We start from the raw sequence: 72,089 nt of genomic DNA, 5'->3' as shown, positions 1-72,089 counted from the left end.
AATATCATGCATAAAGGACTGGAAGACTGAAGGGGCATTAGAAAGACCAAAAGGCATCACCAAATACTCAAAGTGGCCCTCGGGCGTATTAAATGCGGTTTTCCACTCATCCCCCTGCCTGATCCGCACCAAATTATACGCCCCACGGAGATCAATCTTAGAGAACCACTTGGCCCCCTTTATGCGAGCAAACAAATCAGTCAGCAACGGCAATGGGTATTGATATTTAACCGTGATTTTATTCAAAAGCCGATAATCAATACATGGTCTCAAAGAGCCGTCTTTTTTTGACACAAAGAAAAAACCGGCTCCTAAGGGAGATGACGATGGACGAATATGTCCCTTTTCCAAGGACTCCTTTATATATTCTCGCATAGCAGTATGTTCAGGCACAGACAGATTAAATAAACGACCCTTTGGGTATTTACTACCCGGAATTAAATCTATAGCACAATCGCACTCACGGTGCGGAGGTAGTGAACCAAGCTTGGGTTCTTCAAAGACGTCACGATAGTCAGACAGGAACTCAGGGATTTCAGAGGGGATAGATGATGAAATGGACACCAAAGGTACGTCCCCATGAGTCCCCTTACATCCCCAGCTCAACACAGACATAGCTCTCCAGTCAAGGACTGGGTTGTGAGACTGCAGCCATGGCAATCCCAGCACCAAATCCTCATGTAGATTATACAGCACTAGAAAACGAATAGTCTCCTGGTGATCCGGATTAATACACATAGTCACTTGTGTCCAGTATTGTGGTTTATTATTAGCCAATGGGGTGGAGTCAATCCCCTTCAGAGGAATAAGAGTTTCCAAAGGCTCTAAATCATACCCACAACGATTGGCAAAGGACCAATCCATAAGACTCAAAGCGGCGCCAGAGTCGATATAGGCGTCAGTAGTAATAGATGACAAAGAGCAAATCAGGGTCACAGACAAAATAAATTTAGACTGTAAAGTGCCAATGGAAACAGATTTATCAAGCTTTTTAGTACGTTTAGAGCATGCTGATATAACATGAGTAGAATCCCCACAATAGAAACACAACCCATTTTTCCGTCTAAAATTCTGCCGCTCGCTTCTGGACAGAATTCTATCACACTGCATACTCTCTGGCGTCTTCTCAGTGGACACCGCCAGATGGTGCACTGGTTTGCGCTCCCGCAGACGCCTATCGATCTGAATGGCCATTGTCATGGACTCATTCAGACCCGCAGGCACAGGGAACCCCACCATAACATCCTTAATGGCATCAGAGAGACCCTCTCTGAAAGTAGCCGCCAAGGCACACTCATTCCACTGAGTAAGCACAGACCATTTACGGAATCTTTGGCAGTAAATTTCAGCTTCATCTTGCCCCTGCGATAGGGACATCAAAGTTTTTTCTGCCTGAAGTTCCAAATGAGGTTCCTCATACAGCAAGCCCAAGGCCAAAAAAAACGCATCCACATTGCGCAACGCAGGATCCCCTGGTGCCAATGCAAAAGCCCAGTCTTGAGGGTCGCCGCGGAGCAAGGAAATCACAATCCCAACCTGCTGTGCAGGGTCTCCAGCAGAACGAGATTTCAGGGACAAAAATAGCTTACAATTATTTCTAAAATTCTGAAAGCTAGATCTATTCCCTGAGAAGAATTCCGGCAAAGGAATTCTCGGCTCAGATACCGGAGCATGAATAATAAAATCTTGCAAATTTTGTACTTTCGTGGTGAGATTATTCAAACCTGCAGTTACACTCTGAAGATCCATTATTAACAGGTGAACACAAAGCCATTCAAAGATTATAAGGAGAGAGAAAAAAAAAGAAAGACTGCAGCATAGACAGACTGGCAAGTGATCCAATTAAGAGCACAGAAAAAAAAAAAAAAAAAAAAAAAAAACTCTCAGCAGACTTCTTATTTCTCTCCTTTCTCAGCCAAGGATTTTAACCCTTTAGTGGGCCGGTCAAACTGTCATGATCTCCATGGCCAGAGAACTAGCATAAGCCTCTATAGGAACAAGCTCTTGGAAGATGTAACTGTACTGACCATGAACTAAACCTACCGCATCATCTAGAAGTAGCCAGGTAGCATGTCCTACTTTTTATCCCTATATGCCCAGCGCCGGCCGGAGAACTAAATAATGCTAGCAGAGGGAAATATAAGACCTGACTCACCTCTAGAGAAATGCCCAAAAAAAAGGAGACAGAAGCCCCCCACATATATTGGCGGTGATATGAGATGAAACAACAAACGCAGCAGGAAAATAGTTTTAGCAAATTTGAGGTCCGCTTTCTAGATAGCAGAAGACAGAAAGCATACTTTCATGGTCAGTAGAAAACCCTAACAAAACACATCCAGAAATTACTTTAGGACTCTGGCATTAACTCATAATACCAGAGTGGCAATTCCTGATCAACAAGAGCTTTCCAGACACAGTAACGAAACTGCAGCTGTGAACTGGAACCAAAATACAAAAACAAAACATGGACGAATGTCCAACTTATCTAGTAGATGTCTGGGAGCAGGAACAAGCACAGAGAGGCTTCTGATAACATTGTTGACCGGCAAGCATCTAACAGAGAAGCCAGGTTATATAGCGACACCCAGATCTAATCAGAACAGGTGAACAGGGAAGATGATGTCACAAGTTCAATTCCACCAGTAGCCACCGGGGGAGCCCAGAATCCAAATTCACAACATAAACCGCAGTTTTGGACACAGGTAACCATGTGCATGACTCCTGAACATCGGGAGGTGATTCGTTTTCTTGTTCTGCATAAAATGCATGATTTGGTCGTTTTGGGGTTGCCATGGTTACCGACTCATAATCCAGTCTTGGATTGGAAGGCAATGTCTGTGTCAAGTTGGGGCTGTCAGGGTATTCATGGTGATTCCCCGCCGGTGTCTATTGCTTCCTCTACTCCTTCGGAAGTTCCTGAGTATTTGTCTGATTATCAGGATGTGTTCAGCGAGTCCAGGTCCAGTGTTCTGCCTCCTCATAGGGACTGTGACTGTGCCATAGATTTGATTCCAGGTAGCAAATTTCCTAAGGGAAGACTATTTAATCTGTCTGTACCTGAGCATACCGCAATGCGTTCGTATATCAAGGAATCTCTGGAGAAGGGGCATATCCGTCCTTCCTCTTCCCCTCTTGGTGCGGGATTCTTTTTTGTGGCCAAGAAGGACGGATCTTTGAGACCTTGTATTGACTATCGGCTTTTGAATAAAATCACTGTTAAATTTCAGTATCCTTTGCCTCTGTTGTCAGACTTGTTTGCCCGAATTAAAGGTGCCAAGTGGTTCACCAAGATAGATCTTCGTGGTGCGTACAACCTTGTGCGCATTAAGCGAGGAGATGAATGGAAAACCGCGTTTAATACGCCCGAAGGTCATTTTGAGTACTTGGTGATGCCTTTTGGGCTCTCTAATGCTCCTTCAGTGTTTCAGTCCTTTATGCATAATATTTTCCGGAAGTATCTGGATAAATTTATGATCGTTTATCTGGATGATATTCTGTTTTTTTCTGATGACTGGGACTCGCATGTAGAGCAGGTCAGGATGGTGTTTCAGGTTTTGCGTGAGAATGCTTTATTTGTTAAGGGCTCAAAGTGTCTCTTTGGAGTACAGAAGGTTCCCTTTTTGGGGTTTATTTTTTCCCCTTCTGCGGTGGAGATGGACCCAGTCAAGGTCCGTGCTATTCATGATTGGACTCAACCCACGTCAGTTAAGAGTCTTCAGAAGTTCTTGGGTTTTGCTAACTTCTACCGTCGTTTTATTGCTAATTTTTCTAGCATTGCTAAACCTTTGACGGATATGACCAAGAAAGGTTCTGATGTTGCTAACTGGGCTCCTGCAGCTGTGGAGGCTTTCCAGGAGTTGAAGCGCCGGTTTACTTCGGCGCCTGTTTTGTGCTAGCCTGATGTCTCACTTCCCTTTCAGGTTGAAGTGGATGCTTCTGAGATTGGGGCAGGGGCCGTTTTGTCGCAGAGAGGCCCTGGTTGCTCTGTGATGAGACCTTGTGCCTTTTTCTCGAGGAAGTTTTCGCCTGCTGAGCGGAATTATGATGTTGGCAATCGGGAGTTGTTGGCCATGAAGTGGGCATTTGAGGAGTGGCGTCATTGGCTCGAGGGTGCTAAGCATCGTGTGGTGGTCTTGACTGATCACAAAAATTTGATGTATCTCGAGTCTGCTAAACGCCTGAATCCTAGACAGGCCCGCTGGTCATTGTTTTTCTCCCGTTTTGACTTTGTGGTCTCGTATTTACCAGGTTCAAAGAATGTGAAGGCTGATGCTCTTTCAAGGAGCTTTGTGCCTGACTCTCCGGGAGTCGCAGAACCAGTTGGTATTCTTAAAGAGGGAGTTATCTTGTCAGTCATTTCTCCGGATTTGCGACGTGTGTTGCAGAGATTTCAGGCTGGTAGACCTGACTCTTGTCCACCTGACAGACTGTTTGTTCCTGATAAGTGGACCAGCAGAGTCATTTCCGAGGTTCATTCCTCGGTGTTGGCAGGGCATCTGGGAATTTTTGGCACCAGAGATCTGGTGGCTAGGTCCTTTTGGTGGCCTTCCTTGTCACGGGATGTGCGGTCGTTTGTGCAGTCCTGTGGGACTTGTGCTCGAGCTAAGCCTTGCTGTTCGCGTGCCAGCGGGTTGCTCTTGCCCTTGCCTGTCCCGAAGAGGCCTTGGACACACATTTCCATGGATTTCATTTCAGATCTCCCGGTGTCTCAGGGCATGTCTGTCATCTGGGTGGTATGTGATCGCTTTTCTAAGATGGTCCATTTGGTACCTTTGCCTAAGCTGCCTTCCTCTTCCGATCTGGTTCCTGTGTTCTTTCAGAATGTGGTTCGTTTACACGGCATTCCTGAGAATATTGTGTCTGACAGAGGATCCCAGTTTGTTTCCAGGTTCTGGCGATCCTTTTGTGCTAGGATGGGCATTGAGTTGTCGTTTTCGTCTGCCTTTCATCCTCAGACTAATGGACAAACGGAGTGAACTAATCAGACTCTGGAGGCTTATTTGAGGTGTTTTGTTTCTGCGGATCAGGATGATTGGGTGACCTTCTTGCCGTTGGCTGAGTTTGCCCTTAATAATCGGGCTAGTTCCGCTACATTGGTTTCGCCATTTTTCTGCAACTCTGGTTTCCATCCTCGTTTTTCCTCGGGACATGTGGAGCCTTCTGACTGTACTGGGGTAGATTCTGTGGTGGATAGGTTGCAGCAGATCTGGAATCATGTGGTGGACAACTTAAAGTTGTCACAAGAGAAGGCTCAGCGTTTTGCCAACCGCCGCCGCGGTGTGGGTCCCCGACTTCGTGTTGGGGATTTGGTATGGCTGTCTTCTCGATTTGTTCCTATGAAGGTCTCCTCTCCTAAATTTAAGCCTCGCTTCATCGGTCCTTACAAGATATTGGAAATCCTTAATCCTGTGTCCTTTCGCTTGGATCTTCTTGTGTCGTTTGCCATTCACAACGTGTTCCATAAGTCTTTGTTGCGGCGGTACGTTGTACCTGTGGTTCCTTCTGTTGAGCCTCCTGCTCCGGGGGTTGGTTGAGGGCGAGTTGGAGTACGTGGTGGAGAAGATCTTGGATTCTCGTCTCTCCAGGCGGAGGCTTCAGTATCTGGTCAAGTGGAAGGGCTATGGTCAGGAGGATAATTCCTGGGTGGTTGCCTCTGATGTGCATGCGGCCGATTTAGTTTGTGCCTTTCACGCTGCTCATCCTGATCGCCCTGGTGGTCTTGGTGAGGGTTCGGTGACCCCTCCTTAAGGGGGGGGTACTGTTGTGAATTAGACTTTTTGGCTCCCTCTTGTGGTCACTAGTGGTATGACTCTGGGATTGTCTTTTTTCTGTTTGGCACTCACCTGGGTCATTAGTCCAGGGGTGTCGCTATATTAACTTCCTGGATCCTTAGTCCAGTGCCTGGCATCGTTGTAATCAGATCCTTCTGTTGCTCCTGTCTGCTGGTCCTGGCTCTTGCAAAATTAAGCTAAGTCTTGCTTCTTTGTTTTTTGAGTTACTTGCTTTGCTACTATTTTTGTCCAGCTTGTACTAAATGTGATTTCTGACCTTGCTGGAAGCTCTAGGGGGCTGGTGTTCTCCCCCCGGCCGTTAGACGGTTCGGGGGTTCTTGAATATCCAGCATGGATATTTTAATAGGGTTTTTGCTGACCATATAAGTCATCTTACTATATTCTGCTATTAGCTAGTGGGCCTCTCTTTGCTAAATACCTAGCTCATTCTTATGTTTGTCTTTTCCTCTTGCCTCACCGTTATTATTTGTTGGGGGCTTGTATCCAACTTTTGGGGTCTTTTCTCTGGAGGCAACAAAGGTCTTTCTTTTCCCTTCTAGGGTTAGTTAGTTCTCCGGCTGGCGCGAGACGTCTAGAACCAACATAGGCACGTTCCCCGGCTACTTCTATTTGTGGTGCTAGGATTAGATATATGGTCAGCCCAGTTACCACTGCCCTATGAGCTGGTTTTTTGTGTTTGCAGACTTGGTATTTATTCCTGAGACCCTCTGCCATTGGGGTCATAACAGGTTCATTTGGTGCCTCTGCCTAAATTGCCTTCCTCTTCAGATTTAGTTTCATTGTTTTTTCAGCATGTGGTTCATTTGCATGGTATTCCGGAGAATATTGTGTCTGATAGAGGTTCCCAGTTTGTTTCTAGGTTTTGGCGGGCCTTTTGTGCTAGGCTGGGCATTGATTTATCTTTTTCCTCTGCATGTCATCCTCAGACAAATGGCCAAACCGAGAGAACTAATCAGACCTTGGAGACTTATTTGAGATGCTTTGTGTCTGCTGATCGGGATGATTGGGTGGCCTTTTTGCCATTGGCCGAGTTTGCCCTTAATAATCGGGCTAGTTCGGCTACTTTGGTTTCGCCTTTTTTTTTGTAATTTTGGTTTTCTTCCTCGTTTTTCTTCTGGGCAGGTTGAGCCTTCTGACTGTCCTGGTGTGGATTCGGTGGTTGACAGGTTACAGCAGATTTGGGCTCATGTGGTGGACAATTTGGTGTTGTCTCAGGAGGAGGCTCAACGTTTTGCTGACCATCGTCGGTGTGTTGGTTCCCGGCTTCAGGTTGGGGATCTGGTCTGGTTGTCTTCCCGTCATGTTCCTATGAAGGTTTCTTCTCCTAAGTTTAAGCCTCGGTTTATTGGTCCTTACAGGATTTCTGGGATTATTAATCCGGTGTCTTTTCGCTTGGCGCTTCCTGCCTCTTTTGCTATCCATAATGTCTTCCATAGATCTTTATTGCGGAAATATGTGGTACCCGTTGTTCCCTCTGTTGATCCTCCGGCCCCTGTGTTGGATGATGGGGAGTTGGAGTATGTGGTTGAGAAGATTTTGGATTCTCGTTTTTCGAGGCGGAGGCTTCAGTATCTTGTCAAATGGAAGGGTTATGGCCAGGAGGATAATTCTTGGGTTTTTACCTCTGATGTCCATGCTGCTGATTTGGTTCATGCTTTTCATCTGGCTTGTCCTGATCGGCCTGGGGGCTCTGGTGAGGGTTCGGTGACCCCTCCTCAAGGGGCGGGTACTGTTGTGAATTCTGCTTTTGGGCTCCCACCGGTGGTTGTAGGTGGTAATGCAGTTGTCCCTGAGTTGCAGTCCTGGTCAGGTGTATCTGCTGATTGCAGTTCTGACTGGGGTATTTAGGCGTGCAGGATTCATTAGTCCTTGCCAGTTGTCCATGGTTGTTGGGAGGTTTTGGTCCTGGTTTGGTTCCTTCTGCCTTCTGCCAAATCAGCAAAGATAAGTGTCTGGTTTTGTTTATGTGGCACACATGCTGTGTGCTTAATAATTCTGTGCTATTCAGTGTTTTTTTGTCCAGCTTAGATTGTGTCAGTATTTTCTCAGTCTTGTTGTATTCTCTGGAGTGGCAGATATACATTCCATGTCTTTAGTTAGATTGTGGAACTTTTTGTATTATCTGCTGTGGATATTTTTGGAAGGGTTTTAATACTGACCACATAGTATTCTGTCCTATCTTTCCCTATTTAGCTAGAGTGGCCTCTTTTGCTGAATCCTGTTTTCTGCCTGCGTGTGTCTTTCCTCTCCTACTCACAGTCAATATTTGTGGGGAGCTGCCTATCCTTTGGGGTTCTGCTCTGAGGCAAGGTAATATTCCTATTTCCATCTATAGGGGTATTTAGTCCTCTGGCTGTGTCGAGGTGTCTAGGGTTTGTTAGGCACACCCCACGGCTACTTCTAGTTGCGGTGTTAGTTCAGGTTTTGCAGTCAGTACAGTTTCCACCTACTCCAGAGAAAGTTCATGCGGCTCCAAAGTCACCGGATCATAACAGATGGGTATCATTTCCTTTTCCCTTCACTCTTCCTTACTTTCTCTCTCCCCCTAATTTCCATCCCCATATTTTATCTTAAAGGGAACCTGTCACCCCCAAAATCGCAGGTGAGGTAAGCCCACCGGCATCAGGGGCTTATCTACAGCATTCTGGAATGCTGTAGATAAGCCCCCGATGTATCCTAAAAGATGAGAAAAAGACGTTAGATTATACTCACCCAGGGGCGTCCCCGCTGCTGGTCCGGTGCCTCCCATCTTCATCAGATGATGTCCTCTTCTGGTCCTGTGTTGGCGTAATTTGTCTGCCCTGTTGAGGGCAGAGCAAAGTACTGCAGTGCGTAGGCACCAGGAAAGGTCAGAGAGGCCCACACCTGCACACTGCAGTACTTTGCTCTGCCTTTAACAGGGCAAATCAGTATGCCTGCGCTGTTGCTGCAGCATGAAGACCAGAAGAAAACGTCATCTGATGAAGATGGGAGGTGCCGGACCAGCAGCGGGAACGCCCCTGGGTGAGTATAATCTAACATCTTTTTCTCATTTTTAAGGATACATCGAGGGGTTATCTACAGCATTCCGGAATGCTGAAGATAAGCCCCTGATGCCGGTGGGCTTACCTCACCCGCGATTTGGGGGGTGACAGATTTCCTTTAAAAATACAATAAAAGTTATTGGAATGACAAAAAATAAGCCCTCATATGGCTATGTCAACAGATAAGTAAGAAAATGATGGCTCTTGGAACGAGAGGTAGAAAAAAAAATGAAAGGGCAAAAGCAAAATAAAGTTTTAAACCATTGGACTGTAAATCTTTTATCTGATTAGATCTTGTTAATATCAAATTTCATAATAGCATAAAAACACTTTTTCTCAGACTTGAAGCTAATGAAAGTTTAGGAATCCGTTCAAATCTAATGATCTATTTTACCAAGGCAGCGGAGTAAACTTGAGCAAAAGTGTTGTGAATTTTCAAAGAGTTGGTCTAAAAACATCTGTCAAGCCAAACCTCATCCCCTTTTATTGACAAAGACAGAACTGTCAGTTTAGGGGCAAATAAGGTTGAAAATAAGGTTTAAAATGTCACAAATGAGTAATACACATCTCCCACATCAGAAGAAAAAAGTTACTAAGGGGAGTGAAATACATAATAGATGTATCCCTTTTAGTGTCTCAGCCTGTATTGCCTGGCTCCGTTAACTGTATTCTTCAGCTGTTCCCTCTACATCAGATCCAGGGCAAACCATGGCCCACTGGCCCCATCCTATCCTTTACCTGTTCTATTCTGGTTTACTGAAGCAGCCACCACTCCCCCCATCCGACATCCCTAAATACCAGATGAGAGCACCAGGGGAAAAGTGGGAGAAGGAAGCAGTGGTTGTTTTTTCATTGTCATTCATTTATGATGGGGAACCTTAATACTGTGAAGGGTAATTTGGGGGAATTGTACTGTAGGGGACAGCATCCTGTTTTGAGTGTCTATGAGGGCCATCATGTTATGTGGATGGTGATGGAGGTGATCATTTTGGTTTTAGGGCTGTGGAGAATCATACTGTGGGGGTTAATATTCTATATTTGTGGGATTATATTGTGTGGGAGACTGTGGGGGACTTTACACTGTGGAGGTCATCATTCTATGTCTGGGGGCTATGGTGGATCATACTAAGTAGTAGGACCATAGGGCTATCATACTGTGTTGAGAGGCTGAGGGGGTGATCATACTCTGTTGGAAGTCTGTGGGGGTTCACACTATGGGCGTCATAATTTTGTGTTTGGGGTCTGTGGGTGATCATACTGTGTGGGGGACTGTGTGGATCATCATACTGTGTATTTGAATGGTGTTGACAATCATACTTTGTTTGAGGACCTTGGAGGATCATACTGTGGTGGTTATTATGATCATTATTGTAGCTCTGTCATCCCTGCACACTGCCTATCTTACCCAGCAGGGACGTTGGCTCTTTCACCACCACGGCCCCTGTCCCGCACTTCCTTCTTCTTCCGTGTTGGTGACTACCTGAGGTACTTGCAGGGCTTGCATATCCCTGGGCACTGTGCTTAGGGCATGCACATGCTCCCTGCCTCTTAAAGGGGCAGCGCGCCCCGATCTAAGTGTCAGCAGCCAATAGCTAAGGGACACTTACTATTTAAGACTCCTCACACTTGCCAGTGCTTATCTGTATACCAGCTGGACCTGCCAGTGCCTATTTGTATACGAGCCAGACCCATCCGTATATGTGGTCCTTGTGTTCCTGCACTGCCTGTCTGCATCAGCTGTCCTTTCCCTCCTGGCCATTCCAGCTATCAGTCCCTTGAGGGTCAGCTGTTGTGCTTCTGTGGTCTGTCCTGGAGTAGCACCTAGTGTTCATCGGGAACCAAGCCTAACCGCACCATCAATTGCTCTAGTGAAGAGTCAGATGCTCACATAGTTATGCCCCTCCAGGCTCTCCTCGGATCGCAGCACAGATGTTTCACCATTTCCATTACAATTTTGTATGTAGGAAGCTGTAGGGGATAATATTGCATGGAGGTCATCATTCTGTGAGTGGGTTAATACTTTTTGGCTAACTCTGGGGGATATCATAATGTGTGGGTAGCTGTGGGACAATTATACTGTGTTGGGGATGTGGGGAAATCATATTGTGGGAGAAGAGCAATTGATCAAGATATAACGGCTGAATGAACAAAGCAGTAAATTATAAGGTTTTTATCTGCTCAATAATAAGCAATAACATCAATATTAATATAAAATATTGTTACAGCTTAGAACTGAAGCTCAGATGGCAATTGTACAAAAGAGTTGATAGGAGATGAAAGTCACAACATAACAAAGATCAAGTTCAGAAGTCAGCAGTCAATGTAGAAGCCGAAAAACATGATATAAGAAAATAACAAATGTTTAGAGCCATGAGCAGGAATATAAAGCACAAGTGCTAAAGCAAAGCACAACACAGACACTAACTGTGAATGTCAAAATAGTGATAATTGGGAGACCCAACCTGAGTGTAATCATCAGTGAGCAAAAGCTGCTATAATGATATTGTTGATGTGCTCATATTCAAAGGTACCCTCCTAGATTTTTCCATTGCTTTACCAGCATATTCATGCTTCCCTTCCTCCGCTTAGGTCTGTGTAAACAGCACAAAGTAGCTCTTCTTTTCACTGCCAGCTCCTCCCTCCCCCCTGCATTCAGCTGTAACATGAGTTCCTTTCCCCCTCCCTTAAGAATGTGAGCAGGTCTATGCAGCCGTGTGCAAAAGAAGCTCATGGTCGGGGGGGCATTCCTTTTGTTCTCTTAAACCCGCAGCAGACTAGGCCTGGAAGAAGGACAAATACATTTTTGGCCTCTGCATCGGCCGGGCCATCACACAGTTCATTTTCTAAGCTTGAACAGTAGCAGAATTTGAGAAACGCATTAGCATTACTGCATTACTGCTTATCCGAGTCACATAGCCAAGTCATGTTTGGACTCAAATGAACGCCAATGTCATGCTGAGAAAAATGATAATTTTGTCGTCCATCTACGTGCCTCACAGACCAAGTTAGGCTACGTTCACATTTGCGTTGTTGGGCGCAGCGTCGGCGATGCAACACAAAACGCATGCACAACGCAGCATTTTGTGATGCATGCGTCCGATGTTTACATGAAATTTGATGCTCAAAAAACTGCATCATGTAGCGTCGGCTGCGGCCTGACTGTTGCGCCCAAATGATGCATGCGTCACAAAACGCTTGACAACGCATACCGGCGCATGTCCATGCGCCCCCCATGTTAAAGATAGGGGCACATGACGCATGCGTCGTTATCTGTCGACGACGCTGCGCCCAACAAAGCAAATGTGAATGTTACCTTAGGATGTCCAAGAGTTACTTTATTAGGTTTTTCATACCTTTCCAAGGGGGTACTTATCCAGATCCTCAGTAATGTCACTAGCAGAGGGTATAAAATATGGGAGCTCATTTTTGGAGCAGCTTTTTGCCCAGGAGATCAGAAACTCTGCAATCTGCCTGATGCATTGGGACATATGCTCCTCCTCCTCCCTGCCGCATGGCTTGCCATGGAATGACATAAGACAAATGTAAGTTTATTTTTATTTTTAATCTCTTTTATTTTGTAATCGTTCTGTACATACTGTAATTGTCTCATTTTGGTAATATCTTTTTAGACTTTTGTAAACACTGCCTATTTCTTTTTGGAGTAAAAGGTACTGTATAATATTTACTAGCTTCGTTTTCCTTGCTCTAAAATGTACCACCAATGTCCTCTGAAGTAAATTATGCTATTGATTGGGCTGGCTCCTGACCAGCTATTAATCATAGGAATAGGAGCTGGTGGCAGCAGAGCGTACTGAGCTTGTTGGGCATAGCTGGCAGTGATGGAAAGAGGTTTTTATGAGTATTGCCCAGCTGCGGCGGGGAATAGGCATCACCCTCACTGCAGCGTGCCCAGTAGATGACCGGGCAGCCTTTCTGGCGACTAATTATCCTAGATGCAGTTCCCTGACTGACCTGAGGGTAGCGCGGTCGCCAGAGAGCTGCAAGTTCCAAACCGGAACTGGGAAGTGGGATACAAAAAAATCCCTGAAAAAAGAACTGGGGCAACCAAACACCCCCAGTTCATGACAGCTGCCATAACTGTGTGACAAGAATTGCTAGACAGAGCAGCATGGGAAGCAGAGCTGGGTAAGTAACAATAATATGGTGCCAATTAAAAGCAGTGTATTTAAGGGAATGAATAAGATAAGCTGTTTATCCATTTGGGGACCTCAATCTACACAGGGAATATATGAAGGGATCTTCTAAACCAAGCAGAAATTTTCCAAAAAATCAAATTGCCAAAGCTATTTCCTAGTGCAATAAAATGAACGATAGAGGTCACAGCCCTGAAAAATGACAGCATGGCAAGCATATATGAGATCCCCAAACTGCAAATAAACCTTTTATTTCTCAGTGGCAATAACCTTAATGATTACAGAAATCTCAAAGTTCTTTTAGAATACAACAGGCTTTGAGTGCAAAGCAAGTAAAGTATGCAGTATTGAGACTCTTCTATATGCTAAAACAAAAGTAACAAAATTAAAAACCCAGATGAGGCTCTATATCGAAATTACATCCCGCTTGATATTTGGAACATAAAATTATTCTGAGGGGATTACACATTCAGTTATTTCGAACCTTTAATCTGGACAATGATACTCTAACAAAGAGGTGGGTGGTAGTGGCCAATGTGTGTTCATTGACTTTTATTCAAATTTTTATATAGCATACAGTGCCTTGCGAAAGTATTAGGCCCCCTGGAACTTTTCAACCTTTTCCCACATATCATGCTTCAAACATAAATATACTGTTAGGGGTCGAGTTCCAACCTCTGCACAGGGGGAATCTCAGGCCATCTCCGCTGCGGTCTCCCATTCGTCTCCTGCCGCAGTGGAGTCTGCTCAGCGGAGACGTCGGTCCCTGCATCTCACTCAGTCTGACTCTGTACAAAGGGTTACTGCTGCTTTTCCAGCTTCTGCCATTGAAGCCAGTGCTGGGCAGCGGCGAGCAGATGCTTTTGAGACTAAGTCCTGCTTTTCTCCTTCTGAGCATGCCCAGGGTAAGATCTCTCATTGGAGATCGAGGGTCACATGCTTGGATACTGCAGCAAAGTCCATTGGTTCTCCAGGAAGGTGCTGAAGGTGCTAAACTTCTGTGGCAGCCTCTCATTGGTCCTTCTAGGAAGGTCTTGTACTTGCTGCAGCTATAAAAGGCTCGCATGGCCGCACAGCCATGCGCTAGTATTAATCCAAATATGTGCTTTGCGCCAGTGTGGTTATGTATGAATGGATTTAGGGACCCAGCTGAAATAAGCCCCTAGAATACCTGCACCTCCGGTGAGGAGATTGTATGAATGTATTCAGGGACCCGGCTGAAATAAGCCCCTAGAATTCTGGCACCTCCGGTGAGGAGATTGTGTGTGTGCATTACCACTGACTGCTATCAGTTCGGCAGCAAGCTTGTGCTCCTGTGAGGCTAACAGGGTGCAGTGCTTTCCTCTCACGGCTACTCTGTGAAGTAACAGAGCTAGTCTATACCGCCAAACAGTGCCACCATTCACTAGCAGCAGGTTCCTCCTACACGGTGGACCTTGGGCTGCGAACGCACCATTTATAATAAACAGCTATATTTACTCGGTGCGTTCCGCTAGCCGTAACATATACCAAATGTACATTTTTGGTGAAAAATCAACAACAAGTTGAACACAATTGTGAAGTTGAGCAGAATTTATTGATTATTTTAAATTTTTGTGGAAATTCAAAAGCTGAAAAGTGGGGCGTGCAATATTATTCGGCCCCTTTAACTTAATACTTTGTTGCGCCACCTTTTGCTGCTATTACAGCTGCAAGTCGCTTGAGGTATGTCTCTATCAGTTTTGTACATCGAGAGACTGAAATTCTTGCCCATTCTTCCTTGGCAAACAGCTCGAGCTCAGTGAGGTTTGATGGAGATCGTTTGTGAACAGCAGTTTTCAGCTCTTTCCACAGATTCTCGATTGGATTGAGGTCTGGACTTTGACTTGGCCATTCTAACACCTGGATACGTTTATTTGTGAACCATTCCATTGTAGATTTTGCTTTATGTTTGGGATCATTGTCTTGTTGGAAGACAAATCTCTGTCCCAGTCTCAGGTCTTTTGCAGACTCCAACAGGTTTTCTTCAAGAATGGTCCTGTATTTGGCTCCATCCATCTTCCTATCAATTTTAACCATCTTCCCTGTCCCTGCTGAAGAAAAGCATGCTCAAACCATGATGCTGCCACCACCATGTTTGACAGTGGGGATGGTGTGTTCAGGGTGTTGAGCTCTGTTGCCTTTACGCCAAACATATCATTTGGCATTGTTGCCAAAAAGTTTGATTTTGGTTTCATCTCACCAGAGCACCTTCTTCCACATGTTTGGTGTGTCTCCCAGATGGCTTGTTGCAAACTTTAGACAACACTTTTTATTGATATCTTTGAAAAATGGCTTCCTTTTTGCCACTCTTTCATAAAGGCCAGATTTGTGCCATGTACGACTGATTGTTGTGCTATGGACAGACTGTCCCACCTCAGCTGTAGATCTCTGCAGTTCATCCAGAGTGATCATGGGCCTCTAGGCTGCATCTCTGATCAGTCGTCTCCTTGTTTGAGATGAAAGTTTAGAGGGACGGCCGGGTCTTGGTAGATTTGCTGTGGTATGATACTCCTTCCATTTCAACATGATCGCTTGCACAGTGCTCCTTGGGATATTTAACATTTTGGAAATCATTTTGTATCCAAATCCGGCTTTAAACTTCTCCACAATGGTATCACGGACCTGCCTGTTGTGTTCCTTGGTCTTCATGATGCTCTCTGTGCTTCAAACAGAACCCTGAGACTATCACAGAGCAGGTGCATTTATACGGAGACTTGATTACACACAGGTGGATTATATTTATCATCATTAGGCATTTAGGACAACATTGGATCATTCAGAGATCCACAATGAACTTCTGGAGTGAGTTTGCTGCACTGAAAGTAAAGGGGCCGAATAATATTGCACACCCCACTTTTCAGTTTTTGAATTTCCACAAAAATTTAAAATAACCAATAAATTTTGTTTATTAGGATTATTTAGTCTAGAAAAAAGATGACTGAGGGGCAATCTAATAACCATGTATAAGTATATAAGGCGACAATACAAATATCTCTCCAAGAATCTGTTTATACCAAGGAAGGTGACGGTCACAAGGGGGCATTCTCTGTGTCTGGAGGAGAAAAGGTTTTTTCACCAACATAGAAGAGGATTCCTAAGATGGAGTGTGTCACTTCCGGTTACATGGAGATCATGGCGCACACCTGATGTTACTCACATTTGACAGGTATGACGTTTTATGAGATGGGTATAAATAGGTGGTATGTTGGACAGGCTTTTTATGCACCCCTTCTGAGGAAGAAAGACATCGAAATGTGCGTTAAGGGGTATACTGGGACTTCTGACACTCTGGGTAACTGTTCTCATCTCTGGCTCCTCATTATATGCCTATGATTGATGTACACATATATTGCAAACATATTATTTTCTGGTTAGCCAATAAAGGTATTACTAGAATACTTTTGTCATCATTGGGCAGAAAAGTATTCACATCGATGCCTATGATTGATATTGATTTTGCTGCTCTGCACCTTGAGCCATGGTATGCATTTTTCTCTTGCCTCTGCCTTCCCTCATGAGGTATTTACTTATTTGATTTATGTTTTGAGGTATTTACTAGTGATGGGCGAGCACTAAAATGCTCAGGTGCTCGTCGCTCTGATTGAGCAAATTGGAATACTCGGGTACTCGATCAGAGCAAGGAGCCCAATGTAAGTCTGTAGGAAAACGAGCATTTTTGCAGCGACCACCCCCGGGGGGTCCTTTTAGGGTCTAAAAATGTCTGAAACCGATAGGAACAGTGCTCAAATGACATAAAAACATCATGGGGAATACTCCTGGAATCCTGGAAGAATTTCTGACTCCCAGGTCACAGATTTGAACAATGTTGTCAGAGTCTTAAGCCACTTTTAAAGGCGCACAATAAAACATACAAAAACAAAAACAAAATGGATTTTCCTGGGAAATATGTTAAGGGACATCCTATCCAGGGTGATGATTTGTATGTAAGGTAAAATAAATAACCCAAAATAAAAATGTTCCTCCACCACTTGGGCTATGTTCACACGTAGCGTTTTTGACCCGTTTTTCAACTTTAGCATTACTTTCAACCAAGACAAATGCATTCACTGGGAAATGTCATTTTAACATTTTACAACCTTATTTGGCCATGTGGTGTGTGACACATCATCAGACACATCCTGTTTCATTTATGAAGGATGGACTCTAAAAGTCACAAAGTCTATTTTTGTAGGGCCAGCAGTCGACCCTCACTATTCTAAGAGAGCCATCAGCCAGCTATGCTTTGTTGGTCTCATTATGGGTCCTTTATACTGTTATTGCATATGCAGTGAGTAGCAGGGCTGCCCAAAATTTGGACGCAACCCAACAACCCATTCAACAGACGTCATGGATGACCACATGCAAGCAAAAATCACAGTATTCATTTTGTTATGCATTTAATGCAATGCTTGCCCTGCCTCAAAGTTAGACGCACCCCAAATGAGCCTTTGAACCAACGTACTGGATGGCCACATGAAAATAAAGTTCCCATTATTCATTTGGTACTCCCATACTGTTTGCTTATGCATTGAATGCAAGGCCTGCCCTGCTCCAAAGTTACACACACCCCAATAAACCTTTGAACCCACGTACTGGATGGCCTCATGAAAACAAATTTTGCATTATTCATTTGGTACACCCATACTGTTTGATTATGCATTGAATGCAAGGCCTGCCCTGCCCCAAAGTTACACGCACCCCAATAAGCCTTTGAACTGACGTCTTGAATGGCCACATGAAAACAAAGTTCCCATTATTAGTCATTTGGTATTCCCATAACGTTTGCGCATGAAGTGAATGCAAGGCCTGTCCCAAATTTGCACGCACCCCAATCCACCTTGGAATGAATGTGGACGATGGCCTCCAAAAAATGTTTTCCCGGTTTAAAGGAGCGAGTCTCCTATACTTGTAATGTCCATGCAGTAAGAGTATGGGCTGACAAATATTTCCCCTGAGGGAATACACATCAACATACTGTCTAAACCCTTTTTTTTAACGGGCATCATTAAACATCCTTGAAAAAATAACTTGGCTGTTGCATCACGGAACACGTTCACTCTGGTGATCTAGTGGTAGTGGTGGAAGAGGAAGGATGGCCTCCTAAAAGTGTTTTCCCAGTTTAAAGGAGCGGGTCTCCTATACTTGTAATGCCCATAAACTAAGTGTATGGGCTGACAAACATTTCCCCCTGAGGAGTACACCTCAACATACTGTGCAAACATTTTTTGTACGGGCATCATAAACACCCTTGAAAAAAATTACTTGGCTGTTGCATCAAGGAACATGTTCACCCTGGTGATGTAGTGGTGGTTTCAGAAGAGACGTGGAGGATGTCCTTCTAAAAATGTTTTCCCAGCTTAAAGGAGTGGGTCTCTTATACTTGTAATGCTCATTTATTAAGTGTATGGGCTGACAAACATTTCCCCCAGGGGAGTACACCAAAACATAAAGTGTAAACTTTTTTTTATAGTCATCAAAAACACCCTTTAACACAATAACATGGCTGTTGCATCACAGACCACGGTAACCATGGTGATCTAGTGGTACTGACTGATGAGGATGAGGAGAAGGACGAGGATAACAACAAAATCAGGAAGCGTGCACCCATGTGTGGGCATGAAGATGTTCATGGGAATAGACCGCCCAAAAAATTAAACTAGATTTGAGGTTATGTTTTGCTGTTATCATTTGGTGATGTAGAGAAGTCTGGCCCAATCCAGCTATCACAGTCAGCTGCAGCTGCTGGTGCGGCCCAGCCCATAAATCCTCTCAAGCCGACCGACCTCAGAAGGTGTGGGGTGCGCGTTTCACGGGGACGCAATACGGACCCTTTATACCACAGAGGGGGACCCAGGCCTACCCAAACTAGGGGAAGGCAGAGACCAGGGTTCTGTGGCAGCTGAGCATGTGGACAAGGAAAGAGACACATAGGACTTGATTACACCGCACAGCTTCAGGTATAGAGAAAGTAAAGTTTACTAAAGTAAAGTCATACGGTACATAAATCAAACATGACTATGCTAGGCTCCTGATTCCACACCTCCAGAAGGGTACCACCCAGTGGACCCCAAGGCACCAACGGATCACCGAGGCACACATGGGTGGGACATCAGGACACAGGCAGGACATCAGGGTACACGAGGACATCAGGATGCAGGCAAGAGATCAGGACACACGAGGACGTCAGGACATCAGGGTACATGAGGTCATCAGGACATCAGAATACACGAGGTCTTCAGGACATCAGGATACACGAGGTCATCAGGACGCAGGTAGGACTTCAGGGTACAGACAGGACGTCAGGACATCTGGACCCAGGGTCACAGGCAGACAGATAGGAGTCGTTCGGTTCCGGACATCCAACACGACCTACAGGCACCACCACAGTCATCAGGCTCCAACCTCCAGACAGCGGTCATCAGGTTCCAGACTGCGGTTGTCAGGCTCCGGGCATTGGACCTAGGAAGGAACTCAAGCGGGATGGTGCTAGATCCGCAGGATTGCTGGGCCTGCCAGGAGCTACACCGCATGGTATCCAAAGCACAGAGTAGATACTCAGCAGAAACACCAGTTACAAGAGACGCAAAGTCACTGGGTGTGAGGCTTCAGATGCAGGGGGATTCCAGGAACATAATCACAGCAGACACAATTCAGACAAGTTCAGGTACAGGGCAGGTACAGGATCAAGGATTCAGGCCTGGATATACCACCTCCAGGACAGGTGTCAGCACAGGACATAACAGGAATGAAAGCAAGGACTTTGGTACCAAAACATAGACAGAAGAGGTGCAGGAACACAAACACACATAGCAAAGTTCAGGAGCTTTGTGAGTAGCTCAGGCCCCACCCATAGGGCAGGGGTACTTTAAATATGAGCTGCCCCTCAGCAATTGACTGAGGACAGCATTTCAAGTCCACACCCTAACCCTGATAAGGGAAGGTGTGGCCGCGCATGACCTAAGCACAAACAGAAAACATTACAGCACAATCAGTGCAGGAACTGTGGCATAGGGCACCTGGCAGGGACTGCTAGCCTGAACACACATGGAAAGTCATGCACCAGCTGCTAAAGACCCCACAACCCATGGACAGGTTCCGCAGTGGCAACCAGGGATCGCACATGCGGATGGTCAAGCCAGGGCCGCCATCAGGGCATTACAGCCGGTACTACTGTATGGGGCCCGGTGATGAGGAGCAAAAAGGGGGGCCCGAACACGCTGGCAGCTCGGGCATCCCTCCTATTTGCTTCTACTCATCGGGCCCCTGGACATTTTGTTCAAGGCTTCCAACCCCCTATGCATAACAGCACTGTGGTGTTTTAAAGATACACCTACAGTGCTGTTAATGCATCCGGCGAAAGGAAAATGGCACTGTACCTTTAAAAGCTGCGGCCGGCCCAGGTGCATCATGGTCCTGCCTGGCGTCACATGCTGCTCCACTTCCTCAACCTGGAGCAGGGAGAGCAGCGTGCTGTGTGTCACGCGAGGGCGGACTGCAGATGACGGACGAGCAGGGTGAGTCTCTCCGGTGATCCTGCTGAGTTGCATCTAATCCTCTCCTATGTGATACTGTCTGCTGAGCTGTACCTAATCCTCTCCTGTGTGATACTGTCTGCTGAGCCATGTATCTAATCCTATCCTGTGTGATACTGACTGCTGAGTCGTGTATCTAATCTTATACTGTGTGATACTGTCTGCTGAGCAGTGTATCTAATCCTCTCCTGTGACACCTTCTGCTGATCTGTGTGTCTATTCCTATCCTGTGATACTGACTACTGAGCCATGTATCCAATCCTATCCTGTGTGATACTGACTACTGAGCCGTGTATCTAATCCTATCCTGTGTGATACTGACTACTGAGCCATGTATCTAATCCTATCCTGTGTGATACTGACTACTGAGCCGTGTATCTAATCTTATCCTGTGTGATCCCACCTGCTGAGATGTATCTAATCCTATCCTGTGTGTTACTGTCTGCTGAGCTGTGCATGTAATCCTCTCCCGTGCAATCCCATGTGCTTAGCTGTATCTCATTCTCCCCTGTGTGATCCCATAAGGTGGGCACTGTGGTATAACCCTTTCTCGCTGTTTCAGGTTGGGTGGTCTTGGAGTTCTTCACTTCTGCCGTTCTGTTCTCCTGACTGCGGGTGGATGACAGATGAGCAGGTGGAGGTGGAGGGCAGATCAGGCGGAGGGCGGGCGAGCAGGGTAAGTCTCTCTAGTGAAAAGAGGCTTCAGGTGGCTCACAGTGGCTGTGTCTGTACTGGTATCATGTGGCTGATGAGGGAAGGCGAGTGGTGACTGGAAGCCTGCATCCAACAGGGTCCAGGGGGAGACTAGTGGGGACTGGGGCCGCATCCAACAGGGTTTAGGGGGAGGCTAGTGGGGACTGGGGCCACATCCAACAGGGTCCAGGGGGAGGCTAGTGGGGACTGGGGCCGCATCCAACAGGGTTCAGTGGGAGACTAGTGGGGACTGGGGGCTGCATCCAACAGGGTCCAGGGGGAGACTAGTGGGGACTGGGGCCGCATCCAACAGGGTTCAGGGGGAGGCTAGTGGGGACTGGGGCTGCATCCAACAGGGTCCAGGGGGAGACTAGTGGGGACTGGGGGCCGCATCCAACAGGGTCCAGGGGGAGGCTAGTAGGGACTGGGGCCACATCCAACAGGGTCCAGGGGAGGCTAGTGGGGACTGGGGCCGCATCCAACAGGGTCCAGGGGGAGGCTAGTGGGGATTGGGGCCGCATCCAACAGGGTCCAGGGGGAGGCTAGTGGGGACTGGGGCCACATCCAACATGGCCCAGGGGGAGGCTAGTGGGGACTGGGGGCCGCATCCATCAGGGTCCAGGGGAGGCTAGTGGTGACTGGGAGCCTGCGTCCAACAGTGTCCAGGGGGAGGCTAGTGGTGACTGGGGCCACATCCAACAGGGTCCAGGGGGAGGCTAGTGGGGACTGGGGCTGCATCCAACAGGGTCCAGGGGGAGGCTAGTGGGGACTGGAGGCCGCATCCAACAGGGTCCAGGGGGAGGCTAGAGGGGACTGGGGGTAGCATCCAACAGGGTCCAGGGGATACTAGTAGGGACTGCGGCCACATCCAACAGGGTCCAGGGGGAGGCTAGTGGGGACTGGGGGTCACATCCAACAGAGTCCAGGGGGAGGCTAGTGGAATGTATAAGATGCTGGATGATCCTGAGCTGCTGCAAAACCAAATGCCCAACTATAACATCAGGCAGCAGCTCAGGATCATCCAGTAACTTATAAGTTTTGGTTGGGGTTTGGAAGGGGGGTGGGGAATTACTGAAGCAAGTTGGTATATATGATCGGAAACATCTTTATTATTATGACAGTGTAATTTTTGAAAGGGGGCTGTCGGTCTGTGCACCCACAGCAGTGCACGGACTGGGCGCCGATCTCCTGACCAGCATCCTCATACATGCTGTGAGGCTGCAAATTTCAGATCTGGAGACCCGCGGCTGGTCCATGCACCACGGTCCAAGTGCAGACCGATATTCACCAGAAGTGGAGCTTTTCCAAGAGAGGGGGGAGGAACTGTGGAAGGTTCAAGGGGGTGGAGCCTGGGTGGAGTTTCAAGGGGGCCCCAAAATTTTGACAGTATGGGGCCCTGAAATTGCTAGTGGCAGCCCTGGGTCAAGCAGCAGAGCAAAGACCTAACCACCCATGTACGGCTGCACAGCAGAGCAGGGAACTGAGTAGGCTTTATCCAGGTAACAGCCAACAGTATCCCAGCTCAAATTAGGGGGAAAAAGAGTAAAGGGTTAAAGCAAACATATGCATTGTCACACCAAAAACCAGATGCAGACAGAACGGCGTGACACCAGCCCTTGTTCATTTTTATAAGAGTCAGCTTGTCAGCATTTTCAGTTGACAGATGGATGCGCTTGTCAGTTATAATTCCACCAGCAGCACTAAAAACCCACTCTGGCAAAACGCTAGCGGCAGGGTAGGCCAGGACCTCAAGGTGTAGAGAGTCAGTTCATGTCATGTGTCCAGCTTTGATGCCCAATAATTAAAAGGTACAGAGGAATCACAGAGGACGTTGGTACGGTCAGCAAGGTATTCCCTCAGGATCTCCCAAAGCTTTGCACTCTTTGTGAGAGTACCCCGCACCTCAAGGCCAGTGCGATGGGAGTGTGTGAGAAAACTCTCTCAGAACTTTGCCACTGTTCCCCTTCCTCTGCTAGATTGGAGTTGTGTCTCTTTCGCCCGTACTCCTTGGTTGTCCAACGAACTGTAACCTCTGCAGCCAGCATTTTCAAATGGGATTTTTTTAAATAATTCCACAAAATGTCTGCCTCTGGAAGAAGAGATTGAAATTTCTCCCTGTAGCATGGGTCTAGAAGTGTCACCAACCAGTAATGACTGTCACCCAAAATTTGGAGAATATGAGAGTCACGAGAAAGGCAGCGCAACATAAAGTCAGCCATGTGTGCTAGACTGCTAACAGGGAAAACTTCCATGTCCTCATCAAGAGGACGACTGACCATGCTCTCCTCCTTCTCCCCCTCCCCCTCCCTGTCATCAGGCTGTCCATGATGAACAGATGGTATGACAGCTATGCTGGTAGTACCATCTATAGCACATGAAAGTAGATCCTGTTCTTCCTCCTCCTCCTCCTCTTCCTCATTGTAAACCAATCCACATTGGAATGACATGAGGCTGGGCTGTGTGCAATCACCCTGTATGGTTCCTTCTTCTTTGATTGTGAGCAGAGAGCATTTCAGAACACACAGAAGCGGGATGGTGACCCTAATTATGGCATCATTGCCGCTCACCGTCTTGGTGGAGTCCTCAAAGTTTTGTAGGATGGTACAGATGTCTGACATCCATGCCCACTCCTGAGGTCTTATGTGTTGAGTCTGAACTGAATTTTGACGGCCTTCTTGATGCTGGTAGTCAACAACTACCCTCTTCTGCTCACAAATCCTTTCCAATATCTGCAGTGTAGAGTTCCAACACATGGGGACATCACACACCAGTCGGTGAGCTGGAAGCTGCAAAGGTTGCTGAAACACGATAAGGGCGGCGGAAGCTGTAGCTGACTTTCTAAAATGGGCACAGAGGCGATGTACTTTCACAAGCAGATCCAGCAGCTCCGGGTAGCTTTTGAGACACAGTTGAACAACAAGGTTAAGCACATGGGCCAGGCATGGTACGTGTGAGATCGCCTCAGCTCAGAGCCACCACCAGGTTCTGGCCATTGTAACACATGACCATGCCTGCATGTAAGTTCAGCGGTGTCAGCCACAGATCTACCTGCTCTTTCAGAGCTGTCCACAACTCTTCAGCATTGTGCAGTTTGTCACCTAAGCATATTAGCTTCAGCACAGCCTGTTGCCACTTGAATGAGACAGTGCTGAAGTGCTTCCAGCTTGTGACTGATGTGGTCGTTTTGGAGATGAAGGATGAAGAGGAGGAGGAGGAGGGAGTGCAGGAGTTACAGACTGTGGGGTCAACCCTGATTGATATAGGGCCCGCACTCCTTAGCATCGGGGGGATGTGTTCCATCCCAAGGTCTGACTGGGTCCCAGCTTCCACTATGTTAACCAAGTGTGCTGTCAGCGAGATGTACCATCCCTGCCCACAAGCACTTGTCCACATGTCCGTGGTTAGGTGGACTTTCCCAGTAACAGCATTATTGAAGGCAAGGCTAATGTTGTGGGACACGTGTTTGTGTAAAGCGGGGACGGCACACCAGGAGAAATAGTGGCGGCTGGGGACTGAGTACCTTGGGATGGCCACTGCCAGCAGGTTGCGGAAAGCTTCCATCTCCATGAGTCTAAAAGGCAACATTTCGAGCACAAGCAGATGAGAAATGTGTGAATTTAGTTGTGTGGCCTGAGGAGCATTGACAGAATATTTTCGCTTGCGTTCCAAGGACTGGAGTATGGACAACTGAATGCTGCACTGGGACAAGGACGTGGACATGCTTGATGATGGTGCTAGTTGAGTGTGTGCAACGACAGGTGAAGGGCAGGAGGCATCTTTGCATGCACCATGGACAGGGGATTGGCTTGCATGCACAAAAGTGGAAGAACCATTGGTGTCACCCGCAGACACTGTTCCTGGACCCTGGGGTGTGGTCCACAAAGCTGGGTGCTTTGCTGCCATGTGCCTGATCATGCTTGTGGTGGTCAGGCTGGTAGTTTTGCTACCCCTGCTGATGCGGGCATGGCAGGTGGTGCAAATGGCTTGTTTGGGGCTATAAGCAGAATCCTTAAAAAGCAACCAGACACGGGAAGACCTAACAGTTGGACTGCCCACTTCCATCGGGTTGGTGTTACCAGTAACGGTTACCCGCCTCCTTTCTGCAGCCACCACACTGCTTCTTCCTTCCTGTTGGGGTGCTACACCTACCTCCCCCTGTGTGCTGCTGTCCTCGCTCTGCATGTGCTCCTGCCAGCTTGGGTCAGTTACTATATCATCCACCATCTCGTCTTCCACTTCCACACCCTGGTCCTCCTGATTTTCTGGCAATTGTGTCTCATCATCGTCTACCTCTTTGACACTTTCCCACCATCACCTTTGTGTGACCGTGGCTGCTCAAATATTTGAGCACTGCTACATGCCATCTCCTCTTGCCCCACTTCAAGTAGACCGGGTGAAAGTCCCGAACCTGTAAAAGGAAAAGTGAACAGCTCTTTGTAGTGACCAAGTATGATATCAGTAGTCTCAGGGCACTCGGCATTGTGGGAGGAAGGAGGATCAGGGTGAGGAATATGCGGTCCACGCTCATGGCTACTCAGACTTGACCATGTGGAAGACAGGCCTCTGTTCACACAGAACACATTACAGTTTGCACTGGGCAGCCCGCCACAGGGTGTTATTAATAGGCTATGATCCAGATGCTGTGCATTCTCTGTGTGAACACTGCTGCAGATTATTTGTTTGCACTGATGTGCCAAACGGCCAATCCCTGATTGTAGGCTGGCTGTTTCATTGGTATTACCACACCTGTGTATTTGCCATCTTTACTTGGGACCGCTGCACCATGACAGTGCATTTGATTGAAGGCCTAGACAGGTAAGCACCTTTGCCTGTTTTTTCGTGTGTTTTCCAGAATAGTGAAGTTTTTTCCTTTTTTTCCTCCTTTTGTGGTTTTTGCTGATAGAGTAGAACTGGCAAGTGTGAGGACTCTTGACAGGGGGTTGCCAGCTTACATATTGTGGCCATAATATTAACTAATACCTTACATATTTTGATATGTTTTTGTGCACTTTATTTATTTTTACTTTTTGAGGTGCAGTTGGGCCCAGATTGCTTTGTATACTGTGGCCTCTGTTCACACAGGACGCATTACAGTTAGCACTGGGCAGCCCGCCACAGGGCGTTATTAATAGGCTATGATCCAGATGCTTTGCATTCTCTGTGTGAACACTGCTGCAGAATATTTGTTTGCACTGGTGTGCCAAACCTAAAATCCCTGATTGTAGGCTGGCTGTCTCATTGGTATTACCATACCTGTGTAGTTGACATCTTTACTTAGGCCCGCTGCACCATGACAGTGAATTTGATTCAAGGCTTAAACAGGTAAGGAACTTTGCCTGTTTTTTTGTGTGTTTTCCAGAATAGTGGAGGTTTTTTCCTCTTTTTCATCCTTTTGTGGTTCTTAGGGTGGTGGTGGTGGCAAAGTGACTAGAAGCATTATCTACTATCCAACGAACAACCTTTTGACACTGTTCTGGGTTCAATAGTGGTGTGCTGCTGCAGTCCCCTAGTAATTGTGACAGGTATGTGGAGCGAAAAGATGTGGGTATTTGTTGTGGCCCAATTTCAGCTTGCCCTCTGCATGCACCGTCACCTCCTATTCCCAGACCCTTGCCATGCACCTTGCCCATTTTAAATATACTACAATATTTTCCACGTTCACCAAAAATGCCTGAATGTAGAGCTAAATTAGATATGATCCATGTGCGGGGAAAACCACACTTTAAAATATCTGGCCTGTAGTTAACAATTTTTTTCCTGCAAACTAGTGTCAATTAGACTCAGGCAGAGCAACAACAGTTGAATGGAGACCTCAAATGCCACAATTTTTACACCACAGATAGATGAGGAGTGTGACAGAGATACCCCACTTTAAATTATCTGGCCTGGATTTTTTTATTAAACAGCAAAACAGTGTAAATAAGTAGGCTAAGACACAGCAAAAAAGTTAAATGTAGGCCTCAAACGGCACAATTTGTAGCTGTAGCCCACAGAAAGATGAGGCGTGTGACAGAGATACCACACTGTAAAATATGTGGCCTGTATTTTTATTTTTTTACTGCAAATTAGTGTCAATAACTAGGGTAAGACACAGCAAAAACAGTTGAATGGAGACCTCAAATGCCACAAATTGTAGTCCACAGATAGATGAGGCGTGTGACGGAGATACCACACTGTAAAATATGTGGCCTGTATTTTTATTTTTTACAGCATAATAATGTCAGGACTAGTGTAACACACAGCAAAAACAGTTGAAAGGAGGCCTGAAATGCGACAATTTTTAGCCCACACAAAGATGTGGCATGTGACGGAGATACCACACTGTAAAATATGTGGCCTGTATTTTTATTTTTTTACTGCAAATTAGTGTCAAGAACTAGTGTAACACACAGCAAAAACAGTTGAATGGAGACCTCAAATGCCACAAATTGTAGTCCACAGAGAGATGAGGCGTGTGACGGAGATACCACACTATAAAGTATGTGGCCTGTATTTTTTTTTTTTACAGCAAAATAGTGTCAATTACTAGGGTAAGACACAGCAAAAACAGTTGAATGGAGGCCTGAAATGCCACAATTTTTAGCCCACAGATAGATGAGGCGTGTAACGGATATACCACACTGTAAAATATGTGGCCTGTATTTTTATTTTTTTACTGCAAAATAGTGTCAAGAACTAGGCTAACACACAGCAAAAAGAGTAGCCCACAGAGAGCTGAGCCATGTGACGGAGATACCACACTGTAAAATACGTGGCCTGTATTTTTTTTTTCTTACAGGAAAATAGTGTCAAGAACTAGATTGTAAGACACAGCAAAAACAGTTGAATGGAGGCCTGAAAAGCCACAATTTGTAGCCCACAGATAGATGAGGAGTCTGAAAGAGATAGACCACTTTTAAATATCTGGCCTGTATTTTTATTTTTTTTGGCCAGCAAAACTGTGTCAATAAGTAGGCTAAGACACAACAAAAAAAATTCTATGGAGGCCTGAAATGGCACAATTTTGACCGCAATTATATGTGATCTGTGTGGCGGACAAAACCCAGAGTAAAATATCTGCCCTGTAGCTAAATATTTTTTTTGGCAGATAAATATTTTTTTGGCAGCAAAATGGTGTCAAGAAATTGTATAAGACACTCCCAAAAAATTTTACAGTACCAACAAAATGAAGAAGTAATGATGGCAACTAGTTTTTCTTTACAGAATTTTATGCGCACTCAGATGTGACCACTGGTTCGGGCAAACCCATTTAAAATAGCTGGATTTTCATGCTGTACTATGAAAAGGATCTGGCTGTATTCTGCAGTCACAACAAGCAAATGGAGAAAAAAAGTGGGCTCTGGATTGCTTTGGAATAAAATAAACAGGATTAAGATGCAAAAAAAATTATTCCTGGCCAATGATACCTGGGGCTATGTATATATGGTCAATATATGCAATAGGCAGCAGCAGCAGACACTAATGGAATGGACCCTCTTGATGTATGCAATGAGGTATGCCACATACAATGCCTACCTGCTACTGATATCTATATACCCACATAAACTCCCTGCCTACCTAGCACTTCAATCTATATACCCCGTAATTAGTCCTGAGAAGGGCTGTTGATTTAGCTGGATTTGTTTATTCATTTATGGTATACCCACAGTAACTGTATTCCACACCTATTCTGTCCCTATCACTGCAGCAACTCTCTCTACACTGGTGATTCCGGAGCTGACTGTGCCTAGCAGGGCGGCGCCACGTCTGATATAGACCCATTGACTATGTGTGGCCAGTCAATCACTGTAATGCCCCAACCAACATGGCTGCAGCATTACAGTACGTGGCAGACAATCCCTGCGGGGCAGGGACCCAAGCTCCCACCGAATAATGACGCAAATGTTCGGCGCTCGCTGAACCCCGCGAGTACAGCGATGCTCGGGCAAGTACCGAGCATTACCGAGTATGCTTGCTCATCACTAGTATTTACCCATTGCAATCATAATATTAAACCTCTGCAAGCCTCATTAGGGGCAGCCAGGGACCTAATCCCAGTAGTGTCTAGGTATATTTATTTATTTACTTATCTTGCACCCTATTGTTGCAATTTTTTTCCACTCTGCACTTTATTTACTTCCATAGATGATAATTGCATACTACTGCTTTATAAGTGCGCCTTGTAATTAAAATTCATTATGCAGGTAGTTGCAGATTGCTTATAATTATGGATGCAATATAATTATTATTTTGATATCCATCTATTTTTATAGCCTAGTGTTTTGCTTGTTTTTTTCTGCATGGTCTGTATACATCTCCAAAACACTTTCTTTTAACATTTTTAAGTGTATGTTTTAATAAAATGTATTTTTTATGCATTGCTATGTTTGGAGAACTTTTTTTGCTCTACATACAGTACAGACCAAACGTTTGGACACACCTTCTCATTTAAAGATTTTTCTGTATTTTCATGACTATGAAAATTGTACATTCACACTGAAGGCATCAAAACTATGAATGATCACATGTGGAATTATATACTTAACGAAAAAAACGTGTGAAAGAACTGAAATTATGTCTTATATTCTAGGTTCTTCAAAGTAGCCACCTTTTGCTTTGATGACTGCTTTGCACACTCTTTGCATTCGCTTGATTAGCTTCAAGAGGTAGTCACCGGGACTGGTTTTCACTTCACAGGTGTGCCCTGTCAGGTTTAGTAAGTGGGATTTCTTGCCTTATAAATGGGGTTGGGACCATCAGTTGTGTTGTGCAGAAGTCTGGTGGATACACAGCTGATAGTCCTACTGAATAGACTGTTAGAATTTGAATTATGGCATTATGGCAAGAAAAAAGCAGTTAAGTAAAGAAAAACGAGTGGCCATCATTACTTTAAGAAATTAATTTCAGTCAGTCTGAAAAATTGGGAAAACTTTGAAAGTGTCCCCAAGTGCAGTGGCAAAAACCATCAAGCGCTACAAAAAAACTGTCTCACATGAGGACCGCCCCAGGAAAGGAAGACCAAGAGTCACCTCTGCTTCTGAGGATAAGTTCAGAAATCGCAGGTTAACAGCAGCTCAAATTAGATACCAGGTCAATGCCACACAGAGTTCTAGAAGCAGACACATCTCTACAACAACTGTTAAGAGGAGACTTTGTGCAGCAGGCTTTCATGGTAAAATAGCAGCTAGGAAACCATTGCTAAGGACAGGCAACAAGCAGAAGAGACCTGTTTGGGCTAAAGAACACAAGGAATGAACACTAGACCAGTAGAAATCTGCGCTTTGGTCTGTTGAGTCGAAATTTGAGATCTTTGGTTCCAACCACGGGTGTCTTTGTGCAATGCAGAAAAGGTGAAAGGATGGACTCTACATGCCTGGTTCCCACAGTGAAGCATGTAGAGCGCCCCCACTGCCGCAGGGCCGAGGGGTACCCGGTACCGGGCCTCTGGGTCTCTGCTCTGGGGTTGTCATGGTGGTTAGACCCGGTCCGTGACCCTGCTGAGGGGCATCCAATGAAAGGTGTGGATGGTGATGATGTTGTGGTGGTGCGGTGCAGGTCGCAGTAAATAACGAGGACACCAGGTTGCAGTCTCTTTACCTCTTTACTGAAGGCTTCAGGATCCTCTGTGTTATGATCCGGTGGTAGGATCTCAAAACTGACCTGACACATATGACCAGAATATAGGACAAGTTCTGGGGATGTGGGAGCTATACTGACCGCAATCCTGATCCTATCCACACACACTAAAGGCAGCCGTGGAGCGTTCCTAAAATCCTAGACGCCTCTTTCACAGCCTGAGAAACTGACTACCCCTAGAGAGAAAGCAAAGACCTCACTTGCCTCAGAGAAATAACCCCAAAGTTTTAGATAGCCCCCCACAAATAATAACGGTGAGTTAAGGGGAAAATACAAACGTATAAATGAAACAGGTTTAGCAAATGAGGCCCGCTAACAGTAGATAGACAGAAAATAGATAGGAGTCTGTGCGGTCAGTACAAAAACTATTAAAAATAAACCACGCAGAGAATGCAAGAACCCCCACACCGACTCACGATGTGAGGGGCGCACTCTGCACCCCAGAACTAACCAGCAAGCGAAAAATCACATAAAAGCAAGCTGGACTGAACTCATCATATACTGAGAAACGTTTTCAAGGAAATAATGAGCAAAATGAACAAACAAACTTAGCTTCTCCAGCAGGAGACTGGTCACAAGGAATATTCGGGAGAACTCAGAATCAGGACTGAATACACCGACAGCAGGCAACAAATGAAGGGCCAGGTGAATTAAATAGGCCCAGCATAGCAGGAAATGAAGCAGCTGAGCCCAGCCAAGACCAGCCATATCGCTGAAGGCCACCAGAGGGAGCCCCAGAACAAACACACAGTACCGCTCATGACCACAGGAGGGAGCCCGAGAACGGAATTCACAACAGTACCCCCCCTTGAGAAGGGGTCACCGAACCCTCACCAGAGCTCCCAGGCCGATCAGGACGAGCCGAATGAAAGGCACGAACCAAATCGGCCGCATGGACATTGGAGGCGACAACCCAGGAATTATCCTCCTGACCATAGCCCTTCCATTTAACTAAGTACTGAAGCTTCCGTCTCGAAACACGAGAATCCAAGATCTTCTCCACCACATACTCCAACTCCCCCTCGACCAAGACCGGAGCAGGAGGATCAACAGAAGGGACCACAGGCACCACGTATCTCCACAACAATGACCTATGGAACACATTATGAATGGCAAACGATGTTGGGAGGTCCAAACGAAATGACACAGGGTTGAGGATTTCCAAAATCTTATAAGGACCGATGAAACGAGGCTTGAACTTAGGAGAGGAAACCTTCATCGGGACATAACGAGAAGACAACCATACCAAATCCCCCACACGAAGTCGGGGACCCACACAGCGACGGCGGTTAGCAAAGCGCTGAGCCTTCTCCTGGGACAACGTCAAATTGTCCACCACATGGTTCCAAATCTGCTGCAACCTATCCACCACAGAATCCACCCCAGGACAGTCAGAGGGCTCAACCTGACCCGAGGAAAAACGAGGATGAAAACCAGAATTGCAAAAGATTGGTGAAACCAAAGTAGCAGAACTAGCCCGATTATTGAGGGCGAACTCAGCCAATGGCAAAAAAGTCACCCAATCATCCTGATCAGCAGAAACAAAACATCTCAAATAAGTTTCCAAGGTCTGATTAGTTCGTTCGGTTTGGCCATTCGTCTGAGGATGGAAGGCCGACGAAAAAGACAATTCAATGCCCATCTTAGCACAAAAGGACCACCAAAATCTGGACACAAACTGGGATCCTCTGTCAGACACAATGTTCTCCGGAATACCATGTAAACGAACCACATTCTGAAAAAACAGTGGCACCAAATCGGAGGAGGAAGGCAGCTTAGGCAAGGGTACCAAATGGACCATCTTAGAAAAACGATCACAAACCACCCAGATGACAGACATCCTCTGAGAGACAGGAAGATTCGAAATAAAATCCATGGAAATATGCGTCCAAGGCCTCTTCGGGACAGGCAAAGGCAAAAGCAATCCACTGGCATGAGAACAGCAAGGCTTGGCCCGAGCACAAATCCCACAGGACTGCACAAAGGAACACACATCCTGCGACAAGGAAGGCCACCAAAAGGACCTCACCACCAAATCCATGGTACCAAAAATCCCAGGATGACCCGCCAACACTGAAGAATGAACCTCGGAAATAACTCTACTGGTCCATCTGTCCAGGACAAACAATCTCTCCGGTGGACAACGGTCAGGTCTATTGGCCTGAATCTCCTGCAACACCCGTCGCAGATCAGGAGAGATGACAGACAAAATCACCCCCTCTTTGAGGACACCAGTCGGTTCAGAAACTTCCGGGGAGTCAGGCACAAAACTCCTAGAAAGGGCATCAGCCTTCACGTTTTTCGAACCCGGAAGATATGAAACCACGAAATCGAAATGAGAGAAAAACAGCGACCATCGAGCCTGTCTCGGATTCAACCGTTTGGCAGACTCAAGATAAGTCAAATTCTTGTGACCTGTCAAGACCACCACACGATGCTTGGCTCCCTCAAGCCAATGTCGCCACTCCTCAAATGCCCACTTCATTGCCAACAACTCATGATTACCAACATCATAATTCCGCTCGGCAGGCGAAAACTTTCTTGAAAAGAAAGCATATGGTCTCATCACAGAGCCATCAGAGCTTCTCTGCGACAAGACAGCCCCTGCTCCAATCTCAGAAGCATCAACCTCGACCTGAAAAGGAAGAGAGACATCGGGCTGGCGCAAGACAGGACCCGAAGAAAACCGACGTTTCAGCTCCTGAAAGGCCTCCACGGCCGCAGGAGACCAATTCGTCACATCAGAACCCTTCTTGGTCAAATCCGTCAAAGGCTTAACCACGCTAGAAAAATTAGTGATGAAGCGACGGTAAAAATTAGCAAAACCCAAGAACTTCTGGAGACTCTTCACAGATGTAGGTTGAGTCCAGTCATGAATAGCCTGGACCTTGACTGGATCCATCTCAATAGTAGAAGGAGAAAAAATAAAGCCCAAAAAGGAAATCTTCTGGACTCCGAAGAGACATTTAGAGCCCTTCACAAACAAGGCATTGGCACGCAGGACCTGAAACACCATCCTGACCTGCTTCACATGAGACTCCCAATCATCAGAAAAGACCAAAATATTATCCAGGTACACAATCATAAATCTATCCAGATACTCTCGGAAGATGTCGTGCATGAAGGACTGAAACACAGAGGGGGCATTAGAAAGCCCAAAAGGCATTACCAAGTACTCAAAATGGCCTTCGGGCGTATTAAATGCTGTTTTCCATTCATCGCCCTGCTTTATGCGCACAAGATTATACGCTCCACGAAGATCTATCTTGGTGAACCAACTGGCCCCCCTAATCCGGGCAAACAGATCGGACAACAGTGGCAAGGGGTACTGAAATTTGACCGTGATGTTATTTAGAAGGTGATAATCTATACAGGGTCTCAGAGAACCATCCTTCTTGGCCACAAAGATGAACCCCGCACCCAAAGGGGACGAGGACGAGCGAATATGCCCCTTCTCCAAGGACTCCTTTATATAACTCTGCATAGCGGCATGTTCTGGTACAGATAAATTAAAAAGTCGTCCCTTAGGGAACTTACTACCAGGAATCAGATTTATGGCACAATCACAATCCCTATGAGGAGGTAGGGCACTGGATTTGGGCTCATCAAATACATCCTGGTAGTCCGACAAAAATTCAGGGACTTCACAAGGAGTAGAAGAAGCAATTGACACCAAAGGGGCATCACCATGAATTCCCTGGCAACCCCAACTTGACACAGACATTGCTTTCCAATCCAGGACTGGATTATGAGCCTGCAGCCATGGCAGACCCAACACGACAACATCATGCAAATTATGTAGCACAAGAAAACGAATCACCTCCTGATGTGCAGGAGCCATGCACATGGTCACTTGAGTCCAGTACTGAGGTTTATTCTTGGCCAATGGCATAGCATCAATTCCCTTTAGTGGGATAGGGAATTGTAAAGGCTCCAAGATAAAACCACAGTGCCTGGCAAATGACAAATCCATCAAATTCAGGGCAGCACCTGAATCCACAAAAGCCATAACTGAGTAGGATGACAGAGAGCAAATCAAAGTAACAGACAAAATGAATTTAGGCTGTACAGTACCAATGGTGACAGACTTGGCGAACCTTTTTGTGCGCTTAGAACACTCTGAAATAACATGAGCAGAATCACCACAGTAAAAGCACAACCCATTCTGACGTCTGTGGTTTTGCCGTTCAACTCTGGTCAGAATCCTGTCGCATTGCATAGGCTCAGGTTTCTGCTCAGAAAATTCCGCCAGATGGTGCACAGGTTTGCGTTCCCGCAAACGCCGATCAATCTGAATGGCCAAAAACATTGACACATTCAGACCCGCAGGTGTGGGGAACCCCACCATAACATCTTTAAGGGCTTCAGAAAGACCCTTTCTGAAAATCGCCGCCAGGGCGCACTCATTCCATTGAGTGAGCACAGACCACTTCCTAAACTTCTGACAGTAAACCTCTGCTTCATCTTGACCCTGAGAGAGAGCCAGCAAAACCTTCTCTGCTTGGTCTACCAGATTTGGTTCCTCATAAAGCACTCCAAGCGCCAGAAAAAACGCATCCACATTTAGCAATGCAGGATCTCCTGGCGCCAGAGAGAATGCCCAATCTTGAGGGTCACTACGTAACAAAGAAACAATAATTTTATCTTGCTGAACAGAGTCACCAGAGGAGCGAGGTCTCAGAGAAAGGAATAACTTACAATTATTCTTAAAGTTCAAAAACCTAGATCTATCTCCGGAGAACAGTTCAGGAATTGGTATTTTAGGCTCTGACATAGGACTGCGGACTACATAATCCTGAATGCCCTGCACCCTTGAAGTGAGATGATCCACACTAGAAGACAGACTCTGAATGTCCATATCTGTAACTAAATTCAGAACCACCCAAAGATTAAGGGGAGGGGAGAGGCTAAACAAAGTGCAGAGGGAAAAAAAAAATGAGTTCAGGATTTCTCTTCTCCCTCTTCTGCTGCATTAACACTTTGTGGCCTGCTGTACTGTTATGATCCGGTGGTAGGATCTCAAAACTGACCTGACACATATGACCAGAATATAGGACAAGTTCTGGGGATGTGGAAGCTATACTGACCGCAATCCTGATCCTATCCACACACACTAAAGGCAGCCGTGGAGCGTTCCTAAAATCCTAGACGCCTCTTTCACAGCCTGAGAAACTGACTACCCCTAGAGAGAAAGCAAAGACCTCACTTGCCTCAGAGAAATAACCCCAAAGTTTTAGATAGCCCCCCACAAATAATAACGGTGAGTTAAGGGGAAGAGACAAACGTATAAATGAAACAGGTTTAGCAAATGAGGCCCGCTAACACTAGATAGACAGAAAATAGATAGGAGTCTGTGCGGTCAGTACAAAAACTATCAAAAATAAACCACGCAGAGAATGCAAGAACCCCCACACCGACTCACGATGTGAGGGGTGCACTCTGCACCCCAGAACTAACCAGCAAGCGAAAAATCACATAAAAGCAAGCTGGACTGAACTCATCATATACTGAGAAACGTTTTCAAGGAAATAATGAGCAAAATGAACAAACAAACTTAGCTTCTCCAGCAGGAGACTGGTCACAAGGAATATTCGGGAGAACTCAGAATCAGGACTGAATACACCGACAGCAGGCAACAAATGAAGGGCCAGGTGAATTAAATAGGCCCAGCATAGCAGGAAATGAAGCAGCTGAGTCCAGCCAAGACCAGCCATATCGCTAAAGGCCACCAGAGGGAGCCCCAGAACAAACTCACACAGTACCGCTCATGACCACAGGAGGGAGCCCGAGAACGGAATTCACAACACCTCAGTCCGGAATACGGTTAGCCGGGCTGCGTAAGTCTGGCCGGTCCGATGGCACCTCCAGGGTTCCCTTTGCATGTGGAAATCTGTGCCTACCTTCTAGCGCTTGTGTGTTGCGGTCCTCCCCTGCTGTGCTTATGGGATAGTCCCCACAACTGTTGTGTCTGTTTCTGATGTTCCCTCACAACTCGATTATGATGTTCTGCTTCGTCCCCCAGATGATATGGCTAGGACACACCCGTATGATGGGTAGGCTCGGAGGTCTTCCGGGACCCTAGAGTCGCCCCTCTCCAAATGTTGCCCCCTATGTCTTCTTAGGTGATTTGAGTGAGACAGCCCGCCTATAACTGACTGTCCTGCCGTAGGTTTGAAGTAAGGCCTGGAGCTCAATACTTCCTCGGTGTTCCAGCCACCGGCTGCGCGCCTCAGTAGGATGTTGCATCGTCTTACAGCACGACTCCTACTGGTGTTTCTCCTTGTTGCGTGGATCTCGTTTCTCACTCAGCACAATAAACCTCGCTTCTTGTCCTTTCTTGGGGTACCGCTGCAACGGAGTGCAGGCGCGGTCCCATAACATTCTTTCTGTACGCTAGGCCTCTGTCAGGATCCCACCCCTGACAGGGACCCCCTGAATCTTCCCCTGCAACACCCTCTGCCACAGGATGTTGCCTGGTTCCAACCCAGTCAGCTTTCTCCCTAACTTCCTATCCAACCCCCAGTTTTACCAGATTGTGAGGAGTGGCCTAATACATAGCACCCTTAGCTCCCCCTGGAGGCCAGACTGTGAAGTGTATTGGTGTCTGTGATACCTGGTCAGGTGAACTCCTTCAGTGCCATCGGACGTACCATAGCCCCCCTTAGCGGCGGAGCATCAGTACTGCAATGACCAGGACTCTGGGGCGCTGCACATGGAGGAGGTGCGATGGTGGGGGGGTGCTTTGCTGGTGACACTGTTGGGGATTCAAAATTGAATGCATACTGAAAAAGCATGGCTACCACAGCATCTTGTAGCGGCATGCTATTCCATCCAGTTTGTGTTTAGTTGGACCATCATTTATTTTTCAACAGGACAATGACCCCAAACACACCTCCAGGCTGTGTAAGGGCTATTTGACCAAGAAGGAGAGTGATGGTGTGCTACGCCAGATGACCTGGACCCACAGTCACCAGACCTGAACCCAATCGATAGGGTTTGGGGTGAGCTGGACCGTAGGGTGAAGGCAAAAGGGCCAACAAGGGCTAAGCATCTCTGGGAGCTCCTTCAAGATTGTTGGAAGACCATTCCCGGTGACTACCTCTTGAAGCTCATCAAGAGAATGTCAAGAGTGTGCAAAGCAGTCATCAAAGCAAAAGGTGGCTACTTTGAAGAACCTAGAATATAAGACATATTTTCAGTTGTTTCACACTTTTTTGTTAAGTAAATAATTCCACATGTGTTAATTCATAGTTTTGATGCCTTCAGTGTGAATGTACAATTTTCATAGTCATGAAAATACAGAAAAATCTTTAAATGAGAAGGTGTAACCAAACTTTTGGTCTGTACTGTAGTTGCTTGATGTTATCACTTATCACGGTCCTCAGTGCTTATGATTTAGGGCATTTTCGTTGTTAGCTATATACAGTACATGTCAGAAAGACCTGGAATGAGAGCGCTTGTTGTTTCTGACTGCTCTAGGACTTGCACTATCCATGGCATCTCAGTATCAGCAGACACGTATAGCGGCCGTCACTAAGGCTGCCTGCGTGCTTGTGGTCCACTCGCTAGAGATGATGAGTCACTCGTAGAACATAGCGAGCTGAATTTGATCCCATGGTAACCCTGACCAGACACGTGACACAACATACGGCAGCTCATTGGCCTCACACAGGTTTTTAAGATCCGTTATTGCTGGATTTTTTCCTTTGGGGCCATTTGAAGAGTCGAGTGGATAGTAACAAGCTACAAATATTACAGGTGCTCTGAGAGAACTTACAGTGAGAAATTCAGGCTATAATCCCAGACTTCCTGCAGAATACATTCAACAGTATGGAACGGATCATGCAGGCATGATTGGACACAAATGGTGGACATTTTCAACATCTGCTTTAAAGCATCAGTTTTTCATGAGTCAATGTATGTACAGTCCAAATTTCAGTACAATAGATCATCTCAAGTTGCAGCAATATTTCAAGCTGAATTGCAGAGTGAATCTTTTAGGTGTCGAGTTCCCACCGCTGCACAGGGGGAATTTTGGACCATGTTCTCTGCAGTCTCCCATTCTTTCCCAGCCCCAGAGGAGCCTGCTCAGCAGAGACGTTGTTCCCAGCGTCTTGATAAAGCTGATGCTGTGTGACTGGTTACTGCTGCTGTCCCAGGTCCAGCTACTGTAACCAGCATTAGTCAGCGGTGAGCAGACGTTCCTGGGAAATTGAGTCCTGCTTTTTGCTCCTAATTGAACCCCTTCCCTGGCGTTGTTGTCTGAGTGTGGGTGATTGGAGGTGCCTAGCACCAGTTAAGTGCCATCCAGCACTGAGCACATTTCCTATAGTGTCATTAGCAGCGTTCACCAGTGCGGCGCCATGGGGAACTAGTGCGCTTTCCTTTCCATTGTTAGGGCGGTTAGTGGTGTCCACCAGAGTGGCGCTGTGCACACTCAGTGCACTAAATTAATTATTTTAGTTTTTCCCTGGCACGGCAGGGGCGGCAACGAATGCTAGTGAGTCTAGAGGGACTCTAACCCCATGTCCTTGGGGCAGAGTTCTGTGACCGAACACTAGCGTTTGTTCGGCGGTAAAGCGGCTCTGTGATGCAACAGGGTCCATCTCCATACATTCCGGATGACATTTAACCTGTGTATGTTTTCATTATACCACTATATACTGTCCGCCATTACCGAGCAGCAGGTAATATCTCTGCACGGTGGACATCGAGCTGCGAATGCACCTTATATCATCCTTTATATTATTTAGTGCATTCTGCTAGCCCTAACATTATACTAGCGCCAGGGTCTGACTAGTACTGGTGGATGAACAGTGAGTGCAGCGGTACATCCAGCAGCTGGAGGGCAGGTTGGCGGCTCTCGAGCGCACAACCTCAGCTGTGGATGTTACCCCAGTAGCTGTTCAGGCTCCTTGCGTGGCTGCAGCTAGTTTGTCCACTGCCACCCCTGTTCTGACCTTATCCCACCTCCTGCTGCCAGATAAGTACTCTTGTGATAGCAAGTCATGTAGGGGATTCTTGAACCAGTGTGTGATAAACCTTGAGCTCGTGGCTGCACGTTTCCCCTCAGATCGGGCTAAAGTAGGATTCATTATATCTCTCTTGTCAGACAGGGCGTTGGAGTGGGCTATGCCGCTGTGGAAGCGTGATGATCATGTGGTGCAAAGTGCTCCGCGATTCCTGAGAACTCTGAGACAGGTCTTTTTGGGACCTCAAGTCACCCATGATATGGCGCTCCAAATGCTGGCACTGACACAGGGCTCATCCATGGTCAGCCATTTTTCCATCCACTTCCAGACTTTAGCATCTGAGCTGGAGTGGCTGGATAAAGCCCTCATCCCTGTATTTTGGAGGGGGCTGACTGATTATGTGAAGGACACTTTGGCCACTAGGGAGATTCCCGCCACACTGAATGAGCTAATAGCAGTCTCCACTCTCATCGATCTTCATTTTAATGAGCGAAGGTTGGAGCGAGCCCAGTGTAGGCAGAGGTTTCGGCTGGCTCCCACCTTCACCAGACCTCTGGAATCTCCAGATCATGCCTTCTAGCCACATGAGGCCATGTAGGTCTCTCGAATGGGATCTAAGTCCCGGGTCACTCGAGTACCCAATGTCTGTCCTATCTGCCAGCAGTGGGGACATTATGCCAGGAAATGTCCCAAGTGGTCGAGGAAACGACCGCGTCTAGTCACTATAGGAGGAGGCTCACTAGACACAGTGGCATTTCCTCCAAATTGTCCTTCAAGGGGACAATTACCATAGGCCTATCCACTCACATGGTAGAGTTTTGCGTGGATTCTGGGGCGGAGGGCAGCTTCATGTCTTCTGCCTTCACCCATGCGCCCTCTACTGGATGTCCTCATATGACGTCGAGCGTGGGAAAAAGTTCCCAGGCTGCAGTTCATGAGGACATCCAGTAGAGGGCACATCACCGCGACTGAAGGTAACTATAGGTCATTGACCTACATTTCCTTCATTCGCCGGGGTTTACAGGCACGAGCACAGCTGCATTAGCAGGGCTCCTGCCTGTAAAATATTTTAACCCCTTCAGATGGATTACCTCGTTGGACGTGACAGGTCATCAGAGGGTATGTATATTGATGGTTTATTATTTTGCCAAGCGAGGGTCTTCAGCTGGATTGAGAGAGCAATAAAATATTAAAACAACCTGTGGGTTTATTTCATTAAAATACTTTTTAATAATGTGTGTGTGTTTTTTTAACCCTTTCATACAATTGGATTAATAATGAATAGGTGTCATAATTGACACCTCTCCATTATTAATCTGGCTTAATGTCACCTTACAATAGCAAGGTGGCATTAACCCTTCATTACCCCATATCCCACCGCTACAGGGGAGTGGGAAGAGAGTGGCCAAGTGCCAGAATAGGCGCATCTTCCAGATGTGCCTTTTCTGGGGTGGCTGGGGGCAGATGTTTGTAGCCAGGGGGGCCAATAACCATGGACCCTCTCTAGGCTATTAATATCTGCCCTCAGTCACTGGCTTTACCACTCTGGCGGAGAAAATTGTGCGGGAGCCCACGCCAATTTTTTCCGCGATTTAACCCTTAAATTTAATAGCTACAGCGCCGAAATTTTGCACATACACACTACTAACATTAGTAGTGTGGAATATGCAAAAAGGGGGATATGACATGGTTTACTGTATGTAAACCATGTCTCATATCCTGTCGGGTTTAGGCAGGAGAAATGAAAAGCCGGCAATTGAATTACCGGCTTTTCACATATATCGCACTGAAGTAAATATAAATATATATATATGTGTCTCAATGACATATATATATATATACTGTATATACACTCACCGGCCACTTTATTAGGTACACCATGCTAGTAACGGGTTGGACCCCCTTTTGCCTTCAGAACTGCCTCAATTCTTCGTGGCATAGATTCAACAAGGAAGCATTCCTCAGAGATTTTGGTCCATATTGACATGATGGCATCACACAGTTGCCGCAGATTTGTCGGCTGCACATCCCAAAGATGCTCCATACAAGGCAGGATGGATCCATGCTTTTATGTTGTTTACGCCAAATTCTGACCCTACCATCCGAATGTCGCAGCAGAAATCGAGACTCATCAGACCAAGCAACGTTTTTCCAATCTTCTACTGTCCAATTTCGATGAGCTTGTACAAATTGTAGCCTCAGTTTCCTGTTCTTAGCTGAAAGGAGTGGTACCCGGTGTGGTCTTCTGCTGCTGTAGCCCATCTGCCTCAAAGTTCGACGCACTGTGCGTTCAGAGATGCTCTTAGGCCTACCTTGGTTGTAACGGGTGGCGATTTGAGTCACTGTTGCCTTTCTATCAGCTCGAACCAGTCTGCCCATTCTCCTCTGACCTCTGGCATCAACAAGGCATTTCCGCCCACAGAACTGCCGCTCACTGGATTTTGTTTCTTTTTCGGACCATTCTCTGTAAACCCTAGAGATGGTTGTGCGTGAAAATCCCAGTAGATCAGCAGTTTCTGAAATACTCAGACCAGCCCTTCTGGCACCAACAACCATGCCACGTTCAAAGGCACTCAAATCACCTTTCGTCCCCATACTGATGCTCGGTTTGAACTGCAGGAGATTGTCTTGACCATGTCTACATGCCTAAATGCACTGAGTTGCCGCCATGTGATTGGCTGATTAGAAATTAAGTGTTAACAAGAAGTTGGACAGGTGTACCTAATAAAGTGGCCAGTGAGTGTATATAAAAAACGAAACCCAACTTTGCAGCAAAGATCGCCGACGGCCGACCTGATCCCACAGTGAGATCGGGTCGGGTTTCACGAAACCCGACTTTCCCAAAAGTCGGCCGACTTTTGAAATTGGCCGATCTGTTTCGCTCAACCCTACTGTCCGCCGTTACCGTGCAGCAGGTAATATATCTGCACAGTGGACATCGAGCTGCGAACGCACCTTATATCATCCTTTATATTTTTTGGTGCATTCCGCTAGCCCTAACAGAATCACTGAATCACCCAGTAGCATTTTTTTCCATGAAGAGATTAAAAGACTTTGGACATATATACTGCAAATCATAACGTTAAAGGGAATCTGTCACCTCATTTTTCGCACATAAGCTGTGGCCAACACCATTAGGGGGTTATCTACAGCATTCTGTAATGCTGTAGATAAGCATCCGATGTAACCTGAAAGATAAAAACAAGTTAGATTATACTCACCCAGGGGCGGTCCCGGTTCGGGTCTGATGGGCGTCGCTGGTCCGGGTCCGATGCCTCCCATCTTCATGTGATGATGTCTTCTACCTTGCTTCTGTCGTGGCTCCTGCACAGGCATAATGATTTGCCCTGTTGAGGGCAGGGTAAAGTACTGCAATGCTCAGGCGCCGGGAGTCTCTGACCTTTCCCGACACCTGCGCACTGCAGTACTTTGCTCTGCCCTCAACAGGGCAGAGAATTACGCCAGCGCAGGAGCTGCAACAGAAGCAAGGAAGAGGTCATCACCGCACCGGACCCGGACCTGCGATGCCAATCGGACCCGGACTGCCCCTGGCTCAGCAAAATCTAACTTTTTTTTAATCTTTCAGGTTATATCGGGGGCTTATCTACAGCATTATAGAATGCTGTAAATAAGCCCCTAATGGTACTGGCCCAAGCCTATGTGCGAATAATGAGGTGGCAGATTCCCTTTAAGCTATTATCAGAAATTGACTTGTTGATTAAATTAAGTTTTTGTGTTACATGTATTTTTTAATGTTTGGGGGTTTTTTTTTACATAGTACAATCTGTATTAAAATTAAAAATAGAAATTTAGCAAATTTCACACTGGGCACTGGGACATTTTTAGACTCATACTTCCTTTTGTTTTAGCAAACAACACTTGTACATAGCCACAATGGTCAGATGCTGACCCTATCTTTTATTTTGAAATATCTATTCTTTCTGTACAAAGGTCATTATAAAGGGAGGGCAGCAGGGTCATGTGTGACATCGCCTGTTGCCACTGGTGCATCCAGTGTTACCAGCTGTGTATATCTAAGAGGAGGCGATGGTACCCCTGAAGAGCTCCTGCGTGATGTGTCATTAGTGCAGAAAGGCTGACACCTATTGGCTAAACAAGACCATGAGGAAACAACTGGCACCAGAAGAGTTGCAGGGGGAATGAGCACAAGTGCAGCACCCAGTCAGGTGCCTTGGATGATGTAGTTCCCGGATATAAAGATCTTGAGAGCCAAACCACGGAGTGATTTGGCGCCAAGTAAATGAGATGTGTGGACATGTTCCAGGGACAAATCTAAAGGCCTCAATGGAAAGCTTTCAGCAGCAGGGTGATGGATGCTGTCAGACAAGGCTCAGATGACAACCAGCGAGATCCGAAGACCTGGCTATGCTAATCAAGATCTGAGGACCAAATCTATGCTGGTCAAGAATCAGAGCACAGACTGCACCGGTCAAGGTCCAAACTCTCGATCTACACCAATAAAGTTCATGAGGCCAGACAATGCCAACCGAGAGCCGGGGCCCAGCCCTCTTCACCCCAGGCGACATCTGTTGTCAGTCAAGCACCGAAGATCCAATAGGAGACGTAGACAAAGGGAAGACTCTGGTAGTGAAAGGAGGCAGATACGAGTGAACCAACGTATAGTACAGGGGTCGGCCTGGAAAAAGTGGGGTGAGGGTTGAATGGGGCGAAGGAAGATCAGTATTTATTAATACTTTGTTAGGAGGACTTACAGTCTAGCGGGAATACCCAGTGACCCCTATTAGGGCCAATGTGTCAAGAGGAGCTAGCGTAACAGCTCAACCAGAAATGGATGCATCACCCGTCAAAGTGACATCAGAATAATCCTTTGAAAGACTTCTCTGATTATTTTGACTTAGCTTTAAGACTTATTGTATGTTTTACAATGTATAGCTCACTTGTGTTTTGTTGTTTTTCTACTGTTAAACTGCTTCCCCAGTTCCTTGAATTCCCGACATACCAGAAGCAATAAATAGTTTGTTGTCTGTTCCCACATTATGCTCATTTGTGCGTTGCATCCAGTCACCTGCTTACATATAGAGCTGTTAGGGTGCTTTCACACTGCTTTCTTTGACCTGTTCATTGTTCCCGTCAGGGCTTACGTGCGAAACCCCAGAAAAACAGGATTCAGACTTTGCACCGACATGGCCATAAACTATAATGGTGCTGACAGAGTGAACATGTGCTCTTTCATCCAATATTTTAGAGCGTGTATGCATACTGTATACGGACACCAAGACACAATCTACTATGTTGCTTTTAGAGCCTATGGAACCATCGGCGCATACTCCCGAATCTCATTTTACTGGGGGGATAGGACATAAGACCCAACTGGCCGAACAAACAAGTGCCAGAAAGCACCCTTACTTATCATTATAATCATACTTCTGCTGATAAGAAAACTCTAACATTTGCTGAAAGGGCAGGGAGCTAGAGTCTAAAAAAGCCCAGTGGTCAGTGTAAAAATTGATAGATTACAAATTTTATTTTTTAAGAAAGATACATATGTGAAAAAAATATTGTCACAATTTTAATCAAAGTGCGTCTAACAGTAAAAAAAAGATTTAAACATATTTTTTATTTTATCTTCCCTTCAAAGGCAGAGTACATAACATTAGCAACCTCACTCTACCTCAGAAAGCAATGCATCATGCAGACTGTAAGAATCAGAGGGGTTCGCAATCTACTACAGTCACGTTCTAAATTCTAATTGTGTAGTAGAGCATCTGAACAAAATTGTGCAATAGTAGCAACAGTGAGCCATCTGTGAGACACAGCCGAGCTTCCCATAAAACAGGCACAGATGGTTTATTACCATCTCTGCCTTTCAATCTCTGTATACACAACGCTAAGCAACCATTAATGGCACTTTCTCCTTCTGACCCATTGGGCATGTGATCGCTGGGTTTAGGGACTAGGAGACTCAGTTTGCTCTGTATACAACCAGGAGGCTGAACCTTCACTTTACCGGGGATGTGCACATCATTCCAGTATTCCAGTATTTTTTTTAATGCAGCTTTGGGTGGTGCTTTTAACCCAAGTTTATTGCCCCTACTCTTGTACTCACTTATTTACTTTCTATCACTGCTGCTCCTGTCAGTCTCCTGTTTCCTGGAATGAGCTGAAGGTGGCTAGTCAATCTAAGTTTGTGAGAGGCTCGTTCTGGTGCTCATAGACTAGCTTTAAGTGCTAGTGACTGTTACTTCTGACTTCCAGCAGTCAGAAGTTGCCGTCACAAGATGGCACCGCGGGACAAGAGCAGATAAAAGGTGAAAATAGCAGCAGCTGATTAGGAGCAGGGTCCTTAGGGTAGAAGCACCACTCCATCACAAAAAAAATGCTGGAGTGGTGCTATAAAATGTATTTTAGTGGTTCTTCATGATGTCATTGAAAAAAAATGGGACATGAAAAACAAGACGTATTTATTTATACTCGCACACCCAAATCACCTGATATCTGCAACAAGTATAGAAAATATAAGATAATGCGGGGCAAATAAGTACGCCTGCACAGGAGCCGCAACAGAAGCATGGAGGATGATGACAACGTATGAAGATGGGAGGCGCTGGACCCAGACCTGCGATGCCCATCGGACCGGATCACCCCTGGGTGAGTATAATCTAACTTGTTTTTCTTATCTTTCAGGTTATATCAGTGGGGGGCTTATCTACAGCATTACAGAATGCTGTAGATAAGCCCCTGATGGTGGTGGCCAAAGCTTATAGGGCCAAAATTGGGTGACAGATTCCCTTTAAGGGTACCGTCACACAGTGCCATTTTCATCGCTACGATGGTACGATCCGTGACGTCGCAGCGTCGTATGATTATCGCTCCAGCGTCGTAGACTGCGGTCACACTTTGCAATCACGGCGCTGGAGCGATGCCGAAGTCCCTGGGTAACCAGGGTAAACATCGGGTTACTAAGCGCAGGGCCGCGCTTAGTAACCCGATGTTTACCCTGGTTACCAGCGTAAACGTAAAAAAAACAAAGTACATACTTACATTCCGGTGTCTGTCCCCCGGCGTTCTGCTTCTCTCCACTGTGTAAGCACCATAGCCGGAAAGCAGAGCGGTGACGTCACCGCTGTGCTAGCTTTCCGGCCGGCAGGCGCTCACAGTGCAGAGAAGCTGAGACGCCGGAGGACAGACACCGGAATGTGAGTATGTACTGTTTGTTTTTTTTACGTTTACGCTGGTAACCAGGGTAAACATCGGGTTACTAAGCGCGGCCCTGCGCTTAGTTACCCGATGTTTACCCTGGTTACAAGCGAACACATCGCTGGATCGGTGTCACACACAACGATCCAGCGATGTCAGCGGGTGATCAAGTGACGAAAGAAAGTTCCAAACGATCTGCTACGACGTACGATTCTCAGCAGGGTCCCTGATCGCTGTTGCGTGTCAGACACAACGATATCGTAACGATATCGCTAGAACGTCACGAATCGTACCGTCGTAGCGATGAAAATGGCACTGTGTGACGGTACCCTAAAGTGTTTGTTCCTAGATTGTAAGTTATCCGTAGGATAGTGGATAAGCTACTGAACATTTTGGACTGTTGCAGCTTCCACAGATACCAAGAATAGAGTGGATGCCAAGCATACACACCATTTCTGCATTTAATGTCTATGAGACTTCCAAAGATAGCCAACGATCTACTCAATTTCCTCCTGTGGTCCCATTGACAGTGAATAAAGCATATGTGTTGATGTTTGACCTCTGCTCAATCAAACTGGGCTTTGCAAAGTCCCATTCTTGGAAGACACCCAGTGGGTCAGAAACCCAGTGATAAGTATGTTAGTCTCAATCTCATTGAAATGGCTAATTTTCAATCTCTAGACAGCCCTCTATAATGGAGAAACTTTGTCCAACTTGTATCTCTGCAAGTGTTGCCAACAATCTGGGGATAACTTGGTCTGAAATAGGCTACATGCACTGTGGTTGGTCTACAGTTTCTAATTCTCTGGATCCTTTGGTCCCAATAGTCAGACCCAAATGATCTTATGCATAGGGAATAACTTTCAGTCTTAGGCTACTTTCACACTAGTGTCGTGCACTGCACGTCGCTATGCGACGTTGCGGCGCACCGACGCTAGCAGTGAAAGCGCCGCACAACAGGGGCAGCAGATGCTGTTTTTCAACGCATCCGCTGCCCCATTGTGAGGTGCGGGGAGCCGGGGGCAGAGTTCCAGCCGCGCATGCGTGGTCGGAAAAGACGGGAACGACGCACCAAAAAAACATTACAAGCAACGTTTTTTGGTGGCGACGGTCCGACGCAACACGACGCAACTGTCGCACGACGGTTGCGACATGTGGCAATGCGTCGCACTGCGTCGCTAATAAAAGTCTATGGAGAAAAAACGCATCCTGCAAGCACTTTTGCAGGATGCGTTTTTTCTGCAAAACGACGCATAGCGACGTGCAGTGCACAACGCTAGTGTGAAAGTAGCCTTAGTAGGACCCCAATAAATGTTTGTAACAAAACAGTATTATTATGGTTGCATGTAAATTTTCCATAGCTACTTCCCACTTTATCCACTTGTAATAATCCATTACTAAGGCACGAATTATGTTGACTATTAGTAATTTATTGCATCCAGTGATATTCTAGCAGAAGTTTAACAGCCAACCTATCTTGGTGTCAGCAGATCACATTTATTCCTGTCTGGAACTTTTGGACCTTCTCCATATACCAGGAAACCTCACATGCCATAAGAGTTGCCGGATATAACAATGCAACAATATCTTTTAGATGATATGCTAAAACAAAGTTTTCCAGGGATTAACAATTACATGGTCCATTTAAAATGAGAAGGGGCTATAAATCTGATGTTGTGAATAAATTCACAGAAAAAACTCTCCTACACAAATCACGGGCTCTCTGGAAATAGGAATTTTTCCTCAAAGGCGTAGAATGCTGCAAAAAGCTGCTAAGAGATTAACGGATATCTAACGCTCTCGAATCTGGTGACATAAACCATTTTTGGTATGCAGCACTTTCATGGTTGAATTAGGGTAGAGTTGTACTGCAGATCAAAATGCTGATTTTTTTTTCTAAAATATAACAACGTGAAAAGCTAAAGTCTTGTTAAGATGTCCAAATATTCTCACCAGCCCGGCACTAGCTGCGTTCTCGACAAGACACTTCACAGTTAGAGGAATATCTCTTGCAACATTCGATTCTATCTCTGTTAATTCTCTATTGTTGTAAAACAGTTCTATAAATATCTGTAGGTTTCACTTTTTATGCCATATCTGATAATATAATAGTGTCCGCTCAGATAATAACGCATGTAACAAAACACTGCCATTATGTATACATAATTACTTTACTCAATAACATGGAGAAAATTCCTAATAATGCACATTTCTAGGAATATTACAACTCACAGAGTTTAAAGGGATGTCGGATAACCCCAGTCTCCTGGCGTGGTTTATAAAAAAACAACTGTACTTTACTCACCTTCCCCAGATCCAGCGCTGAGCCTTCACAAGTACTCCCAGTCTTGGTTCGCAGACAGCACTGCAGCCAATCGGTCAGCTCAGCAGTTCTGAGTGATACGTGCCAACTACTTGTACAGAGCCACAGAACTCAATGATCAGCTGCAGTGCTTTCAACTTTAGCGCTGCAGACAATAACAGACATTGTGACTGAATCAGGGGAGGGTTAATAAAGTACAGTTTGTATTTTAAAATAAACTGCGCCTGGGTACAGGAGTTTTCGGAAACTTGTATGCTTTGTTTACAATACTTGTTAACAATAAGGGTTCATACACATGATCGCATTTCTGGTCCAAGTGCTATCCATAAAAAAAAATGGATAGCACTCGGATGAATATTATACAATGGTGTAGTGCAGATGAATGATTTTTTTCAATGCTTCAATCTGCATGTGAAAAAATTTAAAAAATTGCAGCATGCACTAGTTTCTTTTGTAAACCGGATGAGACTCATCCATTCAAATCTATGCAAGAAAGAAATTGGATGCCGCAGGGAGCCAAAGTATAACATTCAATTTTTATGGACACATTGCAATTGTGCAACATAGGAAACTGTAAATGGTTTTGTAAATGGTTAATAGCTGCTGAGTATAAAAAACAGACTGCACACAGACAGTACACGGATGAGAAATGAAAAAAAAATCGTATGAAAAAAATCTGAATGAATATCAGACTGACTTTTTCTACCGTCCTGTGACCATAGCCTTGATGTGTTTTATTGCTATGAAGAGCCTTTTCTGCTAGGCTTCCTATACCCATTCATTTATAGCTGTATTTGTATAGCTGTGTTTCTGTGCAGGACAGTCTGTAGTATTTAATGGCTCCATTGATTTTAACATGTAATAAAAATATCATTAGTGTAACAAAAAAATTCAAATTGGGTGGAATTAAAATCTAGAAAATTATTCCATTACAGTTTTGGGGGCTTTGTTTTTGCAATGTTTAATTTGTGGTAATAAAATGACCTGATATATTTGGTCAGTATGATTAACTAATTTATATTGTTTTTAATGTGTTATAGTACTGTAAAAAAAATGTAAAAATAAAAACCATTGCAAAAATTTTCGCTACCGGCACCATATTTTGAGCTTAATTTTTTCCATTATTATCAGTTATGAAAATTTTGCACATCACGGTACCAAATTTTTTTTATATATATATATTTTATAAACCAATAGTAGAAAGAGATGCGGCACTCACCCTTTTTCTTGTGAAATCGTGCTGTTTTTGTTTGGACCGACATGAAAAAGTTGTTACATGTCCATGTAATACATCAGGCATACAGGAGGGTGCGGGGAGAGAAGGTGGACGACGGCCGTTTCGCACAAATAACACACATTTTGTCCAAATAAAAACAGCACGATTTCACAAGCAAAAAGGGTGAGTGCCGCATCTCTTTCTACTATTGGTTTATCAGATTACATGTTTTTTATGCTGAGCACCTCAAACCCTGGGATTTTGTGCAGGCTGTTAAATTGGATTCACGTGTATCCGAGTCCGGATGGTGTACTCCTCTGGTGCCGTTCATTCTACAAACTTTTTCTCTTTTTGGTCTGCATATATATATTTTACTATATGTGTTTTGTGAATAAGGTAAGTTATTTAACCCCTTTATGACCTTGGGCATATGGATACTGTCACAACTCAGCTGTCGGGTCACCTGAAACCAGGGGCTACTTCCCTGTCCCTAACACTAGGGGGAGCCCTAGCTTACCCTATTCTCTGGGATACTTCTGAAGGTGAAGATGCCTGGGCCACCAACCTTGCCTTATCTCCTGAATCCACCCTCTGTCTGTTCCCTTCCCTCACTCATATAAGAGGGGAGCTACTGTGCACCGCAGTACACCAAGCAGATGAACAAGGCAACATGAACAAGAGCAACTGAAAATACTCTGCATACAAATATTCTTTCACATTTAACAGAAGAATGCATCGGGGGGAGTGGAGGATGTGGAAAAACCAAAGTAAGAGCAGGAAAGGGAATTATTACACTTACAAACCCAAGCACCAGTCACAGATAAATCCACCAAACTTCTCATATAACCACCAAACAACTTTCCTCCAAGCCATGCAGCATAAGCTAGCTCTGACGATGTGTTTCAGTCAGGACCCAGACTATATAGGAGATAGGAGTAGCTAACCGAGCTCAGCTGAGAGCTCAGACTCCCAGAGCTCCCAACATGGTCCATTAACCCTTGATCTGCTAAAAGAAATTAACACCATTTTTTAAAAAGTGAAGTGCTTTTTTTAGCGCAGAAGTAGGAGCAATCAGATGCTCCGGTCTTCTGGCTCCTCTCTGTTGCAGTAACCCCCTGACAGATACGTCATATTTTTAATTTTTAATGCATCACCGTGACCACAGTAGGGCCTGCTTAGCCACAGCAGGGCATCTGGAGTTGTCGTCCCCACAACTGCAATCGATGTGATTGGTTGTTCCATGCTGAACAGCCAATCACAGCGTTTTCAGTGTATGATCGGTGCTATAAAAGCAATGATCATAAGGTGGAGCCTAGCAACCATGGGTTATCAGGGCCAGCTCTGATTGGTGCGATCAGATGATGATGTTGATCAATCCAATCAGAGTACACAGATGCAATCTGACTGCACGGTGACGCCCTGTACGTCCTCATTCTAGGTGCAGACGTGTAATTGGTGGTTACTGTGTCATTCTGTGCTGTGCTGGGCCTTGTGGTGCCACAGACTTCTAAGAAGAAAGAAGACACTCCTTATCCTTCCCTGATTTGTTAGTGATCCCTGAATTTCCTAATCCACCACAATCCCCCTCTGTGCCCCTTTACTAAATTTTCACACCCTATTTTTTTTACTGACGTCTGTTTAGTAAGTTTGTTCTTTATTTTACCAAATTTTTTTATTTTTATCTTTTTCTTTCAAGAATCTCTTCTATTTTTTCTCTTCTAAATGCAAAAATGTTTACACCTAGCACTCACAAACACACCTGAATAAAATTTGGTTCACACACAAACACAGCATATGAGAAAAAATGTCCCGCTTATCCCAATCACTGTATTCAGTAATTGCCCAGTAAGAGGGAGAGGTACGGAATTACATGCTACAAGCTGGGGATTCAAGGTGCCCACCACACATCTAGATAAATTCCTTGGGCATTTAGTTTCCAAAAAGGGATCTCTTGTGGGGGGTTTCCACTGTTTAGTGACATCAGGGGCTCTCCAAAGGCAACATGGCATCCGCTATCGAATCCAGCCAATTTTACTTTTAAACAGTTAAACGTGTTCCCTTTCTTCTGAGCCATGGTATGCACCCAAACAGTAGTTTTTCCCCAAATATGGAGTATCAGCATGCTCAGAACAAATTGTAAACTAAATTTGGTGGTCCATTTTCTCCCGTTACCCTTGTGAAAATAAAGAAATGGCTCTAAAGTAAACTTTTTGTGAAAAAAACTTAAATGTTAATTTTTTCCTTCCACATTGTTTCAGTTCCTGTGAAGCACCTGAAGGGTTAATAAACTTATTGAATGTGGTTTTCAGCAGCTTGAGTGGTGCATTTTTTAGAATGGTGTTACTTTTGGGTAATTTCTATAAAATAGTACCCTCAAAGTCACTTCAAATTTTATGTGGTCCCTTAATTAATAATTAATAACAATAAGTAATTTTTGCTGGGAAAATGAGAAATTGCTGATCAAGCTTCAACCCTTATAACTTCCTAACAAATAAAAATTATGTTTCAAAAATTGTGCTGATGTAAAAGAGACATGTGGGAAATTTTATTTATTAACTATTTTGTGTGACATGTCTCTGATTTAACGGTATAAAAATTCAAAATGTGAAAATTGCTAAATTTTCCAAATTTTCACCAAATCTATAAATTTTTTTTTTTGGACAAATAGACACAAATCATATTGAAGAAATGTTACCACTGTCTGAATCAGTGGAATTCGTTGAAGCATTCCAGAGTTATTACCTCATAAAATGACACTGGTCAGAATTGTAAAATTTGGTCTGGTCATGAAGGTGAAAACTGGCTTGGGAGCTAAACTTTTAATTATTTTTTATATATATTTTAAAAACTATATTTGTATTTCATTTTTTACCCATTTATAAATATTCAATTCTTTTAATCTATTATACAGGGTGGAGCGCGGTAATTTGCTGATTTGGGAATGAAATAAAAAAATTATGATCATTAGAAAAATTTATTTTATATTTTAATTATACTGAACAGTAATGGAATTTTTAAATTACATGGTTTTAAATAGTGTATCTGGCAAATGTCGACCTTCGCTATCCACACACTGCTGCATACGTTTTCTGAAGTTTTCATGAACTCTAACAAGCATGTCCACTGGTATTCTGCCAATTTCAGCTTCAATATTGTTCCTTAGGTCTTCCAAGGTGTTGGGACGGTTGATATACACCTTAGACTTCAGGTAACCCCAAAGGAAAAAATCGCATGGGGCTAAATCTGGTGAGCGTGCTGGCCAGTTCACATCTCCCCTCAAAGAGATAAGCCGTCCAGGAAACATTTGCCTCAAACAATTCATGGTAACCCTCGCTGTGTGTGCAGTGGCACCATCCTGTTGGAACCATGTATCCTCTAGTTCCATTGCCTCAAGAGCCGGCTGAAAATAATCCTGTATCATAGACAAGTACCGTTCGGAGTTCACAGTTATGGCACGACCGTTATCCTGAAAAAAGTAAAGACCAATGATGCCTACTCGTGATATGGCGCACCACACAGTGACGCGGTCCGAATGCAGAGGTCTCTCGTGAACTTCTCTGGGGTTTGTTTCACTCCAGTAACGCATATTTTGTTTGTTTACACACCCACTGAGGTGAAAATGTGCCTCATCAGAAAAAAACACAATTGCATCACGGGGTATCGTTGCTAACATGTCTTCACAAGTTGTGAACTTGTTGGACCACGCACATTTTATACGGGTGAAAATTCAGTTCATCATGAAGAATCCGGTGGAGAGAACGTCTTGAAATGCCAAGAGCAAATGATTGCTTCCGAGCAGAGCGTTTCGGAGATTGCAGTACTGCTGCTCTAACTCTCTCGATGTTTCGTGGTGTTGTAATCCTTCTCTCAGGTCCCCTTCGTACACATGACACATTCCCTGCTGTTCTGAATGCATTCACCCAATTTACAATTGATTGCCGTCCAGGAACACGTCCGCATGGAGGAACAGCGAATTGTAAACGAAAAGCACGCTGCACTGCAATGATCGAGTGGGCATTTGAAAAATACGCTTCAACACAAAATGACCTCTCCTCACGTGTCCACTGCATGATGGCAACTGAAAGGCGGAGGAATACAAATCTCCCATCAGCCACTGTAAGCCACACCCACTCTCCCCTCTCTTCGACCGACAGTGCCGCCACAGCATGCAGTGCAAAAAAGCAAATTACCGCGCTCCACCCTGTATAATACTACAGAATTGCAGTCTATTGCTTACTTAGTGTACACCTTCATAGATGCGCAAGCATAGCAGACATGGAGCCTTCAGCAAGTCAATGGCTGCCATTACAATTCTATCAGCTACTGGTTCAGCTCCACAAATGCAATGCATGGATGTCATCAACTGGTTAAATCCATAGGCTGTGAATTTTAAAATGTTTTATTTTTTAAATAGCACCACAACTATCCACAGGTTGTGTGCACTACTGCGCTCAACCCCATTTACTACATTAGGGTATGTTTCCACATTCAGTTTTGCTTCAGGCTTTGGTCAGGATTTTATGCAGGTAAAATCCTGACCAAAACTGCACCTGAGGTCACTGGCAGGTCACCTGCGGTGTACCTGCGTGTTTTGCTCATAGTAGCAACATGCTGCGTTTTGAAAAAACGCACCACGCATGCGTTTTCGCGGCAAAAACGCATGCGTTTTTTAACGCATAGTGGAGTCTGGATTTCATGAAATCCCATCCACTATGCTGTAACATCTGGACGCTGCGTTTTTGATGCTGCGGAAAAACGCAGCGTCAAAAACGCAGCGTTTCCTGAACGTGGAAACATACCCTTAGAGTTCAGCTCCAATATCAGACACAAACTGTGAACTTTATGTGGTCTCTGTTTTTTTTCTCTCTTTTATTCCTGAAAGAGAAAAGGAAAAGTTAATTATTGGCCTAATAAAGAAAAACAGATACAGTATATTAAAAAGAAAGATACCATTCTAAATGTATCATTTTATTTCTTCTTATTATTTTACACCCAAATATTTGGTCCCGAGATGAAAACAACACAAATGCTTAACGGGATCATGAAATAAAAGATTGCTAGTGGTAATGTTCTTTTATAATTACTCCATTTGTTATTATTGTCCGACACCCCAAGAAGAGTGAGGAAGTCGAGATAAACCAAGTTTGACTTCTGTGTGAGATGAATTGGCTCACATATGGAACAGTGAGGAGATAATCTCCAATATAAACTATAGCTTGGGTTTACTGAGGACAGCTAGATCCTAGCATAAGTAAACTATGTCTATCTTGGTCTTATTTATTTGTGTGATTGAGGTAATAGATCATAGTAGAACAAGTAAATATGGGTTATCTAGATCTTTATAAGGTGTTTGACACTGTACCAATGCCGACAACTGATAAGGAAGTTGCAATGTTTGGACTTTAGGGTAATTAAGTAGATAAGATATTAGTTGGAGGGTATGTTAAAGAAAATGTGTTAAATTCAATGTTGGTTGCCCACAGAGGGTTGTTAGGTCAGAATCAATCATGTGACTTTGGTGCCGTTTACATGGAACAATTTTTCAAACCACAAATGAAGAACATTTCCATTTGAACAGTCAAGGGAAGAAGTTTGCTCTTTCCAGCACACAGTAGAAGGATAATTTCCATGTCTAAACATATCTTGAAAGATGTTTCCACCACACAAAAGGTTCACATATTGCCAAGATCTACCGTTAAAATATAAAGAAATGGCTGAGGGTTTCATACCTACTCCAGTGATTCTTTGCAAGCCTTGCTATGCAATATCTCAATGACACCTCTTATCCATGTTGGTCTCAAGAAAGTATATTAAGTGAGTCACTATTCAATCTGTCTACAGGCTATCGGTCACTCACTCTCACTTCCAATCCACTGTCTCTCTATTGTGATGAACAAACTTCTCCAGTCTAATGTCCACTAGCACCTGCTAAGGAAAAAATTTGCCAAAATTTCTTGTCGCATGGCTGATCGACAAGCTGCTCCAGCCTCCAGCTTTCACTGGCACTGAAATCACATGTGAAGACTTCATGTGAAGACTTCAAGACTGTAGCCAACTTCTTTCAAGCTCTTTAACAATCAATGTAAATACTTTTATGGCCAAAAATTCCAATAGTATTGTAGGAGTGATATATTTATTGGCTAACCAGAAAAATTATAATTGCAAGCTTTCAAAGCACCAAGATTCCTTTTTCAGGCAAGTTTACAAATGAATTGCCAAAACAAGAGCACATTTAAGAGATGTTATAAAAGGACATTTGTGCATGGGGTGTATGGTGTGATGCCTCCTAAAGACAAACAAAGGTAATAGAGGTCTTTGTTCAAATGGAGAAGTTGTGGGAGTTATGGCTTGGTGATCTGGAGTCATCCTGGTGTAAATGTGAAGTGTGTCCATGTAGTGTGTCATAAATCCAGGTGTTAAATTGCATCATATTTGCAAAAATCTGAACATTCTTTCCAGATTGAATACCCAGATTTTTTTTCCCTGTTGTCCTTAAAATGACCTTTCATTATTGAGACTCTTGTATTTGTCATACAGTGTCCAAGTCCAGAGAAATGTTTCTCCAATATCGGTTCTTTTAGGGCACCTTGTACACTGTATCATGTACATCACATTGGAAGATGTACATGAAAAGAAATCCATGATTTTATAGTCCTGAATTCTGTTGGGTACGTGGACTGTATTTGTTGGCAATATGTGGGTACAAGTCCTACAATTTTCATTGTTACGTGGGAATGTACCCATCTCATATGGCGATGGGAGAACACTTCTGACAAGAAGATTCATAAGTTAGGGGACTATTTGTATGAGAGAAGTGGTAGCTATGGGCTAAGTAATTCAGTCTGTGGTCCCTGTGAAATATGAGTTTAATTTCACCAACAATTTTTCTCTGGATGCTCATGTGGGGGTTGTATATGATTTCAGTAGGTGCCCTGCTGTTATCCTCCATTTGTTTGTAGTCCAGTAGGCTGCTTTTTTGGATCCTTGTAGCTCTGTGGATCTGATCATCTGTTACCAGTTGATGGTATACTTGTTGTAGGATTGTATTCCTCAGTGAAAGCATGTGTAGTTTTCTATCCTTACTGTCTGAACAGATTCAAACGTACCCTAGAGCTTGACTGTGGATGATGGATTTTTTGTGCATCTTGGATGAAAGCTGGTCCATCTAAGATTTGCTGGAGATCCTGTGCGTTTATAGTACATTTATATTTGTGCGGTATTGCCTTTGATGTATATGGTCACGTCCAGAAATGTATTTGGGGATTTGAGAAATAGAGGGTGAGCTTTATGGTTGGGTGGAACTTGTTGCAGTTATAATGGAAGGTAAACTGATCATTTTTTGAGCCTGTCCAGATTATTAGCAGATCATCAATTTAGTGGAAGTATGCTAGAGGTTTACTAGAACAAGATGACAAAAACTCCTCCACTAGTTTAATCTAAACAGGCTAGAATATTGTAGTGACATTTTCTTTCCCATGGCACTGCCCATACATGGTTGGCATAAATAGTTCCAAAAGGAAAAATAGTTGTGGTGGAGCACAAACCTGATGAATTGAAGAGCTTTTTCTGTTTCTAGATAGTTTTTTTTATGAAAATATTTGCATGCAGCAAGCCCATCATCATGAGGATTGTTTTAGTAAAGAGACTCTACATTCATGGTGGCTAATATTGTATCCTCTGGAAGCAGGCCCAGTGCTGACAATTTGTAGAGAATATCTGTGATGTCCTGGAAATAGCTGGGAATGCATCATAAAAAATTATCAGTTAATGTTCCAAAGCCAGAGATGATTGGTCTCCCAGGATTACCTGCTTTATGTATTTTAGGTAACATGTCGAAAGTACCTGTTTGGGGATTCTTTGGTATTAGGTCCAGTAGTGAGGATGACATAGAGTCGCAAAACCTCTTTAACGCTGTCTTAATATTGTCAAAGTGACCTTACTATTGAAAAAGATGGTAACCTGCTAGTAACCATCTGCCCATTTAGTAAAACAGCACCCCAAAAAACTTGTCGTGTTTTTCTTTATTAATTAAAAAATGATTCAGAATATCTCTCTTAGTCATTTGCGATCAGGCAGACAGTTCGGTGCTGATTACTGATTCAAACTGATGGTGTGGCTGCCAGAGGTAACATCATCCTGCTATGCCTTACCGATACCACAGGCGTAGGCCACAGGCTGGGATGAGGGAGTGACAGAGTGTCTCCGGGTGCCCAGCGGTTGCTGGTCAGTGCTGCGTGTGTCTCTGGTTCCCAGCGGTTCCCTGTGAGTGTGCGGTGGACTCTGGGAGTATGGCCGCCATCAGGGGTGGCGCATGCACAAATGTGATCTCGGGACCAAGATCTTGAGAGATGAGATTTCAGTGCTGAGATCTCATCTCTCGAGATCTTGGTCCCGAGATCACCATCTTCGCATGCGCCACCCCCGGTGGTGGCCATATTCCTGGAGTCCACCGCACACGCACAGGGAACCGTGAAATTACTGGGGCTCTGGCCTGTCGCAAAATGTCAGCAGAGCCCCGAGCAGCGCTGGACACACACGCAGCACCGCTGGGCACCGGAGACACCCAGTAGCAGCACTGGACATGCACCAGCACAAGACCCCCACAGCAGCACTAGACCCCCACCAGCGCTCCGCACATCGGACCCCCCTCATCCTAGCTTGCGGCCTGCAGCATCACCCCACTCCTGCCTCCTCCAACAGCGACCCCGGAACCCCGCTTCACCACACCCACCACCCCGGTAAGCAATAAGACGCATGGATTATAAGAAGCACCACCATTTTATAAAAAAATATTTTTTTCTTACTTTTCTCTTCAAAATTTGGGGTGCATCTTATAATCCAGAGCATCTTATAATCCGAAAAATACGGTAGTTCATGAGTTCAAGTTTATTTTATCTTCACCTGCGCATCTTGACTTACAGCTGCAACCTGTGTGAGATCTCAGCCACGAAGAAATGGGACCCTAAGGAGCTGTCAGTTAAGCTAGGTAGACAGAGATTGAGTTCAACTTTCAGAAAGATTATGCAGCAATTTTGACATGGATCATCAAAGTATGTACATACAAAAGTATATACACAAGCTTCATCTGGTATAAGAGATCTATTGAGTAATTTATGTAGTTTGTATTGCTTTAAGGTTCATTTAATAAGAAAGATTTCTGCCTATAAGCAGTTGTCAATCCACACTCTGCACTTGTTAGTTTACACAAGTCAATACAATCTGTATGAGAATAAAATGATTCATAATAAAAAAGGATCAGGGTTGCACAAAATATTTTTTGGTCCAAGGGCCACATTGTCATACTGAACGAACTCAAAGGGCTGCAAAAAAATTAAAGAAATACTTACATGAAAACATCACCAGAGCCACCGGTACTACATTTATAATATGGTCACAACCTTGTAGTGAGTATTTGAAAAGGATATAGAGAGTTTCTGCTTAGTTTCCACTCCAAAAAATCAACATGAACCCACTTTGGAGCAGAAACTTAACCAAATCCTCCTCATAATTTCAAGAGTAAGTTTTGAGGATTTTTCAGTTTTAAACATGAAGCATGTTAAGGATTGGTACATGATCAGAACCACTGTTAGTACATGAACGCAGCACCAGAACCACCAACAGTGGAGTTGAATGGAGTGCCAGAACCACCATCCGTACATGAATGCATCACTAGAACATTGTCAGCACATGAATACAATGCCAAATCCAGTACAGGAATACATCACCAAACTTAATACAGTAATCATTTGCAGTTTCAAGTCAGCCCCCTTGTATCACATGAACCTGCTAGTCCCAGTAGGTCTTTAACAATGGTAGAGAGTAGAGACGAGCAAACCTTTAGGTTCGGTTCAGCGAACTTCCTGATGTTTGCTATACAGTTAGCCGAACATTTCGGCAAACATAACCGAATCCCATTGAATTCAATGGTAGGCAAAACCAAATGAATAGACACATTCAGGGTAGCCCACAAGCTCAAATTAGGGGAAGAAATGAGGAAAAATGGCATCAATTGACCCACAGTAGAAATGTTATAATGGCACTGCAGCAGTCAGGCATGGGGTCATGCGTGAGACAGGGTATGGACTGTGAGTGAGGTGCAGTCAGAGATGTTAAGGAGGATTGAGAAAAATGTGGTGTGCACAGTGTGTAAGATCAGTCTAAAATGGCAGGCATGTCCACTTCCTTAACAGCTGAAGGGCTCTCAGTCACCCAGACTGTAGCGGGTAAACAAGAGGAGGGTCTGCTGGCGCAGACTTGTGTGAGAACACTTGCCATGGTGATGGAGGAGAAATGATATGATGATCGTGCATGTGCCAGTTCATACATGTAGTGGTCAAATTATTGGAATTTTGGCCTCTACTGAGTAGTGTTTTACAAAATTGGCAGATAACATGAGTTTTGTCATCCTTTGCGGTCCAAAAAATGACCCGCCTAGGCAACCCTTACTGCCTCTGCAGACCCATGACTGCTGTTGGCTGCAGCCAAAGAGATGGTTAAGGTTGCAGAGCTTATCATGGTTGCATCATTCCGTGTCTGTGCAGGAAGCCGCAATGTAATCTCCTCACCTTTCTCCTCCTCCACCTCCTTTGCTGATCTACTAAGCTGCATGCCTCTGGGTTCACACCAAGTGGGATCTACAACCTCATCCTCTCTGTTCTTTCACTCCTCACCCTGAGAGTCATCTTCCTCCTCTTCTTGCCCTGACAGCACCGTGTAGCACACGTGCTCCTCAGGTATCTGAGTCTCATCAGGATCACTTCCATCCCAGGAGTTAACATCTGGTGACAAGAGTCTGGATTCTGCTCAGACCCTACTTCCTCCAGCCTGGTGTCTGGACCACACAATTAGCACAAAGGATTAGATGCTGAAATGTGGACTCCTTGCTGGACTACACATTTTCCAACATACACCGACCCTCTCCATAATGTTCCACACACACACTGCCCCTCTCGATAATGTACCGCCCACACTGCCCCTCTCCACAATGTCACCCCAACACTACCCCTCTCCATAGTGTTCTCCCAAACTGACCCTTTCCATAATGCCCCCCCTAAATTGCCCCTCTCCATAATGTCTGCCCTTCACTGCCTCCCCACACACTACCCCTCTCCATATTATCCCACTACGCTGTTCCTAACCATAATACTAAAGTGGTGAAAAAAATCCAAAGTTTGCAAAAAAAAAAAAGACACCATTTTTTGAGACTCGTAGTGTCTGCATTTTTCGGGATCTGAAGCCAGATAAGAGCTTATTTTATTGTGCGTCTAGCTGACGTTTTTATTGATATGATTTTGGTGTACATACAATATTTTGATCACCTGTAATTGCATTTTACTGCAATGTTGTGGCGACCAAAAAAGTGTAGTTATGGCATTTTGATTTTTTTTCTTGTTATACCATTTGCCAATTGTATTAATTCTTTTAATATTTTGATAGATTGGGCGATACTGAACCTGGCTATACCAAATATGTGTATTTTTTTATTATTAGTAGTTTTTTATTTTGAATGGGGTAATTTGAACTTTTATAGTTTTTTCATATTTTTAAAAACTTTTTTTTACTTTTTGCTAGCTTCAGTAGTCTCCATGGGAGACTAGAAGCTGCGATCATCCGATCGCCTGTACTACACACAGCAGGGTTTGAGCCCTGCTGTGTGTAGCTAAAATTATCTTTTGGTGTGAGTGCTTGCCACAGGGCATAGCAATCCGACAATGACAACCACGGAGGTCACCTGCAGACCAAGGGTTGTCATACCAACCCATCGCCGACCTGCGGTAATCTGACACGAGCGCCGATGGCCGGGGTTTGTGATGTGCTTCCAGAGCGAGCATGTTAAATGATGATGTCAGAGATTGACAGAGACATTTAGCATATTAAAAGACGCTGGTGAATCGTTATTCCACCCACGGCTGTTAGGGGCACATGTCGGCTGATGAAACCAGCTGACAAGTGCTGGAAAACATGTGGGCTCAGCGCCGAAGCTCGCATGAAGTGTGGGGACATGACCTATGATGTACCTATACATGATAGGTCATGAAGGGGTTAATAAATCAATATGTGTGATTACTAGTGTTGAGCATTCCGATGCTGCAAGTATCGGGTATCGGCCGATACTTGCTGTATCGGAATTTCCGATACCGAGATCCGATATTTTTGTAATATCGGATATCGGTATCGAAACAACATTAATGTAAAAAGGTGTAAAAGAAAGAATTAAAATAAAAAAAATCGCTATACTCACCTGTCCGACGCAGCCGGGACCTCGGCGATTGTAAGCGGCAGCGTTGTTTCTTTAAAATTCGCGCTTTTACTTGCTTACGTGAATTCCCGGCTTCTGATTGGTCAGGGCGGCCATGTTGCCGGGACGCGGACCAATCACAGCAAGCCGTGACGAAATTACGTCACGGCTTGCTGTGATTGGTCCGCGTCCCGGCAACATGGCCGCCATTAACCAATCACAAGCCGTGACGTCACGGGAGGCTGGACACGCGCTTATTTTGAAAAGCGCGCGTGTCCAGCCTCCCGTGACGTCACGGCTTGTGATTGGTCACGGCGCCATATTGCCGGGATGCGGACCAATCACAGCAAGCCGTGACGAAATTACGTCACGGCTTGCTGTGATTGGTCCGCGTCCCAGGAACATGGCCGCCATTAACCAATCACAAGCCGTGACGTCACGGGAGGCTGGACACGCGCTTATTTTGAAAAGCGCGCGTGTCCAGCCTCCCGTGACGTCACGGCTTGTGATTGGTCACGGCGCCATATTGCCGGGATGCGGACCAATCACAGCAAGCCGTGACGAAATTACGTCACGGCTTGCTGTGATTGGTCCGCGTCCCAGGAACATGGCCGCCATTAACCAATCACAAGCCGTGACGTCACGGGAGGCTGGACACGCGCTTATTTTGAAAAGCGCGCGTGTCCAGCCTCCCGTGACGTCACGGCTTGTGATTGGTCACGGCGCCATATTGCCGGGACGCGGACCAATCACAGCAAGCCGTGACGTAATTTCGTCACGGCTTGCTGTGATTGGTCCGAGTCCCGGCAACATGGCCGCCCTGACCAATCAGAAGCCGGGAATTCACGTAAGCAAGTAAAAGCGCGAATTTTAAAGAAACAACGCTGCCGCTTACAATCGCCGAGGTCCCGGCTGCGTCGGACAGGTGAGTATAGCGATATTTTTTATTTTAATTCTTTATTTTACACATTTATATGGTTCCCAGGGCCTGAAGGAGAGTTTCCTCTCCTTCAGACCCTGGGAACCATCAGGAATACCGTCCGATACCTGAGTCCCATTGACTTGTATTGGTATCGGGTATCGGTATCGGATTAGATCCGATATTTTGCCGGTATCGGCCGATACTTTCCGATACCGATACTTTCAAGTATCGGACGGTATCGCTCAACACTAGTGATTACATAAAATCTATGTTTTAGACTGCTGTTTACCGCTATTGTAATATTAAAGCTTCTTGTTAACTTTTCTCTGTATTTACAGTGGGCAATTTTTGCTACTCACTCCTCTGGTATCAGATAAAAAAGTAGATATTATATAACTTTTGGATCTACGAATAGGACAAAATTACTTACATTTGATGATTGTGATATGTAATTTGCTTTTTTCCCTATTATAACACTTCACATAGGATGAACTGTTACAAGAAATTGGAGTCAACTATAGTGAACTGTGAAGATTGTATTAGGCTTTCTAATGTCTAAACATCAATTCAATTTCTAAATTAAAAAAGAATTTCAGGTTTAGAAAAATCTGATAAGAGTCCTCCATCTGCTGTGTGCTACAGATGACAGATGCTTCTTTGAGCACAGCTAAGATAACCCTGACATTATCCAATCAGCCTGGTATTGGGATAAGTCTGATTTGCTGTCCATGCTTGTGTCATGCCTAAAAACACTCTAATCCCCTTTTCCTTCCATTTACCCTACATAAATTAAACTTAATATGCATTATGTCTTCTACTTAACTTTTCACTCTCACTGTCATCCTGCTGCTGCTGAACTTTCTCTGTCTGGTGTATTCTATCATATTCTGTATGTTGTACTACTAAAAGTCATCGAGAATGCTTATTGGGCTTAGGGCTAGGCAGAATGTGGAAAACAATACTGCAAAATAAAAATACCTTAAAAAATAGAGAAGTTAATAGTTTATTTTTATCAATTAACAAAATTCAAAATGACTTTGCAAAATAGAAAAAGAGAAATTTAAAAAAATCAGTATCACAGGTCTGCAGGGGTACAATTGTTTGAAAAGTAAGAGGTGATTTTTATACTTTCGATCACTAAACTCGGAGAAAATATATTAAAAAAAAAATTCCATCACGTACAGTTTTTTTTCCAAATATATATTCATATATAGTTGCACTGGTGCTTAGCATTGAAGTCTATCTCTAGCAGCTCCTTTGGGTAGTAAAGTCTACCTTTAGCTGATATAGAGAGGTTATAGATAATTTATAATATGACCAAACAGAGCTGTGAGATGATTACACATAAGGGATTTTGATGAAAAGAGAAGACAATGCATTTTCATGTCACTAGCATCTATTGCCGCCTTCCGAACTAGTACTATTATGTATAATATTAATATAGGGTAAGTATATCCATCAATACAAATCCATAAAGGTTGGTGGTGGAATTATGAGTAACACGTAAATGTGAAAGCCTTGGATGTTTTGCTTTTCACTTATTGAATCCGTAGCACACATACAGTTAAGTCCATATATATTTGAACAGAGACAACATTTTTCTAATTTTCGTTATAGACATTACCACAATGAATTTTATACAAAACAATAAAGATGCAGTTGAAGTTCAGACTTTCAGCTTTCATTTGAGGGTATCCACATTAAAATTGGATGACGGGTTTAGGAGTTTCAGCTCCTTTACATGTGCCACCCTGTTTTTAAAGGGACCAAAAGTAATTGGACAATTGACTCCAAGGCTATTTCATGGACAGGTGTGGGCAATCCCTTTGTTATGTCATTCTCAATTAAGCAGATAAAAGGCCTGGAGTTGTTTGAGGTGTGGTGCTTGCATTTGGAAGGTTTTGCTGTGAAGTAAACATGCAGTCAAAGGAGCTCTCCATGCAAGTGAAACAAGCCATCCTTAATCTGCGAAAACAGAAAAAACCCATCCGAGAAATTGCTACAATATTAGGAGTGGCAAAATCTACAGTTTGGTACATCCTGAGAAAGAAAGAAAGCACTGGTGAACTCATCAATGCAAAAAGACCTGGGCGCCCACGGAAGACAACAGTGGTGGATGATCGCAGAATAAGCTCCATGGTGAAGAGAAACCCCTTCACAACAGCCAACCAAGTGAACAATACTCTCCAGGAGGTCGGCGTATCAATATCCAAATCTACCATAAAGAGAAGACTGCATGAAAGTAAATACAGAGGGTTCACTGTATGGTGCAAGCCACTCATAAGCTTCAAGAATAAAAAGGCTAGACTGGACTTTGCTAAAAAAAAATCTAAAAAAGCCAGCACTGTTCTGGAAGAACATTCTTTGGACAGATGAAACCAAGATCAACCTCTACCAAAATGATGGAAAGTGAAAAGTATGGTGAAGGCGTGGTACAGCTCATGATGATCCAAAGCATACCACATCATCTGTAAAACACGGCGGAGGCAGTGTGATGGCTTGGGCATGCATGGCTGCCAGTGGCACTGGGTCACTAGTGTTTATTGATGATGTGACACAGGATAGAGGCAGCCGAATGAATTCTGAGGTATTCAGAGCCATACTGTGTGCTCAGGTCCAGCCAAATGTAACCAAACTGATTGTCCATCTGTAGTATGAAACGACGACCAATGACCCAAAACATAAAGCCAAAGCAACCCAGGAGATTATTAAAGCAAAGAAGTGGAATATTCTTGAATGGCCAAGTCAGTCACCTGATCACAACCCAATTGAGCATGCATTTCACTTGTTAAAGACTAAATTTCAGACAGAAAGGCCCACAAACAAACAGCAACTGAAAACCACCACAGTGAAGGCCTGGCAGAGCATCAAAAAGGAGGAAACACAGCGCCTGGTGATGTGCATGAGTTCAAGACTTCAGGCAGTCATTGCCAACAAAGGGTTTTCAACCAAGTACTAGAAATGAACATTTTATTTAAAATTATTTAATCTGTCCAATTACTTTTAGTCCCTTTAAAAACAGGGTGGCACATGTTAAGGAGCTGAAACTCCTAAACCCTTCATCCAATTATAATGTGGATACCCTCAAATGAAAGCTGAAAGTCTAAACTTCAACTGCATCTGAATTGTTTTGTATAAAATTAATTGTGGTAATGTCTATAACCAAAATTAGAAAAATGTTGTCTCTGTCCAAATATATATGGACGTAACTGTAGAAGAATATGCGTTAAGGAAATTAGCTGGCTGTAATGCCTGCACTGTATCAAAGGTTGTAGCTCTAGAGGAGCCATATTTCTAGCTTCCTCTACTTTCTGTCACATGTAGTCCATGCGCATGTGGTGATAGCGATTGTCTGATAGTAGTAATTGTAGAGCTAGCCTTTTGTAGGCAGCGGTCCAGTGAGTTTTCCAATGTTTGCACCGTCTTACTCAGTGATGAAATGATTCAAGGTTCCTGGTTAAAATGTTTCCAAGTCTTTCCAGTATTTGAAATTTGTTTGGGATTCAGATGGCGCCCCAGGCAGCGATGTGCATCTGACGAGGTGAGTTCAGGCTGGAATCTACGTCAGGATGCCTTGGTGAACTCCCGTAACCCGGTATGTTGTGACGTCACTGTGATTGCAGCGTGATCTGTTAGAAGTTTTTAGATGTAGACCAAAATTAATTCGCCTTGAAAGCAGGCGACTTTCTTCCTCAGGGATGGTCCACAATGGTCAAACAGTCCTTTTATAAAGTCCTTGAGTTACGTCATAAATTGTATAATCATGTGTATTATTCTCTTTGATAACTGGAATGCGAACATTTCTATGTCGCTGTTTAGTCCATTAGATCTCAGGGTGTTTAGCTCAAATATCCCTTCATTTTCTATATGTGATTTTTTTTAAATAAATTCTCCTCCTCGCCAGTCTTTTTTTAACTATTTGAACTCCCCATATTTTTGTACTTACCAGAGACCCCCAATAATTGCATAATGTTTAGAAAGGGCGTGCCCTTCAAATGTTTTTGTGACGTTAACTTACGTACATGTTCACCTAATCTTTTGGTGAGTGTTCTCTTAGTGTTGCCAATATACTTTTTTGACAGAGTCATTCTAAACAGTAAATGACCCCCTTCGTATGGCATGTCATATAGTACTTAATCATGAATTGTTTTTCCCTTTGAAAAAATCCTCTCTCTTTTTTGGAGATAGTATATGACAAATCTTACATTGATTACAACGAAAAAATACTTTAATATCCATGAATGATGTAACATGGCCACTTACTCAATCCGATTGTTTTATGGTGGAGGCCACTAAATTCCCAATGTTACAGACTTTTCGATTGGTTAGGTAGAAGTTCCCTTATTACTTTGTCTTCTTTTAATGTGTCCCAGTTCACAATATTTCTCAGACATCTATTTTGAGAGTTATACTGTGTGATTATTGGCATATTAAAATCATTACATATGTCTTTACTAATGGATTTTGTTTCAAAAATCAATTCTCACAGTGGAAAAAAGTATACTTGCCTTTTTTGGCATCCACAAGTCTCGCCAATACACTGAAGTTAAAGTTAAAGCATTCAGGAGTAACAATTCAGACACAAAGCAGTACATTTAACAAACTCACAGATCATTGTTATTACGGTAAGTGTGGAAGCGTATGGTGCCTAAAAATCACCTACCCACTGTTGCCTCATTCATGTGACATGTCCAACTTGACCCTGGAAATCACATCAGCATTGGATTGGCATGAAAACCAGGGGTCTCAGGAAGATCCTTGTCATTGCAGACCTGCAATGTGCACTACCCCATGGCCGGCGTTCATACCAGATGATTATTTCTACTACTCATAGCAGGGCTGATGCGCTGTTATGTGTAGCACAAGCGATCACAAGATCACAGCTTCAAGTCTCCTAAGGAGATTATTGAAGAAAGTAAAAAGTGTAAAAAAAGCTTTTAGAAATATTAACCCCTTCACAACCATGGACGTACTCAGTAGCATCATGGACAGTTGGTACTTACCGACCTTGGATGCACTAAGTCTAGGCAATTTTGCACACACAGCAGCTTTGCGCGTGCCATCGCCGCAGGGTTATCAGCTGATATCACAGAAGGCATCCGTCACTCACTGCCAGGAGCAGTGCTCTTCTAGTATTTATGGGCTCTGTATACGGAGTCTGCAAATTATTCTAGGATAATCTGGGCCCAGCGAGGCAAATAGAGCTCCGTTCCTCCCGAGTTCCGCCATATGGCTAAGCAGTACTGTACAGCCATATATCGGGTATTTCTACATTCAGAAGAAATTGTGGGACATATTTTGGTGGCATTTTTACTCAGTATTCCTTGTGACAATGTAAAATCTGAGGCTAAAACAAAATTTTTGTGGTAAAAATGGAATTATTTTTTCTTCACTGCCCAATGGTATAAAATTCTGTGGCATAACTGTGGTGTATATATGATCACTGAAACATTAGATTAATTCATCAAGAGGTTTAGTCTGTAAAATGAGGTCACTTATGAGGAGTTCTGCTCTTCTGGAACCTCAGGGGCTCTCCCAGTCGGTCATGGCACCCGCAAACCATATCAGTAAAATCTGCACTGTAATATGGCACTCCTTACCTTCTGAGCTTTGCACTGTGTATGAAAAGTATTTCACATTTACATGTAGGGTATTGGCACATTCGGGTCCATTTTTCCTTATTATCCAGTAAAAAATTATAAACTTGGGACTAAAACAACATTTTAGTGGTAAAAATGTAATTATTCTTTTTCGCCACCCATTGGTATAAAATTCTGTGTGGCACATGTGTTGTCAGTATGATCAATTCACGCCTATATTAATTCATTGGGGAGTTTAGTTTGCAAAATGAGATCAGCTATAGGGGTTTTCTACTGTCCTGGCACCTCAGGTGCTCTGCCAATGTGACATGGCACCCTAAAACCATCCCAGCAAAATCTGAACTCCAATATGGCGCTTTTTCCCTTCTGAGCTTTGCACTGTGACTCAAAAGTAGTTTTTGACCACATATGGGGTATCGGCGTACTCAAGAGAAATTGCACAACAAATTTTGGGTTTTATTTTCCCCTGCTATCCTTGTGAAAATGAAAAAAACAACAGTTTTGTGGGGAAAAAAATGTCTTTTTTATTTTCACAAATCAACATTGTCAAATTCTGTGGAGCACCTGGGGGCTCACCACACATCTAGATACATTCCTTGAGGGATCTAGTTTCCAAATTGGTGTCACTTTGTGGGTGTTTCCCACTGTTTAGGCACATCAGGGGCTCTCCAAACATGACATGACACCCGCACACAATTCCATTAAAGTCTGCATTCCAAAAACATCACTCCTTCCTTTCTGAGCCCTGCTGTGCACCCAAACAGTAGTTTGCCTCCACATACAGAGAATTGGCATACTCAAGAGAAATTGAACAACAATTTCTCCTGTTACCCTTTTAAAAATAAAAAATTAACACTAAAATTTTTGTGGAAAAATGTTATTTGTTATTTTTACAGCTCATCGTTATAAACTTCTGTTAAGCATCTGGTGGTTCTAGGTGCTCAACACACACCTATATAAATTCATTGAGGGGTCTAGTTTCCAAAATGGGGTCACTTGTGGGAGGTTTCCACTATTTAGGCACATCAGGGGCTCTCAATAAGGGACATGAAGTCCACTAATGATTCCAGAAAATTTTGCATTCTCGAATGGCGCTCCTTCCCTTCCAAACCCGACCATCCACCAAAACAGTAGGTTTCACCTACACATCGGGTATCGGTGTACTCAGGAGAAATTGAACAATACATTTTATGGTGCAATTTTTACCTGTTACCCTTGTGAAAATTTAAAAAATGGGACTAAAAAAGCATTTTTGTGGGAAAAATGAGATTTTTATTTTCACAGGCAAACGTTAAAAATTTCTGTGAATCAACTGGGGGTTCAAGATGCTCACCACAAATCTAGGCCTTGGGGGCCTAGTTTCCAAAATGGTTCAATTTGTCTGGGATTTCCACTGATTAGACACATCAAAAGCTCTCCAAGCACGACTTGGCGTCCACTAATGATTCCAGACAATTGGGTGTTCAAGAAGTCACACGCTGCTCCTTCCCTTCCTAGCCCTGCTGTGCGCCCAAACAGTACTTTTCCCAACATATAGGGTAATAATAATAATAATAATCTTTATTTATATAGCTCCAACATATTCCGCAGCGCTTTACAGTTTAACAGTTTCAAACACAACAGTCATAGGTAACAATGTTAACAATACAGTAATAAAGCAGAATAAAACAAAATACGACGACCCTGCTCGTGAGAGCTTACAATCTACAGTAAAGGTGGGGAGATACAAAGTACAGGTGTGTATTTACAATGATGTATTTATAATGATGGTCCAGCCTTCTTCAGGGAGTGGGGGGTAGATGGAGATAGTGAATGGGCTACATACACACAAACATAAAATGAGTTTGATTAGGGAACGTGATAGGCCGCTCTGAATAAATGTGTTTTGAGGGAGCGCCTAAAACTATGCAAATTGTGGATGGTTCTAATATCTTGGGGTAGAGCATTCCAGAGGATTGGTGCAGCACGGGAGAAGTCTTGGAGTCGGGAGTGTGAGGTACGGATTAGTGCAGAGGTTAGTCAAAAGTCGTTTGCAGAGCGCAGCGGTCGGCTAGGCTGATAGAAATGAGGGAGGAGATGTAAGGCGGTGCCGCACTGTAGAGAGCTTTGTGGGTGAGAACAAGTACTTTGAATTGTATCCTGTAATGAATGGGCAGCCAGTGTAATGACTGGCGAAGAGCTGACATGTCCGAGTAACGATTAGCCAGATGGACGACCCTGGCTGCTGCATTAAGGGTAGACTGGAGAGGGGAAAGTCGCGTGAGGGGGAGGCCAATTAATAGAGAGTTGCAGTAGTCCAGACGGGAGTGGATTAGGGCGACAGTGAGAGTTTTTGTTGCCTCCATGGTGAGAAAAGGGCGGATTCTAGAGATGTTCTTTAGGTGCAAGCGGCACGAGCGGGCAAGAGATTGTATGTGGGAGGTGAAGGAGAGATCGGAGTCAAACATAACACCCAGACAGCGTGCCTGCTGCCGGGGTGTTATTATGGTGCCACCCACGGAGAGGGAAATGCCAGATTTAGGGAGGTTAGTAGAAGGCGGGAGCAGAAGAAGTTCAGTTTTGGAGAGGTTGAGTTTCAGGTAGAGAGCGGACATTATGTCAGAGACTGCGGACAGACAGTCAGTGGTGTTCTGTAGTACAGCGGGGGTAAGGTCAGGGGATGACGTGTATAGTTGTGTGTCATCAGCATAAAGATGGTACTGAAAGCCAAATCTGCTGATGGTCTGTCCAATTGGGGCCGTGTAGAGGGAGAAGAGAAGGGGGCCAAGGACTGAGCCCTGAGGTACCCCGACAGTGAGAGGAAGAGATG

The sequence above is a fragment of the Ranitomeya variabilis genome, chromosome 1 (genome assembly GCF_051348905.1).
Source record: "Ranitomeya variabilis isolate aRanVar5 chromosome 1, aRanVar5.hap1, whole genome shotgun sequence".
NCBI lineage: Eukaryota > Metazoa > Chordata > Amphibia > Anura > Dendrobatidae > Ranitomeya > Ranitomeya variabilis.
This window is presented reverse-complemented; position numbering follows the sequence as displayed.